Genomic DNA, 72,089 nt, shown 5'->3' on the forward strand with positions numbered 1-72,089 from the left:
ATGCAATTAACAAGTAAGTGCACCGTGGTTGAAATACTCGAGGCTGGCATACACACATATATTCCAGACACGACGGTCACAGAAGCTTTTAGTTTGGGAGAGAAACCACACAATGGGACGCCGGTCCCTTCAGAGGACGACCCAGCCTATGTCAGCCGGTGACCGCCCATGCAGTGGACAGCATGGGCCTGAGTGAAAAGGGGGAACGACCCCATGTTTGGCTTAAAAGCAAATTTCGCTACGTTGTGTGGGAGCGACCAGCCTACGCATTCTTTACACATAGCACGCAGTTTCAGAGATTTTCACAGGTAGACAGCAAACGCCAAACGCCAATGCTACAGGTTTCCGGATTGCTCGCCTTAAACGAAACGTCATTCTCCCGTTTTAGAAGAGCAATACTGATTGGCAGACGATATTTCTAACGCCTTGAGCTGAAGGAATAATGGAAGAGACCGAAAGGTATACCCCTTCACATCTGGCATGGAGAGGCGTCGTTCCGTTGTCGCTCTTGGAGCGAGGAACAAGTCTCTCCTCAGTACTTCACTGGGAGAGCACCTTTGTCGAGAGCGAATCGAAGTGCTACTCTATATTGAGTCCTTATGATTAAGCGTTGTTCACTGTGTTGGCCGACACACTTATTGTGCGGTGTGAATGGACAGAGTTATAGTTAAATGCCTGCGAATGAATTTTTGAGTGGCATTGTGGTGGACTGGTTATCTGACTGGTGTACCACGCCAATAGTTAGACAAGGGGCGAATAGGAATCCTTGACTTCATCAAGGTGTAGGGAGAGTTTGATTGGCGCAGGTCAATCCAGATAGAACGAGAGTTATCTTATTTGTCAGCAGCGAGCGCGCAGACAGCAGTCATTGCAGCTTACGATATTGTGCGCTACAGCTATTGCGAGCCCCATATTTCCTCCACAACAGTACACTTCACTGCATTCACACGCGACAGCCTCGACCGTACCTAGCAACATTCTAAAGGATAATTATTCAAGTTGACTAGGTGCGCCTCTCAGCCATTCTGCCAAGTCAACAACCATCTTAAACTTTGTGTAGAAATTTCATTAGCGAATCCTATCCTTGAGAGGTAACTTCACATTCCGAAAAGCACCAGGATATAACTTGTTCAATTCATAACTAAAAGTGCCATTGTGATTTCTCAGAATTTTTTGCAAAATAAGTAATAACTTTCGTTAGTTTCATGTTTTTCTTACACTAACTAGCACTACTCCAGTACCCAAGTATCCCACTAGTTACATAAGAAATTTTGTGAATTTTTGTGTCATTTCCTTACAGCAGACGACTCCAGAAGATATTTATTGCTGAAAGTTTTTCAGGCATTTCTCTTTAGAGCGTTAGGAGCGTCTGTCTGACTTCTGTAGTAGTGTGGGGGTGGAAATTGTATCTTGCAGGAGCCACAGGGTAAAGGGTACATCTCAGATTAATCCGTTGCGCAGAATAACAGAATAACAGATCAACCCCACGCTCACAAGTGGTAACATGTACGGAGAACCTGGGTGTAAACTAAAAGCAAAAAAGTTGCAAGTAATATTACAATTCCATCAGAAATTAACAAATTCAAAGTTCAGTGATCAGTTGCCTCCCATTTTACATGAAGGCACTCTGGAATACACTCTGGAATGAAATAGGAGTAGAAGTAGCACCAACTGGTTAAGTTCAAAAAAATGGCTCTGAGCACTATGGGACTTAACATCTATGGTCATCAGTCCCCTAGAACTTAGAACTACTTAAACCTAACTAACCTAAGGACATCACACAACACCCAGCCGGGAATCGAACCCGGGAACCCGAGCGTGGGAAGCGAGAACGCTACCGCACGACCACGAGATGCGGGCAACTGGTTAAGTGCCTACGTGTATATACTGTGTATTACTAGGCAGGTGGATTGACTACTATGCCATCCAGACACAGTACTCATCGCAACAGCACAGACCACTCTAGCACGCCTCCCGACAGACTCAAATTTTCAACTTATTGACATACCACAAATGTTGTGACCTTTGCTTATTATCCTCATCACTCGCGGCGTTTCGTCGATTCACGTAAGAGTTCGATCCTGGTATGCACCCGCACTGAAGAGATCATTGGCTTCTTCTCCTTAAATTCATATGCGTGGTGTCTCTTCTTTTGTCCCATGCGATAACTGAATGAAATCGCGCTTAGTGCATCTCCAATGGAAAAAAGTAGACAGTAGGACATAACAAATGGAGATTTCGCAGATGGTCTTAGCGGTAGTTAATCAGTAGGCTATAGCGCGAAACAGAAGAAAACACTCAAGACTATACAAGAGACGCCAATAATAATGAATGTAGATTCAATAAACTGTCAAAATGTGTGTTAATTACCTACTAGTTAACTTCCAGTGTCGATTTTTCAGATGAACTTAAACTTGTTCCATAGTAAGCTGAATGAATTATCTGACGTTTTGCAATCTTCATAAAACTTTGCTCCATCTGTTGCTCTATTTTCCAAGCCCGATGAAATCACTTTTGTTTTTTTCACTTGTTTGTGCTCTTCTTCATCCGAAATCACAGCAAATAGCATGAGAAAGTGGTCTGAGAATTTTGCTATCCCTGATGTGTGCGAAGTGACCTTCAGGGTGGCTGCATCCACACAAGTTCCGCGACTACCACATGCTGCATGTACACTCCTGGAAATGGAAAAAAGAACACATTGACACCGGTGTGTCAGACCCACCATAGTTGCTCCGGACACTGCGAGAGGGCTGTACAAGCAATGATCACACGCACGGCACAGCGGACACACCAGGAACCGCGGTGTTGGCCGTCGAATGGCGCTAGCTGGGCAGCATTTGTGCACCGCCGCCGTCAGTGTCAGCCAGTTTGCCGTGGCATACGGAGCTCCATCGCAGTCTTTAACACTGGTAGCATGCCGCGACAGCGTGGACGTGAACCGTATGTGCAGTTGACGGACTTTGAGAGAGGGCGTATAGTGGGCACGCGGGAGGCCGGGTGGACGTACCGCCGAATTGTTCTACACGTGGGGCGTGAGGTCTCCACAGTACATCGATGTTGTCGCCAGTGGTCGGCGGAAGGTGCACGTGCCCGTCGACCTGGGACCGGACCGCAGCGACGCACGGATGCACGCCAAGACCGTAGGATCCTACGCAATGCCGTAGGGGACCGCACCGCCACTTCCCAGCAAATTAGGGACACTGTTGCTCCTGGGGTATCGGCGAGGACCATTCGCAACCGTCTCCATGAAGCTGGGCTACGGTCCCGCACACCGTTAGGCCGTCTTCCGCTCACGCCCCAACATCGTGCAGCCCGCCTCCAGTGGTGTCGCGACAGGCGTGAATGGAGGGACGAATGGAGACGTGTCGTCTTCAGCGATGAGAGTCGCTTCTGCCTTGGTGCCAATGATGGTCCTTTGCGTGTTTGGCGCCGTGCAGGTGAGCGCCACAATCAGGACTGCATACGACCGAGGCATACAGGGCCAACACCCGGCATCATGGTGTGGGGAGCGATCTCCTACACTGGCCGTACACCACTGGTGATCGTCGAGGGGACACTGAATAGTGCACGGTACATCCAAACCGTCATCGAACCCATCGTTCTACCATTCCTAGACCGGCAAGGGAACTTGCTGTTCCAACAGGACAATGCACGTCCGCATGTATCCCGTGCCACCCAACGTGCTCTAGAAGGTGTGAGTGAACTACCCTGGCCAGCAAGATCTCCGGATCTGTCCCCCATTGAGCACGTTTGGGACTGGATGAACCGTCGTCTCACGCGGTCTGCACGTCCAGCACGAACGCTGGTCCAACTGAGGCGCCAGGTGGAAATGGCATGGCAAGCCGTTCCACAGGACTACATCCAGCATCTCTACGATCGTCTCCATGGGAGAATAGCAGCCTGCATTGCTGCGAAAGGTGGATATACACTGTACTAGTGCCGACATTGTGCATGCTCTGCTGCCTGTGTCTATGTGCCTGTGGTTCTGTCAGTGTGATCATGTGATGTATCTGACCCCAGGAATGTGACAATAACGTTTCCCCTTCCTGGGACAATGGATTCACGGTGTTCTTATTTCAATTTCCAGGAGTGTATTTCACCAGCTCGTCAGTGCACAAGCATCCCAGTGCCTGGCTCCAGAGATTAAAAAATGTTCAAATGTTTGTGAAATCTTATGGGACTTAACTGCTAAGGTCATCAGTCCATAAGCTTACACACTTAACCTAAATTATCCTAAGGACACACACACACACACACACACACACACACACACACACACACACACACACACACACACACACACACACACACCCTTGCCCGAGGGAGGACTCGAACCTCCGTCGGGACCAGCCGCACAGTCCATGACTGCAGCGCGCCAGACCGCTCGGCTAATCCCGCGCGGCTTCAGAGATTAAACGTCTTTCGTGTGATCATAATATAAACACATACGTGCCTAGTATCCTAGCTGTGCCCATTCATAAAGCAAAAACATTTCCAAACTCCTTCGCTGTTGCTGCTTTTCGTCTCTGGAACAAGCTGCTCTAGATTCTTCGCACAATTCGAATCCTGTTAGTTTTAAGAAAAAGTTGAAGGAATTCCTTCTGTCACCTTCACAGCTTTTTCAGAAAATTTATGTTTATAGCCAACTTCCTCTCTATCAAAAAGCGAAGACACTGCTCCTATCAGTTATGCCTCTTTCTCTTTTCCTTCCCCTGTGAGTCAGGTCACCTTCCCTTACATTCCTTAACTGCGTGTTACAACATTCCTCTCTCCCTCCCTTGATTAACCCTTTCTTCATGCCCGTTGCTGCTACCACTCATAATTAAAAACCTACCTTGCTGTAATGTCTAATTATTGTTGTATTTACCAAGTACAAATATAAACTGTGTGTATGTTTCTTTTATCTGTACTACTGTAACTTTTATTTTTCTGAAGGTTGAACATTGCATGGTGGGGTGCACAGCTGTAACAGTTTTTTAAATGAGTGCTTTATTGTACAGTTTTCAGTCTTTATTTAATAAAGACTGTACAATAAAGACTGTACAACACCGCGTACACAAAGCAGTTTTTATTTTTCTAAGTTTAGGATAACATCTTTACTGTAATACATGCAATATAAAATATGTAGAAAGCCTGCATGGGTGTAAGAGAGGGCTTAATGGCCCAAATCTTGCCAGGTTCAATAAATCAATAATTAAAAAAATATATGAATGAATTATGCGAGAGTTGGCTGCGATCGCCAATCATCAACCAACCGAACCTTGCGCGGGTATCTGAGGAACTTGCAGGAAAATTCGTTTGGCATTCTCGCTGGGTGTTCTCCAGAGTAAACACGTAAACCATCGTAGTGTGAATATATTTGAATTTTGCGTTCAAGAAACGATAGAATCTGTAAAAAGTGTCTCGGGCACCTTTCGATGATATACAAAGTGACTTTCGCTAATGAAAGACGGTGATATTGGCTAGACAGTAGAGGCGCTCGGAATTGTGTTTAGACATCGTAGACTTAGAATAAATGCTCACTTTTGAATCTTGCTGCTTGTCATGTAGTATTTACTACAACTTCAACTAAAGGCTTATGTGTAATTTTTTTAATTTAGCATTAAAGGCCAAATAAAAACGAGGTGGTATCAGATTTTATATTAAGCTACGCATAAGAATTCATTTCGGAACAGTAGAAGCAATACCAGATGTCACAGTTACTGTCAGTGAGACGCTTATACAGGGTAAATCAGCTGCACGTACCGACGTCGTTTTATGCACCCCGCAATGTTATATCAGGCCTTCATAAACCACGCGCAAATTTTCGTATTCTCTCGCTCCCCATGCGCAAACTATTAGTCATACAGAAAAATTATGAACATTACTTTTTCTGTAGGAAATTTAATGTCGTTAATTTTTGCTGTCACACGTTTCCGCTAGAAGTCTTAGTGTTAGAGTTGCTCAAGAAAAACCAACAAACATGACCTTCAAACGCACCTCCACCCGCACACTCAGCCCACACCAGTCAGGATTTCTAGTACGTTGTTTGCGACACTCCCTCCTACTACTGTACAAACATTTTCCGACTGCACAGACTATTCCCGATCGAACTTTTTTAGTCGCTGCTGATTGGGCTATTACGCTACCAGCACAGCCTGCTATTCCGTTGATATTATTAATTTAAACGTACTCGTATGGCAATGAAGGAAAAACGACTTTTGTAAACATTACGCTGAAACTAACAACGTTGACAATTCGATCAAACTTAATCCATACGTGCACAGTAGTTTCGTAGTCAGGTGTAATTTTTATTTTAAGCTCTTAAAGTGGAAAAAATTGTTAAGTGACATATACACATACGTCAGTTTCACAATTTTTAAGTGCTCGACTAAGCCGGTGGCTTAATAAGGCCAGTCAATGCAAGACCATAAAGGTCGAATGTGGGAAAAAATTTGTACAGTCGCAAATCTTTGTACCGGGGCAGGAATAACATACTGGAAATCATCATAGGTGGGTGCTGCGTGTGGGAACGGAGGTGCCTTTAAAGGTCATTTATATACGTTTTTCTTGAATCACTCAAAAACTACGGCCTATAGCGGAAACGTACACTACTGGCCATTAAAATTGGTACACCAAGAAGATATGCAGATGATAAACAGGTATTCTTTGGACAGATATATTATACTAGAACTGACATGTGATTACATTTTCGAGCAAATTTGGGTGCATAGATCCTGAGAAATCAGTACCCAGAACAACCACCTCTGGCCGTAATAACGGCCTTGATACGCCTGGGCATTGAGTCAAACAGAGCTTGGATGGCGTGTACAGGTACAGCTGCACTTGCAGCTTCAACACGATACCACAGTTCATCAAAGAGTAGTGACTGACGTATTGTGACGAGCCAGTAGCTCGGCCACCACTAAGCAGACGTTTTCAGTTGGTGAGAGATCTGGAGAATGTGCTGGCCAGGACAGCAGTCGAACATTTTCTGCATCGAGAAAGGCCCGTACAGGACCTGCAACACGCGGTCGTGCGTTGTCCTGTTGAAATGTAGGGTTTCGCAGGGATCGAATGAAGGGTAGAGCCACGGGTCGTAACACATCTGAAATGTAACGTCCACTGTACAAAGCGCCGTCAATGTGAACAAGATGTGACCGAGACGTGTAACCAATGGCACCCCATACCATCACGCCAGGTGATACGCCAGTATGGCGATGACGAATATATGCTTCCAATGTGCGTTCACCGCGATGTCGCCAAACACGGATGCGACCATCATGATTCTGTAAACAGAACTTGGATTCATCCGAAAAAATGACGTTTTGCCATTCGTGCACCTAGGTTCGTCGTTGAGTTCACCATCACAGGCGCTCCTGTCTGTGATGCAGCGTCAAGGGTAACGGCAGCCATGGTCTCCGAGCTGGTAGTCCATGCTGCTGCAAAAGTCGTCGAACTGTTCGTGCTGATGGTTGTTGTCTGTCAAACGTCCCCATCTGTTGACTCAGGGATCGAGAGGTGGCTGGACGCGGATAAGATGCCTGTCATCTCGACTGCTAGGCCGTTGGGATCCAGCACGGAGTTCCGTATTACCCTCCTGAATCCACCGTTTCCATATTCTGCTAACAGTCATTGGATCTCGACCAACGCGAGCAGCAATGTCACGATACGATAAACCGCAATCGCGATAGGCTACAATCCGAATTTTATCAAAGTCGGGAACGTGATGCTACGCATTTCTCCTCCTTACACGAGGCATCACAATAACGTTTCACCAGGCAACGCCGGTCAACTGCTGTTTGTGTAAGAGAAATCGGTTGGAAACTTTCCTCATGTCAGCACGTTGTAGGTGTCGCCACCGGCGCCAACCTTGTGTGCATGCTCTGAAAAGCTAATCATTTGCATATCACAGAATCTTCTTACTGTCGGTTAAATTTCGCGTCTGTAGCACGTCATCTTCGTGGTGTAGCAATTTTAGTGGCCATTAGTGTATTCCAGTACAAAATTTAACTGCATTAAATTTCTTAAAGAAATGTCCTGTTAATTTTTTTCTGTAGGATTAATAGTTAGCGAGCGAAAGAAGATGATGATCTTACGCTTGGTTTTTAAAGACCACACATAACAAAGCTGGTTGCATAAAATGACATCGGTAGAGGCAGCTTCCAGTGCTCTGTGAACTACCGAATGCAGACAGTTAGGATCTATTCTACCCAACGAGTCTCATCGAATCGAATTTCTCGTAAGGAACAGCTAATGAAACTTAACAGCGCACACATACACAATCACATACACGTGCGCGCGCGCACACACACACACACACACACACACACACACACACACACGCCGGCCGAAGTGGCCGTGCGGTTACGCGGTTAAAGGCGCTGCAGTCTGGAACCGCAAGACCGCTACGGTCGCAGGTTCGAATCCTGCCTCGGGCATGGATGTTTGTGATGTCCTTAGGTTAGTTAGGTTTAACTAGTTCTAAGTTCTAGGGGACTAATGACCTCAGCAGTTGAGTCCCATCGTGCTCAGAGCCATTTGAACCACATACACACACACACATACACACACACATACTCACACACGCTAAATTTTAACATTTGTGTAAGACAATTCATAACATTGTCCCAGATATAAATTAAAATAGTTCCATTCCCCGGTTCCGATCAAGGTTTTCCCCTTGGTTTCTAGGCGAACACCGGAACAAGAATTCCAGTCCGAAATACTCTGTTTCTCTCCGTCCCACTCGCAGCCTGCATGGACATTTGGCTAAAAACAATCATGACTTTGTAAGGGGCTGGAACTTAAACAGACTGCTCTGTTCGGTGGAGCTGTCAAAGTGGGAAAATAAACAAAATAAAAAGCTTATGAAGCCACAATAGCTACATTAAATATGTTGAATATGAGGGCACAGTGAGGCCGAGATCCAAAAGAAGTAGCAGCTGCTGACGAGTAAGGCATTTGGCGACAAAGACGTGTAATTTAAATAAGCAAAACGAATGTTCCGAACATCATACAAGTATCGTAAAATAAAGAGTAAAGGAAAATTTGTAACAAATGTAATTTTTTGTGTATAACTGTATTCGTGTAAATAATGCAGCAACTAACTAAAGGATTAAGAAAACATGAATCATTTTATACTCCAAGAACTGGGAGGTTACCGACCAGGCAATGGGAAAGCTTTTGCCAGGACAATGTGAAGGGTTGTATGACGCACGCAGAAGTGTCGAAGCATCGCCATGAAAGAAAAAGACGCACTGCAACTTTAAATGATGTCGTAGCGCTGAGGACAGCGACTATATGGTCTTATTTACATTTTTGCTTCTTACGATAAGACTTAGAGCCCAGACTATATAATCGGTTAAAGTTTCCACGAGTCTGTTGTACCGGACGGAATAACACTCTTCAGTATATTAGTGGGTTCTCAGCTTCACTCCTGGTGGAGACCGAGTTGATACTGCAACGTACGAAGTATGAGGTCACCTTATTACGACTTTATCAGGATGGAACACTTAACTTTGTAACAATGCATGTCCACAGGAATGTCATGACTATTTATTCCTGTCCCTGGACTTAAGCGTATCACTTGATACAGAACAAGATACTAGTCACTTCTCAGACAGTACTATTTAACAATACACATTTATACTGGGTTCTGTCTAACGATGCCGCCGTCTTCGGCGATGATTGCGGAATGGGCTGGGCGGCACTGTGCTCAGGAAACGCTTCTGGGCGTGTCTATGCTGACTCTTCTCATTCGTTGCTGCTTCGCGAGGTACCAACCTTGCCTTGGCACCTCGTCCTTTGAGCGACACCACAGAATCTATACATGTTTTGTACCTGATGGAGCTCCTTTCACAAAGTAATTACTCTCCTGATTTTGATCGAGTACTATTTCCGCCCGCAGTTCGTGGTCTGCTGTCGAGTCGGAGTAGGAAGAATCCTGACAGCCAACAGCACTGTTGCCAGCTTACAGCTGTGTAGCGCTAATGCCTGCAAGGGGAAACTATAGGTGTCCCTATAGCCGCGACAACACTGGGGCGTTGCCATAGAGACATTTGCAAAATCATGTTACGTGACTGTTTGATGCCGGCGCGCAAAGTTGCCGAGCACAATCCACTGAAAGTGTCAGAAGTCTTCTTACGCCGAGTTGACTACAGCCTTTAAATCGCTGGGGTGTAGGTTCGATTCCCATCCAGATCGGAGATTTTCTTCTTTCAGGGATTAGGTGTTTCGGTTGTGCTCATCATGTCACCTCGTCTTAATCGAAGTGCATGTCCCCGAAGTGGCTTCAAATAGAAAGACTTGCATCAGGCGGTCGAACAATCCACGTCATCGTCTTCTGGCCTTTAGTGCCCTACGATTATTTAATTTCACAGCATTTTCGCAGGGCTGTTCGTCTTCAAAGTAATGCAGATTTCATATGCTGATTTAGTGATTATTGCTACTTTTTATTTTCCACAAATCTCTTGATAATTTCTGAGATTTATTCTTTTCACAACATTCTTGAAATACAAGGCACATTACCCTTGTTTTACCTTTGACACCCGGTGGCAATGAACTGGGTGCAGCTAGGCTTCAGTTGCCAACAGAAGGCGCTACACTTGCCGCCTGGGCACAGTTCCAGGAGAATACGATGCGTCACACTGTCAACTCGTATTCCATGAGCGATCTGGTATCACGGTTTACTTACACTATTGAATAATGTTTGAACTTAATGATGAAACACATTCATTTAGGGTGATAAAAGCTGCAATGCATGTATGTTTTTTGTGGTCTCTAGGCAACGACAATTACTTGCGTTGATGAATATTATCGCCTCACAATATACTACACCCTGAGTGAGAAAGTAAAGAAAAAAGACAAAGTGCGTTCGTCGATTTACAACCAGTGAGTAAAGATATATTTTCTTGTATAAAGTAAGATTACTTCCTACTATAATTACATGACAGTAAGGGCAGACAAGCGGTTTTCTTGTGGAGAGGCACAACGAATCTCACCACTACAGCAGACTCATTCTGTTCGTTACACTTACAGTGTTGAACTCACTTTTTATAATGAAGTAAAATATACCAACCAGAATGACCATAACTTGAATCACATGTCCATGTTCTTGGTAGTGCCGTGGAACCGATGCGTTCTTCTTCTCAACGCACGCAACAGGACGTCCAACTGGAGGTAACAATCTCGAAAAGATATTCGATGTATGGCAAAAATTTTTATTTTTACCTTAGTTTCAAACTGTTTCATAATTTTTGCCTGGTTATTGTCAGAACATACTAGAAGTCGCTGAAATGCTCATGTGGTTACAATGGTAATCCTGGTAGTGACCACTGAGCTGTTCAAAAAATATGTTCAAACGTGTGTGAAATCATATGGGGCTTATCTGCTAAGGTCATCAGTCCCTAAGCTTACACACTATTTAACCTAAATTATCCTAAGGACAAACACACACACCCATGTCCGAGGGAGGACCCGAACCTCCGCCGGGACCAGCCACACAGTCCATGACGGCAGCGCCTCAGACCGCTCGGCTAATCCCGTGCGGCCTGAGCTGTTCACTTGTATAGCCTGATTCTACAGATATTCGCTTGGTTCTTTCCCGGTTTAACAATTGCAGGAATAGATTTTGATAAGCTTCGTTGGTAGAAACACTAAGATTGGTTGAAAATTCCTTATTTCACTTATGTCGACCCTGCTAGTTTTGAACTGCTGTCTATTTTCAACCTGCCCTGTGCTAATAATTATTGCCATTGTACACAGGGCCACTTGAAAGTGGGTGGTAGTTCGACACTAGTAACGACGACACAATAGTAATAAATAATGTACAATAGATCATTTTAGTTTCCGCTTCTAAGGCCTATCAGAATCGAATTAGGCCAAGTGTATGACAACCAAGAACAGAAAAAAATATCGTCTGTCACTTTGGTACTTATTTTAACAGCTGTAGGCTCGTAATACTGACCATGGTCCGGGGATAACGATCCCTGCCACCGTTTAAAATTTGAGATTTGGCAATCTAAAACGCAAGCCAAACTGTAAACGTGTTTAATTACAGAAGATTCGTAATGTTTTATTTCAATAAAACGTACGGATTTGGCGACAAAAATACGCAGTTGCTTGTACTTGCAAAGAAGGATTTAAAATACCTCCAATAATCGCTAAATTAGTTTGATGGCTGCTGTAATGCCTACTAGATACAGACACCAAACGCTTGATCAGCAGTCTAGGACTGGTCTCACTAGCACCTTCTATACGACGTCCTTTAAAGATACACTAGACTTGCCACGAACCATCTTCGATTCACCTTCCCAACCTTCGTCCCATCTCAAATTACTTGTTAGTATTAAATGTAAATATTTATTCGAAGTGATAAGTTCCAGATGTTTACCTGTATCGCCCATGCACACTGAAAATTAGATGGTGTTTATGCAAGATTTTAGGCTTTTTTTCATTTTTAATGATCGCCGCTGGACAACTTACTTGTGTGACATATTCTGAAATACAGAAAACTGCAAATGAGGAAAATGATAGCGCCTTGAATTCTCCATAGTTTCTAGTAGTGGCACCACTTATCGCCTTGCAGGCCAGCGCACGTCATCAAACTTCAGCAGCATAGCAACATAGCCATTGACTGGTGGCACTGCACTTGCACGACTGATTCGACCTATTTGTAGGGAACAAAGAAATTTTAAATGCAGCAGATTTCCATATTTACCCTTTCCGAGGTGCAGTGCAAAGCAGTCCTTCGCTACCAGTAACAAAATAGAGACTACGATAACGGTTGTAAGGTGTCAGGCAAATCCAACACCTTCCATGAAAACCCTGACATGATAGCAATCCGGCAGTATGTCACATAGCTCCGAATAAATCCTGACATTAAATTAACCAAAGTAATACGATCAATGAGTGAGCAAATGGAATACCACAGACTAACACAAGAATGCCTAAATGCATGTCATACCTTCCCACCGTGAAACTGACGCAGTTCCGAGGGGAGAAACGAGAACAGAAGCCGAGAGCAGAGTCGTGTAAGCTAGAAGGCCCTACGATAAGGGACGGACACCCACATCGATGGCCGATCGCCAAGAACAGCCCCCAGTCCATGTTAAAAGATAGAGCCCTCCAGAAGAACAGTATATATCTTACGATAACACTAAAAGAGCCACACCAGCTGCAAGTTTTAGCGTGAGACTATACGCGTCTCTGTTACGTAGCAAACATTAAAAATATTGCTCCACCACGAAAAGTATAACGTTTCTCATTGGATAGACAGAATTTTTGTAGGCGGAGCTTAAGGTTAACATTGAGACCCTGATTGGTCAGTTGAAAACAGAGCCAGATACCTTTTTCTTAAACCATCTTCGGTAAATTGTAGTAAAGAGAAGTTAGAGAGAGTTGCTTCCGAGACAGTGAGGTGTGTGGAGCTGCGCCGCCCACTGCCCCCTGACGCTGCCTAACCACCAACAGGGTAATGAATGCACGTGATGCCGCATAAGAGCGCATAAGGCTTCACTCAGAACTGCAGAAGTTTCATCTGTTACATCCCGTTTTTACGTAATACTGGTGTCGATCGTCAATTAAACTTCGTGGTATTCACATTTGCTACTAGAAGTTAAAATCTGAAACGCGATGATTTTTCTGTTATATAATTATTGAGAAGCCACATCAGCCACTGTAATTTACGACAAGTTAAATAAGTAATTAAAGATAATTGAGGTTCACTGTAGACCATTTTGATAGTTTTCTCTTTCATGAAACTTAATTTAAACCTAGATTATAGATGTGATATGGCATAGGTCATCCTTCGATCCATTATAGAACTTGGAAACCCTAACGGGTATATTCGTTCACATTATTGTTGAACGCAATTGGTTTTTATCATCCTGTATTAAAATATTTCCTTTTATCAATAGTACAATTTATAAACAATGTTTTGTGAGTAGAATAAAAATTCCAATGGTAAACTTAACTGCTTTTTCGAGGTTATTTTACCAGCTAACTAAAAATAGGAAAGCCTTGAACCCCTTGCACCAAATTTAGTTAGTATTAAGATTCTTTTGCAGGGTGTGTAGTGGAGCTGACGCTGAAATCATTAAGTATTTGATTATATCATCGCTAGTCTCACTGAACTCTTCTGTACTCTACATGCCATGTGTGGTCTGGCGTCTCCTTACCAGCAACAGGTCCCAGGTCCCAGGTTCAAACTAGTCAATTCGTTGTGCGAAAGTTGTAGAGTGACACGACTTAGAACAAACAGACACCACGCAGACTGTTAGACGGTATACGAAAGGTGTCTAAAAAAAGGTCCAGTAGCAAACACTGCACTATTACAGAGGAAATTTCATATAAGACGTATAAAGTGTTTTAAAACTTGTTTACAACTACGTTTCTATTACTTTCCAAACAACATCTGGAATCGAATACTCCGCGAAGAAGAAGACAACTGTGAATGCTGAGAGACTCCGAATACAGAGTCTGCTTAGAGCCACTCCTCTACAATACGTCCCAGGGCTTACATGTCGCAAGACTTTTATTCCCGTGAGACACAATCCCAGTAACGTGGTCCATTTCTATACTGCTTGTCTGCGTAATAATAACATTCTGAAAAATACAAAACTTTTTTGATCAAAGCGTGTAATTTTGTATAAGATAGTCGCGTGTCTATTTTGATACGAAATGTTTTACTTATGCCAAACAGATGGCGGACGTATAGCGGTAACATGTGTGAACCTTCACGTGATATGCTCTGAAACGTGAACTTCCGTCTTTTGTTAGGGCTGAATGTGCTCTCTTGACGCACAGGCTATTCTGTTGACTCACTGCTGAGTTTCTGGACACAGTAGCAGGAAACTCCACTGCCCGCTGTCGGCATGGGGCGTTGACAATTTGTTCAGGAGAAGCAAAAAACGATTTATCACTTTATTATAAAAAATACTTCCACTCACTTAATATACCGTGAACTGAATTTTAAGGATTGGTCATAACGTAGTTGGTAAGTTAGTAATTTATACGTTATCGCAACACGTTCAGTGTGCCTACATGAAACTCTTTTTTTAGGCACAAATTTCCCTGTAAAATGCTTAATACTGTCGCCCATAGAGTCCAACACTGATGATAAGTCTTACTGTCTTGTCTCATTGAGAATCACTCTTCTGCCCGGGGCTGCAAACTCTGAATATTGACAGTGGCCTTGAATGACTGATGCCTTTTGAAGATATTGTATTCTTTTCACACTGAAAGGTCACTGAACGACTGTCTCGTTTTAATCATCGGAAAACCTTCTCTTGAACTTCGAATCCAGTTGAGGGTGATTATTTTAACAGACGTCACATTCAAACATGTATCAGCTTCACCACCAAAGTCGAAAACTTTTATCATAATTATTTCACAGTGCTCGAAGATTGCGATTCATTTCAGCTACTTCTTCTGAAATCATATTCTTACACTAATTTTTTCTGTATTTTGCGTAGTAATGAAAATAACTTGTTGCATATCGATTCTGAAAGTGGGCGATGTATTCCAGGGCAAAGGTGATTCACTGATGCCACAGTTGAGAGCTTTTCGTAGCCTTTTCAGCTTTTTGTAGGTGTAGTTCTTTCTGGTACATGAAAGAAAACTTTTCTGACCCAACTGCCCAATTGATTTTTATCTGTAGCCGGTCACAAATCGGGCAAGAGTCAGCATGTAGATTATGAAATCATAAGTTATGGAACTCTGTCTTAAAAATCGTCCGGCAAAACCTATGATCAGTGTTTTTCTCAGGATTCCATTAATTGAACCCTCTGGACATCCTTTGAATGTTAAGTTCTGGAATATTGTGATGTTTTGAAAATTTATGGCAGGAATAGTGGCTCTCTTCTAAAGGAAATGAGATTTTACAAGTTATTTGTCAGTTTGAGTCAACACTGAGATGGCAGAAGACATTGGATAGTGATATACACATATATTGATGGTGGTAGTATCGCGTACACAAGGTTAAAAGGCCAGTGCAGTGACGGAGCTGTCATTTTTACCCAGATGATTCATATGAAAAGGTTTCGACGTGATTATGGCCGCACGAGGGAAATTAACAGACTCTGAACGCGGGACTGGTAGTTAGAGCTAGAGAGGCGTGGGACATTCCATTTCGGAAATCGTTAGGGAATTCAATATTCCGAGATCCACTGTGTCAAGAGTGTGCCGAAAATAACAAATTTCAGATATTACCTCTCACTGCAGACAACGCAGCACCTTTACTTAACGACCGGAGAGCAGCGGCATTTGCGTAGAGTAGTCAGTGCTGACAGACAAGCAACAACGCATGAAATAACCACAGAAATCAATGAGAGACGTACGACGAACGTATCCGTCAGGACAGTGCGGCGAAGTTTGTCGTTAATGGGCTATGGCAGCAGATGACCGACGCGATGCCTTTGCTAACAGCACGACATCGCCTGCAGCACCTTTCCTGCGCTTGTGACCATATAAATTGGACGACTATAAAACCGTGGCCTGGTCAGATGAGTCCCGATTTCAGTTCGTAAGAGCTGATGGTAGGGTTCGAGTGTGGCGCAGACCCCAAAAAGCCATGGAAGCAAATTGTCAACAAGCCACTGGAAACTGAGTCCTCTGGCCCAACTGAAACGGTCGTTGGCTGGAAATAGTTATTTTCGTTTACCTGAAGAGCATTTGTCGCCATTCACGGACTTAGTGTTCCCAAACAACGATGTCATGTCACCGGTCACAACTGTTCGCAACTAGTTTGAAGAACAATCTGGACTGTTCGAGCGAATGATCTTTCCAGCTATATCTCCAACATGTACCTCATCGAACATTTATGGTACATAATCGAGAGGTCTCTTCGTGCACAAAATTGTGGACTGACACCACTTTCGCAATTATGAACGGTGATAGAGGCAGCATGATTCAATATTTCTGCAGGGAACTTCCAATGACTTGTTGAGCCCATGTAACGTCGAGCTGTAGGACTAAGGCGGGCAAAAGGAGGTCCGACACGACATTAGGAGGCATCCCACGAATTTCGTCACCCCATTGTATTTCACCTTGTGAAGATGCATATTAGAGTTTTTTCCCCAGCAGTCTGTGTACTTGTTCTCCTTCTTTACTTGTTCGATCACAGTGAACACACGTTTGTCTGTTAGCCCTAATAGTCCCAACACGTTTTAAACGATCTGCTGCACACCTGCACATAATCATTGCGCCGGCCGAAATGGCCGCGCAGTTCTGGCGCTGCAGTCTGGAACCGCGAGACCGCTACGGTCGCGGGTTCGAATCCTGCCTCGGGCATGGATGTGTGTGATGTCCTTAGGTTAGTTAGGCTTACCTAGTTCTAAGTTCTAGGGGACTAATGACCTCAGCAGTTGAGTCCCATAGTGCTCAAAGTCATAATCATTGCCATATGGTAAACAACAGGTGAAACTTCCCCTTTGAAAAATTTATACATGACTGTGCTTAAACTGTCACACAATATTTTGTTAGCGCAACGCAATCTGACTTTCAAAATTCCCTACAAAAGAATGGCCCTGACTAACATTAAACTATACCTTTCACAAATCACTTACCTCACAACAATCTTCGCTGCTCAAGCTACTGCAATACAGCGAGCGCCACTACTGCCAGCTAAATAAAAGATTCAAACTATGGAAGGCACTAACTACTGATAGGGATAGTTAGCAAATGAAAGATATTAATAGAGAACAAACAATGTATTTACCTTGATATCATCATATATAAATATAGCAGTTCATGACAAATTTCAAAACTCCGCCATCTCTCTCCCCACATCCACCACTGCTGGCGGCTCACCTCCAACTGCGCAACGCTACGCGCTGTTCACATCCAGCTGCCGCTGCCCAACACTACAATGGCAGACAACAATGCAAAACTAGCCACAGACTGCACACAGCACAGCCAGTGATTTTCATACAGAGGTGGCGTTACCAATAAAAAACCTAAACAGCCTACTTACATAGCCCCCATGCTCCCCACAAAAAATTTTACAAATTGGTTTGGGCAGTGGCCAATACAGATTTGAAAAAATTTTTCATAATTACAATAACAAAGAAATCAAATGCACACACTTATTGATACAATGTTGGTCAAAAGCTCAAATTTTCTCACAGTCCATAAAGACAGTCCTGATCGTTCATCACGGTAAAATAGTAGTGTTTTTCTCAAAGTCTGAGCAGTAGAAGAAAATGCACACGGAAGTAGTGGATTTCCATGCAGTCTTGAAGAAGAACTGTTGTCCTTCCAACTGAAAGACAGTGCTGACTCTTGACATGCTGACAGATAATGGACCATAACAGAGCAAACCCACAGCAGAGTCATTCGACGTTTTGAAGAATATTGGTAGGTAGGTCATCACAGAGTAGACCCACTGTAGTCCTGGTAGAGAGTATGGTATTGGTGGGCCACCAGAGGTGCAGACCCACTGTAGTCCTTGTAGAAATAATGGTAACGATGAGCCATCAAAGATGCAGATCCACTGCAGTCCTTGTAGAGACGGCCAGCAGCCATCTGTTGCAACTGTGCAGGTACACAATCACCATTGAAGAGTCTTGCGGATAATATAGCAAGTCCATAAACCACCACTTGTGCACTCACAAAGTTTTCAGAACTGTCCTTAGAACCAGCAATGCTGTTATCCAGTCCCTTGCTGAATCATTAACACACGTGCAAACACTATCAGTCCCTACTTCTCACATACTGTGCATATATTATGACCAACAGAAACGTGTGCAGTGAAATGTAACTAACAAGTTAATAATATCATGAACTGGTGACAATTACAATTTTATAACATAAGAATACAATTACAAAGGTACAAAATACAGATAACATTTGTAGTAAAACAGGCTTTACAAAAGAATAGAAATAGACATATACATCAGTGTTACAGGAATTATGACATGAGTACATACATAAAAGATCAGAATAACTTTCGAAACATCAACTTCACACATGAGCATTAACACAAAGCAGAATAAATAATGTCTAAACATCTTTACAAAGTAAATAACACATTATTAATGCCAATTGTATTTGAGGATAACAGTATTCCTCATCGTAGTGAATGTAACTTAGTATTAGAAGAGAAAAAAGTTCTATGAAACAGTACACAGAGACAGGAAGAAAACAAATACACAAGGGTACACAAACATATAGTGGGATAACACAAAAGGGAAAGGACAGGGTTTGTTTTACTGCAGTATTTTGCATGGAGATCTCCCTTTGTTCATCATTATTCCCAAAAGGTCCTATCTAAGCCTGCTTTCTGTATTCTGTTCATATTTCTTTCAAAATAATTATTTCTGATTGTACAATACTCATTTGGGCCCAAATCTTTGTCATATAACTTCGCAATGCATTCTTTACCTATTCTCCATAGTCAGTTTCTTATATAGTCTACCCCCTCTTAAGTTAACTTAAATCTACTGAGCTCAGATGCTAAACTAAGGGATGAGGCAATTCAGCAGCACATAAAACAATTAATATAAACAGCAATAAAAAAATGGAAAATCGCAAAGCAAGCTACAGTAAATCTAAATTACCAAGCAATTCAACATTACAACTAATATGAGGCAATGCGCAGCAAACAAAAAAATAAATCTGGCTTAGCAGAGTAACACAAGTTAAAGTTCAGTAGCACTATGCCTGGCAAACAGCAGCTTATATCTAAACATGACATAGCTCAAGCAGAAAAAATAGTACACTAAAGATAACAATGCAAATAAGGGAAATGTATAATCACATCTTAATGTCTAAGTAATTAAAGTGGTGCACCACAACAACTTATTGTAAAAGAAATATTACCACGTACTTGAAAAGAATATTATGTATGCAGTTACTGTTACTAGTCCCTTCTTATTGTTCTTTCCTTTCCAAGTGCTCCTTTTTTGAAGAATGTGGATCACAAAATTATTATTTAATAGATCTGTTGACAGAAAGTGTTCACATTAGCAAATGCATTTCATTTTACAAAAGCAATGCTGCAACACAGCTGGAAACCAGTTATCAAATGAAATAAGCAACTATGAAAAGCAAAGCATAAAAACATCATTCAATAGCTATGTGGCATTTCGTAAGTCAGTAGCTCTCAACTCTCGTAGAAAGACACTTGTCATTATCAGGTTTGCAGATGTAAGAATATTTCCGAGGATAATGGCCTCCCCCTTTTTTTTTTCTACCTGTGCCGCTGAAAGGCTAATGGCTTTTTTTCGGGCGGCTGTCGCCCAGGTGGGTGCCCGCGACGCATTACGTGCAGGTGGTCACTTAACTTTCTTACGGAAATATTTACGACAGCAGTTTCCGCTACAGTGACAGTCTCACATAAAAATATTTCACAGGCCAAGAATTAGCGTTGCAAATCTGTAGAAAGAAAATCCTATAAATATAAATGTCCAAATAAAATATTCGTCAGCATTGTGATACAGTCACGCATTTGCGCACATTTCATAACTCTTAAAGCACGATTCTTGGTTTCCAACATACTTCTTATTCCTCATATACGGTAGCATCATCTTATTGATCATAAACATATCTCAACAGCATAGTACACATCGTCGTCGTAATAATAACATCATAACACCTCAGTCAAATCTCAAAAAGGTCGTAGCTTTCTGCAATAATTTCAAACCATAAAAAATATTCTCTGCTCATTTCAATAGTGTCATCTGCCTCAAACGTACTTTAAAAATCATGATCTCATACCAAATACATCATTCAAAGCTCTCATAGTATCACAATGGTTCCGAAAAATGTGAGCATTTCTCAAAGTACAGACAAAATACAATTTCGTAAGTGTGAAGTTATCCAACTGTGTATTGCGTAAACTTGTGTCACTGATGTAGTAAAAAAATGTTTATCTCTCAGTTAAATGATCAGATAGCTGTGTAATTTGTGTGTTAGAGAAATATGGTACCGATGTGTAAAGTTGTATAAGCAAATACCATATTAGCTAGGGTTCCTTGTGGTTGCCACACACATGGTACACAAAGTAAGCGTGTACCCCCCTGAGGATTAATGTAATTATACCCTCAGGTGTTACAGATTACAGCAATGAAATGAAATGTATCACGGAAAACTTTCTTTGTAATTCAAAAATCTTTAAAAATAAATGTTTTAAGTACAAAATTAATCACTGAAATGCGTGTCCTGTAGCGCTAAATGTGCATCTTGTTGTAAGATAATCGCTGTGGAAGTGTCGTAGTTATTTTCCTCCGAAAGCTAAGTTCTGCAGAAGCCAATGTACTTACCTCATGATAAACAAAAGTGAAATGCTTTGCGTAGAGATATCTTAGTTATTACGCTTATTGTTGTGATGATGAAAGTACTGTGCTGTAACGTATTGTTGTGCTATGGAAAAGGCTGTCTCCTTGTAGCTATACCACAAAAGTTACTAATAAAACATGTTTTCATTTCCAGAAGAATTCAGAAAAACTGTGCAGATATAAAACAGATACACCGCAAAAGCAACATTGTAAATTGTCACACATTAGTAGTGTCGTAATATAACCGTGTAGCTGTCAAAGAAACCAAATACTAAGTCATCTTTAATCTCACAGAAAGTACTTTAAATCCCAAATGTATTTTCAAGTAGACCAAAATGTTGCATTAAAATCTCATTAGCAGTACTGGTAAATGTTCTAATCGTGCAACTAACAAGCAAGAATGTACACACACAATTACACTGTGTCGTCTGTTTGCAATAACAATGCATTCATAATTTCTGTTTAAATAAGTTTTCTTGGTTCTTGACTGGATATTTAACTTCAAACATTGTTGCATATTAACAGTTTCTTAAGTCTGACAAAGCATACTAGAAATGTGAAGTGAAAAGTTATATGGCAAAGACAAAGTTAAAAAGCAGATTATCTTTCAATAAACGGTTTTACATGTGAAATCTGGTGTAAACCTTTACTCTTCATAGTATTCAGAGTTTGAACTTGAATGCAATTGTCATGCGGTATACGTCGGTAAAGAATACTGGAATTTTTCTCAAGGTTAGCGTCTATGTTATTTTTCTCTGAGCCAGCCGGCGCACGTGGGTGCCTGCGGCGCGAGTCATAGTCTGTCTCTTTGTTGGCGCGCGTTGTTATTGGGATTAGGAGACCTAACTTCTACAAATTCACCGTGACGAGAGGGCCCTGCTCTGTTTGAATCCCGCCAGTTCTGATGCAATTCAGGTCTGTCGTTATGATCATATCGTCTGTCGTCATGTCGGTAGATTCCATAGTTTCTTCCTTGTCCGTCACGTGGTGGAGACTTTCTCCCTGAATCGTAACTGTGCGCCGAACTGTTGCATCTGAAGTTATTCTGTCTCCCCTGGTAATAATTGTTTTGGTTCTCATATTGTCTGTTTCTGTGGTTATCTCTGTCATATTCATTACTACGGAAATGCGATCTTTCTCTGTAACTATTATTACTCTGCCAGTGGTTGTCATATGGGTGGTGTCTGTTTTGGTCACGATTTCCGTTGTAAGAATAGCCTTTTCGTGTCCAGTTATTGTTTCTGTCATCACGGAATTGTGACGTATGTGACCTGTAGTGATTGTTTTCCTGTTTTCGCATCCGGTGACTGTCTGTGTCAATTTCTAATTCTTGTAGGAGTCCCTGAAAAGCTTCAATGTCGTCTTTGCAACGTCCTGCCAAAATAATATGTCGTAAATGTTCAGGCAATTTGATTAAGCAAATGCGGATGAGTTCTGAGGGGCTGTATGGGTTTGTCAGGTACTGATTCTTGTGCAACATGTCTTCAAAATATTTGACAAGACTGGAAAATTCAGATTGTTCAAAGTGTTTCATCATCATGATGCTATGTTTTACTCGGTCTTGTGTAGCTTGTGACCAATATGCTGAGAGGAAGGCATGGTAAAACTCTCCTTCACTGTGGCAATCGTGAATTACCGATCGCATTCTTACAGCTGGTTCATTCTCCAAGTAGCCACACATAAATTCTAACCTGTGTTCTAACGACCAGTTGGGAGGAAAACAATGCGAGAATTGATGGAGCCATGCTTGTGGATGAATGTCGTTCCCAGAATTCTTAAATATTTTGAATTTACGTGTAGTAATGAACAGCTTATAGTCAAAATCATCATGTCGGCGAGTCGCATATCGGTCATTGTTAGGTCGTGTCGGCCGTTCCATCTCAAAATTCGGTGCACATTGCCAATTTCTTTCATAACTTCCGAAATGCCCTGTGTTATTATTTTGCGGCTTTTCCGTGTTTCTAAGTCCCTCTTCCCGTGTTGGAGCGCGAGTGTCCTCTGAAATACGTAATTCTTGTATTACCTGTGTCAGCTGATCTTGTACTTCCCGGATTTCTCTTTGGTGTTGTGTATTAATTTGATTCTGATTTTGTTTGAATTTTCTTATTTGTTCATACTCTTCTGTGTCAGTGAAGGCTACGGGTCTTGTGTCATTCAGATCATCATCTACCTTTGTAGATAAGTTAGTGACCTGATCTGAAAGTTCGGCTACTTTCTCCGATAGTGTACTTATTTCTTCAGTGTGTTTTTCTGAACCAAGTTTCAGAGTATCTACTGTGTCCTTAAAGTTTTCCTGAGTTTTTGCAAGTTGTGTAACCGAATCGGTAGATGCAACTGAGTCAAATTTAGCTCGCAAGGTCTCATGATTTTCATGAACAATAATTTGCAGTTCTTTTATGGCTGCTTCGTGATTCTGTAATGCATTTTCATGCCGCGAAAAAATAGGTTGAAAATGCTCACAAATTTGTGTTTTTACGTCATTACAGACTTTTTGACATTTCGATTCAATGTTATGTAACTCAGTAGTTAAATCTTCACGCGTTTGTTCAAGAGTTTGTTCCAATGAGTCTAACTTTTGAAGCTGTTGTTGTGTTTGTCTCTGATTTTGTTCCAGTGTGTCTAACTTTTCAAGCTTTTGTCCCATTTGTTGCATTAATTGTAATAACAATGCACTGGTGTCTGAAACATGTTCCTCAGTGCTTTTCGGCAGTGAAGTTGCACCGGCAACATTCACATTTTGACAAGTGGAAAATGTGTCTTGACTCATTTGAGAAAACGGTGGGAGCCCAAAACCTGAGTCTGCAGTATTTGCAATATTGTGTTCTGTCATTCCCGATTCCTGAGGCGAGCTGTTGCCGACCAATCGATCGATAACGCTTCCCTGTTCACTACCTGTTTCACTGTCTACACCATTGTTTGCCGCCCGCTCCATTTCCCTATGCGCAATTACCAAATTACTACTTTGAACATTAGTTAATTCATTACTCTGCGGCGCTAACACACTGCTTTCGTCTTCACTGTCATTTCTCAGTTTACTTTGGAGCCTAGTATTACGTTTTTCACACGCCATAATTGTCACAATATTTCACACGATAACACAGAAAAGCGCAATTTGAAGAGCAAAATAGAATAACATAGCAATGGAAATAATGTCTACTTAATTGCCAGCGCAGCTGCGAAATACTTGGTGCAAATCTACATGCATGCCACAACTGTTTTACTGTACAACAATGAAAAAACTACAACTACAAAGGAAATTCTCTCTATGATTACGCGCTATCAATAAACAATAGCTACACTAATTACACAAACTACAAGAAAAAAAATCAGAAGATTCCAGTGAGGTATCCTCGGCTAAGGGTCGACATATGAAACTTCCCCTTTGAAAAATTTATACATGACTGTGCTTAAACTGACACACAATATTTTGTTAGCGCAACGCAATCTGACTTTCAAAATTCCCTACAAAAGAATGGCCCTGACTAACATTAAACTATACCTTTCACAAATCACTTACCTCACAACAATCTTCGCTGCTCAAGCTACTGCAATACAGCGAGCGCCACTACTGCCAGCTAAATAAAAGATTCAAACTATGGAAGGCACTAACTACTGATAGGGATAGTTAGCAAATGAAAGATATTAATAGAGAACAAACAATGTATTTACCTTGATATCATCATATATAAATATAGCAGTTCATGACAAATTTCAAAACTCCGCCATCTCTCTCCCCACACCCACCACTGCTGGCGGCTCACCTCCAACTGCGCAACGCTACGCGCTGTTCACATCCAGCTGCCGCTGCTCAACACTACGATGGCAGACAACAATGCAAAACTAGCCACAGACTGCACACAGCACAGCCAGTGATTTTCATACAGAGGTGGCGTTACCAATAAAACACCTAAACAGCCTACTTACACAGGTTGCGGATAAGTGCCTCAGTGTCATATGGTAAACAACAGGTTACGGATAAATGCCTATTTACTTGATGCTTGATCATTGTATCTTCCATTACTTCTTTTCTGAATGTTGACGACGTTAATCAGACCCATAAGATGTGTGCCTTGGATGTCATTCGTTTGACTTCCACTACAACTTCCATGCAACACACATGGGAACTTGTTTGGCACGACGTTGACTTACTACCTTCTCCGCGACATGAGCCGGGGACCGGTATTTGATACAAGAGTCATCAAGCTGGAACATTTTCAGGCTGTTCTAACTGCCATTGTCAAACAACGTTCTCTGTGCTGTTGGTCTTGGCTGTTACTACCCTACCAATGAGGAAAACGAAAAAACCAATATTTGGCACTTACTATCTTTCCCAAGTGAGTAGGCCCACGTCAGACATGCAACTGCGCGTGGCTATTTGTATTTCTTAGCATCTGCTTCGCGAGGAATTGCTAGTTTCTTGATTTCCACCCCAAAAATTAGGCAGTTCTGGTTATGCTACCTGCTTCTGCGATTATGTACTAGCTGAACATAAACTAACCGCCATTAAACTTGGCATAAAATTATCCTCGTTTTTATATTAGCTTATAAATGTAATTTTAACATGAAATTCTCACCTTTTTGTTTCTAGAAGCGCATGAAACTATTGACATATAGTACATAAATCACTCGGAAAAATGTTACACTGTGACGGTTCAATACAGTTACTTCTGTATTACTACTAAACGGCTCATCCGATGCGCTGTCCCTCGTACCTAGTTGCTGGTTGGCATGTAACGATTTCCAAGGCCAACAAAAACTTGATTTCCAGTATTTCGTATGATTATTGGCTGAATTAAAAGATTGAAAACTCTGTCATAATCTACTCATTAAGAGGTATAATGTTACGTTAAAGGTTTAGGACAGTGAGACAATTACTACAGTCAGAAACTATGTGTATGTCTTGGGGCAGGGTAGCTCACGACACTCATGTAACGCAGATTGCATTCGTTCAGTCGTTCAGAATGAGAGCAATTAGTGATGACGAAAGAAAAAACGTGTATTTTCTCTGTTGTTGCAATAAAAATGTCGCATCAGACATAACTTTTTAATTTGTTACTTCTTTACTACTAACTCAATTCGCGAGATATTTTGCAGAGAGTATTCGCATGTACCACTGAATGCACCTGCAAAATTACATCATAGTAGGACTCCTAGTTGGCAGATACGACGTTTTCTACATGGGATTTTGATTCTTTAAAGAATCGGAAGGAGAAGACTTTACCGATTGCTCCATAGATGACTGTTTATAAAATATAGGGAACCGATAATCAACAACTGTTATGCAGAGAACGATTGAATGTTCTATAACGGAGATTTTCTGTTTGAAAGAGCATAAAGATGAGAGTAAATATGACAGTCGCGTTCTTCTCTATTTCAGTACTGAAACAATGCATAGAGATTACTTACACAAGGCCCCTTGGCAAATATAATAAATGAATCCTTCACATCTGGGACATTTCCATAGCAGTTAAAACGGGCAAGAGTTGTACCTTTGCTTAAGAAAGGTAATGCAAAAGACACAGAAAATTTCTGGCCCATTCTCATGCCGTCATCATTCTCAGAAATAATGGAAGCAATTATGAAAGACAGATTAATGAATTACCTGAATAAATAAATCTTTTAAGCGAATCACAGTTTGATTTCCGAAGTGGAAAAAACACGGAGTCATCCATAGCAGAATTCACAAAAGTTGTACTTGGTGCTCTTGGCAAAGATGAGTGTGTCACAGGCAAACTTTTGGAATTTTCCAAGGCCTTTAATACAATAGATCATAAGATTCTATTAAATAAATTAGAAGCATTAGGAATAAGAGGGGTGGCTAATGACTGGTTTCAGTCATACCTAGCAGATAGGGTACAAAGAGTAGAGATAACACATACTTCAAATAGATCTAAACATTTGGTAAAACACTTATCAGAACCAAAAAAATTAATACAGAGGTTTTGCAAGGTGGCATATTGGGACCAATGCTATTCCTGATATACATCAATGACATTCCCAGTGGTGTTACTCATTGTGAAAAAATTATCTTCGCTGATGACAGCAATATTATAGTCACTGAGAAAACAACAGAACTCCTTCGAGAGAAAGCAAAAGAAACTCTCAAGGAAGTTTCCAATTAGTCAATAAGCAAAGTGACACTGAATATTTTAGAAAACGAATTCCATGAATTTCAGTTTGAAGAGGGAAAATAACAATGTTAAATTAAATGTAGATGGCACCTCTGTAGACTGTGTAACAAATGCAAAATCTCTAGGAATGAATATTGATTCTCGGTTGAAGTGGTGTGAACACACAAAGGTACATGCAAGGAAAATGTCATCAATATGTTTGTCCTTAGAAACCTATCATCATTGTGTAACACGCAGTGAGTTTTAGTTACATACTATTCATATGTACACTCAATTCATAGATATGAGCCGGTCGATGTGACCGAGCGGTTATAGGCGCATCAGTGCGGAACCGCGCGACTGCTACGGTTGCAGGTTCGAATCCTGCCTCAGGCATGGATCTGTGTGATGTCCTTAGGTTAGTTAGGTTTAAGTGGTTCTAAGTTCTAGGGAACTGATGACCTCAGATGTTAAGTCCCACAGTACTCAGAGCCATTTTAGCTATGGCGTTCTTTTTTGGGTAACAAGAGCACAAAATACGAACACAGTTTTTCAAACTCCATAAAAGAGCCATACGAGTAATAACCAAAGATAATATCGAGCTCATTGTAAAGATCTGTTCAAAACACTGGGGATTTTAACTTCTCCATGTGAATACATTACCAGTCAGTTGTACACATAAAAAATAACATATGTAATTACTGCACAAACAGCTCTGGCCATGACCATGAAAAAAGCGCTATACTCAACTTACAATTACCAAGAAAAAATAAACATAAAACTCAAAACAGCATTTTCTATCAAGGAATAAAACTGTACAATGAATTACCAAAAGACATTAAAGAAGTTGCAAAAATACCCTTACTTGAAAAGACCATTAAAATTATCTGTTATGCAATACATTTTATGCATTGAAGGACTTCTTAGATAAAACAGAGTAGGGGTTCGGTAAAAAATATGTGATACAAATTAATAACAATAATGATTATAAAACATCCAACATCCCACATAACACCTTTACACTATATTCTTTTTCTTTTTTCGTCTTCTAGAAAAACTTTCCCCCTAGCTATGCATAGCACGATACTAACACCTCTTCCTCTTTCTGAGCTCAACATCTCACCCATTATAGAGGGAAACTGACTCAGTTTTTCAGGATAGCAAATGGGTAGTTGCGGTACAGAAAATGTCCGAGAGGCCACAAGTGTGTGTGTGTGTGTGTGTGTGTGTGTATGTAGTGAGTGAAGTGTTATGAAACAATGTGTGTATAGTGTGTGCAGTGAGTGATAGTGAGATATGAGCGCACAGTGTGGCATTATACTATTTAATAAGTTATTTGTAAAAAAAAGTATTGCATACCAGCAGTAAATCTAATGATTGTCTCAAACTAGAAGCCTGTAGCTGTATGTGTATACGAATTAGCTTTGTTTTAAATTGGTCTAAACTTGTAAATACTTTGACATGTTCGATATCCTTGTAAAAAGAGATCTACAAATGAATGAAGCTACTTCTACTACTACTACTACAGTCATACGGTTGTGGCACAAATTACCCTGTAACCTGCGTCTTATCTAAAACCACTCTGCATTCAAGAGGGGATTAAAGCTTTATCTTTTGTGATCGGTATAGCTTCACCGTCGGCATATCCTGGCTGTTTTCTTTCCGTCCAACAGGGCTCTAAGCATCTTTGTCACACTGTCAACTATCTATACTTTTCTCATCTTTTTCCGTTTCTGTTTTCCATCTCATCTGCTAATATTGCTCTATTATTTCTCACTATTTTTCTTACCACTCAACTGTTTCTCCGCACTGGTTTCTTCTAGAGTGTGGCTCTAATGTTGTCATACGTCTCTATCAGATATCACTACTCACATTGACTACAATGTTGTGAGAAAATTGCTGAAAGTTAAAAGACTGACATTTCTTAAATACCACATGTTTATTGCTATGCATATGGTCATCATCATTATTATTATAATTATATATTTGTCATGCAATATACAAATTATAATGTTTACTTACTTATGACGTCTTGTTATACGTAAGAAAAGGCCTGTAAGTCCGAATGTTGTTGGGCAAAAAGAAATACATATATAAATAAAATAAAATAAATAAACATCCATCGATGGAAGTAAGTTATCTAAAACCATATAATTAAATTTGTATATGCATTAAAATGTGTTTCCTTGCTAGATAAAAATGTGTGTGTGAATTCCTAAGGGACCAAACTGCTGAGGTCATCGGTCCCTAGACTTACACACTACTTAAACTAACCTCAACTAACTTACGTTCAGGACAACACACACACATTGTTCAAAGAATTTTGACAGTAAAACTTCCATAAAAATCTTACAAGATAAAAGATACAAAAATTAATACAATCTAACTTCTTTTCTGACAAAGATGGGTTCTCTAATGAGAGAATGGTTAACCATAGAGCAAACAGGAAACCCAAACGATTTGGTCATTGAGCAATGAAGTTGCAATTCTGTTGAAGTCGGCCTCTTGTAAAATATTAATTTACGCTTTTGATTCACTGATAACACGGAAATAAGATATTTCAAATGTTCCTACAAAATAAAACACTGTTATGTAAATCAAATAGATAATTATTCAATAAGCAGTCTACAGCACAGATACTTACAATATGCTTCCAGTAAACATAACTGCATACAAGAGAGTAAGTCTCTACGAGACAAGTGAAGAATTATAGCATTTTTTTGTAAAAAAAATTAATGAAAAATCATATAACCAGCACCGTAGGGTGCAAAAGGAAGCCTCTGGTAAGTGAAAATTTTCCAGAATTTTTTGTGTTATAAGTACACATCTCTTACATTTATTTTCTTGAATTACGATAATATTATAGTATACAGTCAGACTGAGTATAAAACAAAATCCCTTCTATCCTGCACTGCACGAAATCACTAAATAGTTAAGGAGGTAGGTACCTAAAATATGCAGATGTTTCACGAACTTTTCCACAATTTTAGCGATACCGTTCAACGCAACGCGAGAGTTCCTTGCAAGCTTCTTGTCGTTACCAAGAAACAGTGTGATGGTGCCAAGCCTACTATATTATTCATATCCGGCTGTTCTACTGTCGGGTATTGCAGATTTCGAGAAACTGTGTGACGCAGCGGGGCTCGCTCTTCAGGCAGGCCACACTTTAGCAGATGAGTCAGTGCTCTGGGGAGGTGAGACGTGACAGAGCGCCGACACGCACGCGTTGCACTGGGCGAGCGCCTCGTGGCGCCGGGCAACGAACTCCTGGCTGCGAGCCAGGCGACCTGCAAAGCGCGCCGTACTCGGCCGCAGCAGCTGCGAACTGCCGCTGCTGGCGCTGCACTTGCGACGCCTCGTGCAATCAACGCTTTGAAGTGCAAACCTAATTAAACGCACAGAAATGAAGTGAAAGAATTGAGGGGGATGTAGTCAAATACGTTGAAATGGTAGGAAATAATGTCAGTACAGCCAGTGGCGCTATTCCCACCTATGGTTGTAGAGTTCGGAAATCATAAGTGCAGGAAAGTTGAGGCGTAGCGCCGTATAACGATCCTGCCTTGGAGGCGGTTAAGTGTGAGACTGAGATGTGTCTCCGACTCTCCGAGCTGGAGAAAGGAGAATGACATATGGTGACGCGAGACTGGACGCGCACGTAGTTTATGCATCAGCCGATAGAGGACAATATTGGATAGGGGGCTGTGATTTTAGTTTCAACTGTGCCCACTAGAGTGCACTAAAGTAATAGAATGTTTTTCATAAACTGTTCTAGTATTTTCATGAAGTGTCATTATGTCTTTTATGTATGTAAAATGTTATAAATGTGTTTTAGCAGTATGAATGATGCGTGAGTGTGGTTTAAGGTTAATATGAAGATAATTGTTTAACGAGTTATGTAGTAGGATTTAGTTTGGGAACATTTCGAAGAAGTATGGATGTGGACAAAGGGGATTTTTGAAGAATAGATTTGTAAAGCAAATTTATGGTAAAGGGAAAGTTAATTCAGGTATAAATAACAATAGTAAATAACTTTATGCATAAGCAATACTTCAGCATATTAGATAATTACGTCGGTAAAAAGTGCAGTCGTTAGGTTTACTATTTTGCGATTGTTTATGGATGAAAAGCGCGGACTGACGCGGGAGAATGTTGTTTTGCTATTGGCTATTGAGTAAACTGACCCATGATAAAGCAATATTCTTCGCGCGCCTTTCTCTGCTCGTAGAGAAGACTTAGAGTACTCTAGAGAAGAGTCGAAGCCTAGCCATGAAAGAGATCGGACTTGTGCAGTAGTAGTTCCGACGGAAATGATAAGTTGCCGGATCTAGCAGTGTTTCATACACCAGAAGTGTTGGAAAATGACGGCATAACTATTCCGATGTGTGTGTAGAAATTTCGGAATTTTTAAGTGAATTTTGTGACGAGAAAAGACATATATTCCGCGTGGCGTATTGAACAGATCGGTGCCTAAAAACTGTGACTGCATTTGGTACCGACAGACTTAATATTTGGCGAGCGTTCTCAATCAAAAACAATTAGCTATTACGTTTCCGGGAAATGCAACACCAGAAACTTGCTAACGTGAGTGAAAGGGATTGTGAGTGACTGTGTTAAGACTAGCATGGGCTTGGCAGTGATACTTGTTCACCTAAGTTTCAGAATATATTAATTGAGGACAAAATTTCCAAACTTTCATTTCGTGTTTCTCCCGAAACGTAGATTAGCGAGTTAAATTGCAGCCTGGTTCACGTTGAAGTACAGTAGGTTTCACTCGGCTTTCCTACTGATGATCTGCTGAGACAATGTTCACAGGTAGGTGCAGGTTCGTCGTAAAGGGACGGAAAGAACCGCACCGCAGCAAAGTCAACGCGAACTACTGCAGAAAAAAATTGAAGTTATCGTATAACAAATAGTCGTCGGAATGAATCATGCGGTACATACAGGGTGGGGCAAATAAAAGTAACCGGAAGAGCAAAGTTCCAGGGTACAAAGAAACACAGCAGAGGAAATGAAATACACTACTAACCTGACGACAGCAGTTGTTGAAAGTGACCACCTTTCATCTCTTGGCACTTTTTGGCCCTGGTCAGCATGTTACTGAAGGCAGATCGAAGCTGAATTGCTGCAATTTTATCCCAAATGTTCTGCCGCAGTTTTTGAAGACTGTGAGGATTGTCGCGATAAACCTTAGACCCCACACACAGTAATCGCACACTGACAGATCAGGTGACCTGGGAGGCCAGACAGGGCCGCGACCAAATTGACCTCTGGTAACAACTCTTGTCATGCGTAAAGATTGTGTAAATGTTTTCCAAGTTTCGGTCGGCTGTATGGACAATTGCTCCATCCTTTTGGAAGTAACTGTTCGTCTTTCCTTGCTCGAATAATGTTAAAAAAAAAAAAAGTTCAAATGTGTGTGAAATCTTATGGGACTTAACTGCTAAGGTCATCAGTCCCTAAGCTTACACACTACTTAATCTAAAGTATCCTACAGACAAACACATCCACCCATGCCCGAGGGAGGACTCAAACCTCCGCCGGGACCAGCCGCACAGTCCACGACTGCAGCGCCCTAGACCGCTCGGCTAATCCTGCGCGGCTCCAATAATGTTGCCACAAATTCAAGTCCAATCGTATGCACTCGTCCGAGTCACTTTCATTTGCCCCAACATGTATAAGCGTCTAAACAACCTTCGGGGCAATTGGAAGCAAGAGCGTCATTACTAAGAATGTAATACTAATTCCACACTGAAGGCCTCTACGTGTATCTAAGCAATTCTGAGTGAACGCCGTCTACTCCACGGTCCTTGTTTCGACCTAAGGCTGCCAGATTCATCTGGCATTACCATATCTATCATCTCCATCTTCCACCGCTCCGAATTATGCGGGGCTCTGAAGAAGTTGTCATAAACATTGTATAGAGAGTACTTTGGTTCCAGAAGAAACTCAGTCACTTTCTGCGCTTTGAATATATTACTGCTAATCGTACTCTCCAGAGTGTACCAACGGATGCTCCTTGCTTTTCGACACTTGCAGATTCCTTGGCTTACGACTGGTAAACGCGGAAAGCACTCGGCCGCGATATTTCGGGCTGGAGGCGTGGCAGCGTCCGTAGCTTGCTCGGCACGATCCTACTTGCTGTAAATTCTGCGGACGGAGTATTTCAGGAAATTCCGCTGCGAGGTCGCCGTGCAGCTCCAAGTTTGCTAGTTGGCGTGAAAGCTTTTGAGATGAACGGCGATGTGTCAAACAGACGCGGCCCTGGCGTTGCGACTGCTCTTCGCTTTCTCTGCGTCTCCCTACAAAAACATAACAAATAAATGTAGAAACTTTCCTGCTGATCTAGAGATGTGTGTCACGATGCTGAAAATAGCAGTGGGTTGACGGGTCACGCATTTGTGCAGGACCGGAATTCGAGACAAATTCTCAAATTGTGCGGACAATTCGGGCTCTTTAGTCCCCCTTAAACATCCCAACAACCACCACCAATTCGGGCTCGCCTTAGGAGCTCTGAACTACAATAACATTAGTATCCTTGAGCGGTATTATATTTTAGTCTCCCAGGAAGGTGGAGAGCGAGGAGTTAGGAGCGAAAACCGCCAGGCAAAACCCATTTGCCTACAAAACAGAAATTATTCTGTTTGACTCGAGGTCAGTGCTGATCTTTACGAAAAACAATAAAATTACATAAGTTTATTGTTGTCAGGCTTAACACAGAAATCTAAAACTTAGAGTCATGTGCCCCACAGACACTAAAAGAATTTGTCAAATGTGCGTTAATGCACCCATTTTACAATAAGTAGCTTTAGTCTCCGTAAGCGACAGTCCTGATACACACATGGCCTGGTAATTTTACAATTTTTACAGGACATTATACTGTCCATACACTGCAAATAAGAAATCTGAAACACTCTCATAAAATATGGGAACAGATACAATAACACGATAAAAAATGAAACAGGCAATTTAAGGCCAACACATAGAAAACGCTTAATAGAGCTTGGTTGTAAATACAAGATAACTTTTTAAAATTCTGAATAAAAATTTAAAAAGCCGCAAAATAACTATTAGTGTTAGTAGACATCCAACTTGAGAAACTGTAGTTACAAAAGAGACTAACCTTACATGATGTACCACAGAAATGCAGTTATAGTCATTAATGCCGACACTACAGACAATCAGAATGGCGCATAGCCAAGAGTGCATATGTATCGCTACATTTATATATAGAAACACATTTTTTAAATCCAATGACAGAAAACAATGACGGAACCCTGGTATATAATACCTTGTGGACATAATACCTGTAAACCAAACATAACTTAACACATAACATTTTCTAAATTTCCGGGAGGGGAGCTACAACCATTATACTGGAAAATGCGAGGGCCGTTCAGCAAGTAATGAAACACCTTTTTTCTGCAATTTCGGTTGAAAACTGCTGAATTCGTTGCGGGATATCATGAAATATTCCAGTTTCAGCCCCTGTAGTTTCATGAAGTTCTCATAGGTTGCGGCGCTATACGTAGCGTCTGTAACGGACGTGCGTTCCAAGCAGAAAGCTGTCATTGGGTTTCTTTGCGCGGAAAACCAGAGCATCGCAGATATTTATAGGCGTTTGCAGAATGTCTACGGAAACCTGGCAGTGAAAAAAAGCACGGTGAGTCATTGGAAAAGGCGTCTGTCATTATCGCCACAAAGTTGCGCAAACCTGTCCGATCTCCTGTGTGCTGTCTGGCCACACACAGCTATGACTCCTCTAATGTTGTCATGTGCAGACACTCATTTGAGGTGAACGACTGATGACAGTTACACACGTTGCTGCAAAACTGTACGTCTCTGTAGGAGGTGGTGACACACTCCTCTGCCAGTTGGTGTACTCAAAGGTATGTGCCCGCTGTGTTTCACGCCGCCATATAGAAGACCATGAAGAGCAACGAATGACCATCTGAGCGGAACTGTTTGTACGTTACGAGGCTGAGCGTGACAATTTTTTGTCAAACTTCGTTACAGGTGATGCATCATGGGTTCATGACTTCTAACAGGAAACGAGACGGCAATCCATGAAGTGGCGCCACACTACCTCTCCTCCGAAGAAAAAGTTCAAAGCCGCAGTCTCAGCCGGTAAGATCGTGGGGACGGCCTCCCGGGACTCTGAAGAGGCTACTCTTACGTCGTCCCTCATGACGCAAAGATTAGCTCTGATGTGTATTGTGTTACCCACGGAAAATTGAACAAACGGCTTCAGCATGTTCCTTGCCACAAAAATGCAAACGAATTTCTCCTTCTCCAAGACAACGCAATGCCTCATACAAATCTGTGCACCTGAGAGGAGTTCTCAAAACTTCATTGGTCTGTTCTTTCCCATCCATCCTACAGCCCGGAACTCGTATCTTCCGACTTCTATCCGTTTCGCCTAGTGAAGGACGCACACGTGGATGATGGGAAGGTTATTGAAGAAGCAAGACGTCGACCAGTAGAATGGTACCACGCAGGCATACAGACCCTCTCATAACGTGGCGTAAAGGTCGTGTCATAGCACTGAGATTTGTTGAAAAATACGGTTTTGAAGCCAAAAGAGTGGGGAATAATATGGTGCATTGGAATCCTGAATAAAAGCAACATGCATTCAGAAAAAAAAGTATTGTCTCTCGTGTAACCGGAGCCATACAAGACTCCAACGACACTGAAGGAACAAAAGAAGGTTGGCAAGCCAAGTGAAAAAGTTAGCTAAGATCAGTCTTGCAGCGACCATTCACAGAGACACACAAGTCGCTCCGCTGAGGTAGACCAGGATACTGAAAGTTTTTTTAAAAATGTTTCTCACCGGATTAAATTTTCTTCAGTAATCTATTCGTGGTGCAACGAACAGAGTAGAAGGCTCTTAGCGTCTTACGCAAAGCTGCCATCGGCCTGCCACCAGCCTGACCTATCAGACTCTAGCGTGTTCAGCTGGGCGCTTCCTCAGATGAAGTATGTGCTTTGCGTATCCTCTAACGGGCTGTAAAGTAGAAGCATCGAGCTTGAATGCCTTCAAGTTGACAGGAAACAGATACAAGTGTCACGCTTCGCACACAACACAAAGAAAAACATTGCTGTATCTCCATCGAAGCGTTTGATCTACGGTTGCTAACACTTTGTTGGTAGGTTAAACTTAAAGCCGCAAATTGAGGAGCACGAACTGAACGCGGAACTACACACTTCCCACACATAAATCTGGTAGGTGAGGCACGCTGCGCAATGTAGAGTGCAAAGATACAATACAGCGAAAACTTCTATCGACAGTAAGTTCTCGAGCCGATAAGCAGCTGTTTCCCTCCCTCCCTCCCGCTTTTCTTTCAAAAAACTTCGGGAGAAGGGAAAGGAAACTTGCTAGGAATTTTGCGCTGACTTACAATGTTTCCTTTGCAATAATCAGGTTTAACCTGAGAAACATGAACACAACTTATTTTATTAGGAGTCATATTTCTAACCAATAGCCTAATTGTGGTGAAAATATCAGCAACCTTGCAAGGTCCATGGTCCGACAAAATGTGGCTGCAGTATCTTGGAGATTTTCTTTGGGCTCCAAAATTTTCACTAAAGACGATATCTCCAACGTGCAATGTGGTAGGGTATCAACCCAGAGTGCGCAAAATCAGTACTATTTTTTTCACACCTCTAATTTTGCTCGATTGATCCGTTCTGGGAGGAGGTCATTAGTAGACCATAAGTTTTCTAAAGATGATGTAGAGGGGCAAGCATTAATTAGACATGCCGGAGTTGGCCAGTGGGTCGCATGAACAACAAAGTAAAAGGCCAAGCTGTAGGCTTATCCCACTTTAAGAGCGAGCATGAGAGATAATCAGTGAGGATTTAAGATTACGGTTGACCTGTTTTGTTAAAGAAGGCTGCAGATAGTAGGGAATGCTGCTAATAGGAGATACCGCATTCCCAAAGAAGAACTTTCTAGACACAAAAGCCTGGGCATTATCACTAATATCCCAGGCGGCCAAAAAAGAGAGAAAACGATAGCTAAATGTTAGACAGTTAATCTGGTTGCCATCCTTTTACTGGGTATACGCCACACAAAAAGAGAGAATGGATCGACAACAACAACAACTATATATCTTTTATTTTTTGTACAAAGAAGGGAACCCAAATAATAATAATAATAAAAACCTTTTCCCTGGTCTTTTCTTCACAGGCTGTGTGGTGTCACCGCCAGACACCACACTTGCTAGGCGGTAGCCTTTAAATCGGCCGCGGTCCGTTAGTATACGTCGGACCCGTGTGTCGCCACTATCAGTGATTGCAGACCGAGCGCCGCCACACGGCAGGTCTAGTCTAGAGAGACTCCCTAGCACTCGCCCCAGTTGTACAGCCGACTTTGCTAGCGATGGTTCACTGTCTACATACGCTCACATTTGCAGAGACGACAGGTTAGCATAGCCTTCAGCTACGTCATTTGCTACGACCTAGCAAGGCGCCATATTCAGTTACTATAATTACTTCAAGAATGTATTCTGAACAGATAATATTGTGAATCATGTACCGTCAAGAGCGACGTTCCTTATTAATGGATTAAAGTTAAGTATCAAACTAATTATGTCCGCTTTCTGAATTATCATTCCTTGTCATGTTCCAGACCTCACGTCAGTATAGTTCTTCCCTCCTCACGCCAGCCTACGTGAGCTAAAACGCGTGCATTTCGGCCTCTGCTCGTAACTCGGTGTTGGCTCTTCTGCTAACACAAAAGGCTGAGTAGGACAAGGCTTTCCAACTCCTTGACCACCCTTCTTACATCTGTAGCTCAGGTGAAGTGATTCTTAATTTTGGTTGTAGTTTTGTGGCTCCCCAAATGTGCTCCAAGCAAGGTGTCCTGAAAATACCAAAAATGACAGTAGGGACAAGTTCCTCGGGGAGACAGTTTTTCAGTTTCCCATCCTAACGAGTGTGATAACAAGGGAGACCCTTACTAAGATGTTCACCATGAATTGGTTCACCAGTGAGAAGTCTCAGTTCAACAAGCCTCAGTTTAACACCGTCTGTATCTGGGTCCTGATTCTGTCTCTCCATAAAATTACCGAATAATGAAGGTATTTCGGCTAATACCGTCGGAATTCACGCACCACATTTCTTATACTGAAAAGCTTCCGCATTTGTGTGATCAACGCGAAACATACGGCTTACGGCGTTCTCATTATCTAACACCGTTCTATGATTTACTGAAAACCAAAAGGCGGAAATGCGGAAAGACCAATGCGCAATTCCACAAGTTTTACGTGATCTCGCAAGCACACAGCTTAAGGCCAAGTTGTCGGTTTCCAACAAGAATTTCTTATGTTTGAAATAAAACTTTAGCTTCTCCAAGATGAAAAGGACCGCTAGCTCTTCTAACTCTTAGACGGAGTGCTTGAGTAGAGCTGCAGACAAAGCTTCAGAAGCATATGTGACTGACATGTCACTGCCATGCTCTTGGAGGAATACAGCTGCAACCCCAGAGCTGACGCATCGGTTTACACTATAGAGGCACGTTCAAAATGTGGAATGGTCAAAATAGGAGCACTGGTTACTGCAAGTTCAGGTGAATCAAAGGGTACCGGCTCACTATCTTTTCGCTGAAAACGTCCACTTTACGTTGCAGCTGATTGAAGGGTGTGGCTTACTGCGCAAAATTAGGTATGAATTTTCTAAAAAAATAGCGTACCCATAAATCGGGGTATAGCATTCTTATTTATTGCTGGAGGAAAATTCTGAATAGCTTTGGTGCGCTCTTGATCACTTTCTCCTGCTGTCAGCAGAACCCAGTTGGCGTAAAAAGGAGATTTCATGGTGGGTCAGATCAGCTTTAGATAATTTAACACTTAAGCCCGCTTCTCACAAACGAAACAAAACTTGACTTATGCGATTACCTTCATGGAGAGTTATGATGTGTAGCTATGTCGTCAAGGTAACTATAAATAGACCTAAAGTTAAACTCACACATAATTGGGTCCAAATTAACATGAAATAACAGTTGAAACTGTTGATAAACGAAATGGAAAGTGACTGAATTCAAATAAATTCCAGTTGGTACAGAATGCTGTCAGAGATTTCGAGTCTTCTGCTAAGGGCACGTGATGCCAGATTTGAGTAAGGTCTAACATGGCAAAATCAAGTTCCCCAGCAAACCAAGTGAAACAATTGTGTAAGTCCGGTAAAGGAACCGACGACAATATAAACTTTTGATTAGGAGCATGATAACCACCTCTGGCAAACAGCTTGCGCCATTCCCCTTGGGTACCAGAAAGACGTGTGAAGAATAGGGCGAGATGGAGGTCTTAATCAAATAATAACCTTTTACATGAGAGCATGATAATCTACCTAAGGCATATAGCCTGCGGCATACCCCTTGGGTACCAGATAAATGGATGAAACATAGGGCGAGACGAAGGGCCTAATAAAACCGACAACAAGTGACTTTCAACAATTTGGCGTATCTCTTTCGTTGTTGGAGGGGGTAAACAATATGGTGCTTGGCAACAATATGATATTGAATTTTATCAGTAACTTCCAGTCTATCCGCCCGGAGTGGCCGAGTGGTTCTAGGCGCTTCAGTCTGGAACCGCGCGACCGCTACAGTCGCAGGTTCGAATCTTGCCTCTGGCATGGATGTGTGTGATGTCCTTAGGTTGGTTAGGTTTAAGTAGTTCTAAGTTCTAGGGGACTGATGACCTCAGATGTTAAGTCCCTTAGTGCTCAGAGCCATTTGAACCATTTGAACTTCCAATCTATTTATCAATACATTCGGAAATCGATTGAGAACCCTTAAAATTTGTTTGGCCTCCGCTCGTTTCAAATGAGTACCACAAAATTCGACAGAGTTACTTTGAACGTTACTTGCGCCTTGAGTGCATTTATGATTACTTAATCTATAAATCTTGTCATGCTGTAATTTAAAATAGAAATTCTTACCAGAATAATTAAGAACCAATGTAGCTCTGATAATAAAGTACAACACAGCAAAACACTAGTGGACAAACCGCTTGCAGTGACAAAAATGACAAAGACTGATTGCTTACACTACTGTATACGTGACCTTCAAACAGCAACATTTGCCCATACATGATCCGAAACTGGTGACTAACTGGTTATGTACACCTATACCTGTACATAACTTACCACTCATAATCCAAGATGGAAATACTGCTTCCAGAGGCTTCGTGGTTAATGGATGCACCCACAAAGGGAAGAGATTGCTTAGAAACAGCTCTGAATTTATTACATCATTTCGGCGGCAAACCTCCCAACCTCCAACCAACCAGCATTCCTATGGTGTCAGCTGTTTTGAAAATCCTCCAGTCGGACTAGATAATTGTAGAAAAAACGTCCTGGTTTGTTACAAAGATAACAATCTCTATTATGTCGAGTCCCGTTTACTTCATGTATACGAACAAAATGAATTTTAAAAGTGGACCTGTGAACTTGATAACCGACATCACATTTTTCATCACTGAAGCAAATGCTCTCTATACTTGCGGCAATCCTGTCAAGATTAGCAAAGGCACCGGGTTTGTCGACAGAAAATATACATGAACGATCTTCAGCGCGCATATCGTCCAAAATATAACTATCAACTTCTATGTTGGCGACCTTTAAGTCCAACGCCAAGATAGTGGTTTAGATTTGTTCGATGTATTACACGAGTGTCTTATTGCGAGCCTGTACCAGAAAAAATACTGGTTAGCAAGCTCGTTAGTAAAAATGCTGGACAAATTCTCCTGATCAACCTTTTTGCTTAAATCCTTCAGTGTGCCACCATTGTTAAAATCCTTGTACACAAACCACCTTGAGTTAAAGAACAGCTGAATGAAAAATTGAAGTATACCGGATGAATGTTCTAATTTAACGGAAAACTTCAAGAATTTGACAATTTCTTGGCCACTTTCAATAGATGAACTACCAATGCGCTGAATTTTGGTCAAAATAGAATTGGTAATTTATTAAATCGATTAAACATCTCTGTAACACCACCATCCAGCAACCGATGAGCTGACCACTGATTTACGATTCCATCTTGGGAAGATTCACCCTTACTATCAAACGATATGCCTAACCATTCTAACACATTAAGTCTGACCTGTAAGTGCTTAACCTAAGTTTGTAACTCAACAGTTACCGGAATTTGTTTCTGATCTGTATTTACTGACCTTATATCTTATATTCGTTTACATAAATTATTAATCTGTACTTGAACCCAGTAAATCTGAACTCGGAAAAGGCTTCTAGAACTCAATGTTTTGTGGCACTAAAGAGAGTAAGGATTGTTTTGAAAAATACACATAAACGAGTTTTTAACGTTTTTTGTTGCAGCACTCAAGCAACCACACTGTGCAATCACAGGAACGGTAGAGACTGAGGACCTGGAACTGGAAACTGCCGATAAAAACCCATTTATTAAAAAAAACGAAGTTATTTTATTTGATTCAAGGTCAGTACTACCTGCCAGGTTAGCTGAGGGCACCAATGCGCTGCTTCCTGGACTTGGGTAGGCGCACTTGCCCCAGATCGAATCCGTCTGCCAGATTAACGACGAGGGCTGGTGTGCCGGCCAGCCTGGGTCGTTAGGCGGTTTTACACAACCCACTAGGTGAATACTGGGCTGGTCCCCATGCCCCACCTCAGTTATGACTCGTAGACATTTGAAACCTTTCGCACAAATCCATAGTAACACGGCCGAACCCGTGTTGAAGTTGGACAAAGACCCAAAGAAAATGATTCATAGTCAGCACTGATCGTTACAGAAAACAATAAAATTTACACAAGTTGATTGCTACCAGACTTAACACACATACTTAAGAATTAGCGGAAATGTATTCAAATACAGATTGAGGATGTTTCTTCTGAACAACTCCATCCATACCATAGAGGAATTCGTTGCCAGTCACTAAAAAATAATTGTAAATGGTCAGTACAGAGCCATATAAACATTACTTTTTGTTTTTTCGTTCAGTTGTGTAAACGTGTATCATGTTTGTTCTGTTGACACTTTCCATATCACAACGTTATCGTGAATTTGGTCTGTGAAATAAGTAACTAACTAATTAACTAATCCAATAAGTTTTGATTTTTCAAATGAATATTTGAATCTCTGTGTTATCCCAGATGTTTCTTGTCTTTTTATTTTAATTACTCATAATTTCCAATTTATGCATTTTCCTTGTATTTATGTTATTGCTTTTTCACACACTTCGTTCAACCATACTTTCTTTTCATTTCTGGCAACCTAATTGATTTTTTTTGTGCAGTGCTGATTGGCCTAGACAGTTCTTGCCAGTTGGAAAGTTTAATTGTTGTTATTTCATTTTGGAAGTGTTTTAGTGTTTCTTGTATTCTGGTAAGTTTCTCTTTATTATTCTGTTCCCTTTTTGTGTTTTTATTTCTCGACGCACAGTGATAAGAGTGATGCTCACCATTTCTGACTACTGTAACATTCATAATTGGTTGTAGAAGTTTGTCTATGATCAAAGTGGCTTTATCCTGATAGTGGATTCAGAGACATCCATGTTTTATCTTTCTGGAAAGTTTTCTAAAATGGCCTTACATTAAATTCAGCTGACAAGTTTTATAAAAAACATTAATCAGTCTCGTTTAATTTTTGTTGGCTCTTTTATGTGCTGGATGGTCTACTACCTTGTGTGATTTTTTCCTGTGGTGAAGTCACCTAATAAGTTTATAGCTTTTGTTCTGTAGTTTTAGGTATTTCGGTTTCTCAGAATACCTCTTATTTTTCTAAACTCTGAATCTACGTCTACATATGTGATGGAGGGTACCACTATCTGTTTCCTCCTCTCCTGTTCTAATCACGAATGTCGCGTGGGCAAAGCGATTATCGGTAAATTTTTCGCCTTGATCATGTCGCAAATCGTATTTGGCAGGGGCTAATATATTACCCGACTTGGAATGTAAGTACTTAAAATTTCAACAGTACACCACTACGTAGTACACAACACTTCTCTTATGGAATCTACCACTGGAGTTCATTGAGCTTCTCCGTAACGTTCTTGCGCTGAGTAAACGATCCCGTGACGAAATGCTCCACTCTTTGTTGGAGCTTTTCTATCTCTTCTATCAGTCTTACCTGGTGACGGTACCAGACTGATGAACAATACTCAAGAATCGGTCGAACGGGTGTTTTGTAAGCCACTTCTTTCGTGGATGAGTTACATTTCCTCACGATTCTCCCAATGAATCTTAGCCTGAAACTAGTGTTTCCTACTATTTGTTTTGCGTGGTCATACTGTTTAAGGTCTCCCCAGATGGTTACTCCCAGGTACTCTACGGCAGTTATTGTTTCCAGCGACTTGTTATCATAGTGTAAACGAACACTAGTGTATCTCTTCGGCCATTTAAGCACAGTACGTTACATTTAGTTACGTTCGGGGTCAACTACCAGTCCTTACGCTAATCGTCTATCCTCTCCAAGTTTTCCTGCATTTCGCTACGGCATGCTGGCGTTGCAAGCTTGCTATAGGCAGCAGAGTCGTTTGCGAATAGCCTCCAACGTTATTACTAGATCAGGGATAGTCAAACTTTATTAGCAATCGCCCTCGTTTGTACTGTATATCTGTTAGTAGTGACTTTTCTAACCGCCCACCGGTTCCGCAATAATGGTTATTTGTAAAATAGGGAAGTAATTTTATTTTATAAAATTTGAAAAGCAGAGATATAACAAGTTGGAATATATGTTAATGATTACATAACAATGGCAAATTTTTATGGAAACTTACTGAAAAGTTTTTAAAACCTCCTACCGCCTACTGCCCACCATGAAAGGTGAAACGCCCAGTGGTGGGCGGTAGGAACGAGTTTGGCTATCACTGCACTAGATCATTAATACGAACAATAGACAGAGAACACCCTATAACACACTCTTGGGGCACTCCCGAAGTTACCTTTAAACTTATCGATTTTCGCCCCATTGATTGCGGAACTGTATAGCATCAAGGAATATGGCAACAACCTGTGCACCTTTGTCTACGGCGCTGTGGATTTCATGGACGAAAAGAGCGAATGGAGGTTCGCAAGATCCCTGTCTGTGGAATCCATGTTGATATTTGTAGAGGATATTTTCATTCTCTAGTATCATCACGAGACATGAGCAAAATACGTATGCCATAATTCCACAACTGATTGACGTCAACGATAAAGGCCTATATCTGTGTATCTGTGCGATGACGTTTCTTGTAAACGAAAATGACCTGCCCTTTTTTCTAATCCATCGGTATTCTCCGTTGATCCAGTGATCGACGAGAAACTTCTTCTAGACGGGGGAGCAAGTTCCTTCGCATGATCTGTATAAAACCTCACAGGTATCTGATATGGTCCTGTTGCCTTTTCGCCGTTGAGCGTTTTAGTTAATTTTATGTTTGGCGATCGTTTATGTCAGAATCTGCTACTATGACGATTAAAAGGAGGCACTGTATTGCCATCTTCCGCGGTGAAACAGTTTTGGAGGACCGATTTCAGTATTTCGATCTTCTCCCTTCCATCTTATCTTGTGGTGCCATTACGGCCACAGAGCGATTGAACTGACGGTGACGATCCACTTACTGACTTTGCATAAGACCAAATCATCTTGGGATATTCAATCAGATCGTTTGGAAAAGTTTTATTTTGAGACTACATGAGTGCCCGGTGTTGCCAGGCTGTGTAGTTTTTCCAATCTTCCATTGCTCCATCCCCTCTTTCCCCCTCTCTTTGCCCGTCTCCTCGTTCACCCCCTCTCTGTCCATCTGCTCCACCACCTCCGTCTCTTCACCTTCTCCACCCCACCCTCCGTCAACCTCATCCTGTTCCTATCTCTTTCGATCTCCTTCTCCTCCCTACATTATCCATGCTATTACACTCCTCCCAATAGAGGCTGGTGCATCTTACCCCCCGCCCCCACAGCATTTCTTCCCAGATTGTAAGTACGATCTGTACGAAATTTGACTGAAATAGTTCCAGGGGTTTTTTACCGGTCGCTTTGCCTGCGCACACACATATCAAATATATTTAACATATTTCACACGTTTCTTTACACATTTTTCATCCGTATCTATAGCGAATTTCTCTCTACAGTTTCATTTCCACGCAGCTCAATGTTAATGACATCGGCTCTTCTGAACTATGTGCAGTAAAATGGTATTTTTCACGTACGTCCAGTTGTATATGTGGCTACTATCTGCTAAGTGAGTTTTGGGTATAGAAGTCATGCCAATACGGCAGTTTTTCACGCATCTCAGCGTTGATGATGTAATATCTCCAGATGATCTTGTATGAACCACATCTTGTCGAAATCAGTGTCACTTTGGATAATGGGGATGAAATTGTCTTCCAAAACCTTCACGTTCCGTTCGGTAGTCACGGTGCCAGGAATATCGCACCATTATTCCGTGACTGGACACTGCACTCCACACAGACACCCGTTGAGAATGAAGAGAGTTCTCGATCGCGAAATGCGGGTTCTCAGACCCCCAAATGCACCAATTTTGCTTATTGACGAGCCCATCCAAATGAAAGTGTGCTTCATCGCTAAGCCACACCATACAGCGCATACTAATTCACATTATGCCCCGCTGCCAACCGTGCAGTTTGAACGTCCAAACGCAAACCGTTCAGAAGTTATGACGATTTTATTTAATATAGCTCAATAATTGTCACTCTGTACCTAGAACTGTGATTGCAGTTTATGGTAATAGCACTAATAGATGCTGTATCCAGGGACAATAACAGAGGAAAGTGTACTCATTTGTTTGTTGCATTCTGTAGGTCGTTCGTATTAGCAAAGAGCTTGTAGCAGAAGTGCCGTGTTTCACAATAGCGAAGATGAGCAAATGTTCACAGCTGTTAAGCCCATGTTTGATGTAAAGTTTTGTCTTGTTTTAGTTCATACTACCACCTCTATAAATACGAAATACATTTTTAGCACCATGTATATCGTAATAAGGCGTTACCGCAGTGCTAACACCGGTTCCCGTCAGATCACCGTAGTTAAGCGCTGTCGGGCTGGGCTGTCCCAGCGCTGTTGTCAAGTAGGGTGCACTCAGCCTTTCTGACGCAAACTAAGGAGCTACTTGATTGAGAAGTAGCGGCTGCGGTCTCGTAAACTGACATACGGCCAGGAGAGCGGTGTGCTGACCACAAGTCCCTTCATATCCGCATCCAGTGACACCTGTGGGCTGAGGATGACACGGCGGCAGGTCGGTACCGTTTGACCTTGGAGGTCTGTTCGGACAGAGTTTTAGTATACCGTAAAGCTCTTATCGATAAGTTTACACATTGTTTTTGTCTGAGCCGGCCGCGGTGGCCGTGCGATTCTCGGCGCTGCAGTCCGGAACCGCGGGACTGCTACGGTCGCAGGTTCGAATCCTGCCTCGGGCATGGATGTGTGTGATGTCCTTAGGTTAGTTAGGTTTAAGTAGTTCTAAGTTCTAGGGGACTGATGACCTAAGATGTTAAGTCCCATAGTGCTCAGAGCCATTAGAACCATTTGTTTTTGTCTTTTTAAATGCATCTATTGACGCCTCACACACCGAAACGGGTCTTAAACAAAGAAAAAGTTTTGTGATTAAAGACTGGTTTCAACTTCAAAAATTTTTCCATTCAGTATTATGTCAAAACCTCAGAATCTACAAATACTATAAAAGTGGGTTTCCTTTTCTTCAACTTGTCTTCAAATATAAGTTGTATGGCATTTCTTGGGAACCCAAACTGACCTTCTGTGACTTCGGTATCCACCCGTCTTTCCATTCGTGTGCAAATTGTTCGTGATAGGTCTTTCGAGTATTGAGTTATAAATCTTATACTTCGGTAATACTCACACTTGTCAGGTACCGCCTTCTCTCGAACTTTTTTAAGTTTGAGGGTAGTTCCGCCTGTCTCATATATCTTACGGACCAGGTGGAATAGTTCTGTGTTGCGTAACTTCCCCAACATTTGAGTAGCTGAGAGAGACTGTTGTCTACTGCCTTTATCGACTTCGGTTTTTCACAACTCTGTCAAATCCTTCTCACAGTATCATATTTCTGATCTCATTTTCATCTGGTTCCTCTTCTCTCTATATGATATTGTCTTCATGTCCGTTTCCTTGTATAGCCCTTCCTTTCCTCTATCAGCCTTCCCTTCTTCCATGAGTACTGTCTTACCGTCTGGGGTCCTGATGTTCGTACAGCTACTTTCTTTTCTCCAAAGGCTCTTTATTTTTCCTAAATGAGGCATATACACTCCTGGAAATTGAAATAAGAACACCGTGAATTCATTGTCCCAGGAAGGGGAAACTTTATTGACACATTCCTGGGGTCAGATACATCACATGATCACACTGACAGAACCACAGGCACATAGACACAGGCAACAGAGCATGCACAATGTCGGCACTAGTACAGTGTATATCCACTTTTCGCAGCAATGCAGGCTGCTATTCTCCCATGGAGACGATCGTAGAGATGCTGGATGGAGTCCTGTGGAACGGCTTGCCATGCCATTTCCACCTGGCGCCTCAGTTGGACCAGCGTTCGTGCTGGACGTGCAGACCGCGTGAGACGACGCTTCATCCAGTCCCAAACATGCTCAATGGGGGACAGATCCGGAGATCTTGCTGGCCAGGGTAGTTGACTTACACCTTCTAGAGCACGTTGGGTGGCACGGGATACATGCGGACGTGCATTGTCCTGTTGGAACAGCAAGATCCCTTGTCGGTCTAGGAATGGTAGAACGATGGGTTCGATGACGGTTTGGATGTACCGTGCACTATTCAGTGTCCCCTCGACGATCACCAGTGGTGTACGGCCAGTGTAGGAGATCGCTCCCCACACCATGATGCCGGGTGTTGGCCCTGTGTGCCTCGGTCGTATGCAGTCCTGATTGTGGCGCTCACCTGCACGGCGCCAAACACGCATATGACCATCATTGGCACCAAGGCAGAAGCGACTCTCATCGCTGAAGACGACACGTCTCCATTCGTCCCTCCATTCATGCCTGTCGCGACACCACTGGAGGCGGGCTGCACGATGTTGGGGCGTGAGCGGAAGACGGCCTAACGGTGTGCGGGACCGTAGCCCAGCTTCATGGAGACGGTTGCGAATGGTCTTCGCCGATACCCCAGGAGCAACAGTGTCCCTAATTTGCTGGGAAGTGGCGGTGCGATCCCCTACGGCATTGTGTAGGATCCTACGGTCTTGGCGTGCATCCGTGCGTCGCTGCGGTCCGGTCCCAGGTCGACGGGCACGTGCACCTTCCGCCGACCACTGGCGACAACATCGATGTACTGTGGAGACCTCACGCCCCACGTGTTGAGCAATTCGGCGGTACGTCCACCCGGCCTCCCGCATGCCCACTATACGCCCTCGCTCAAAGTCCGTCAACTGCACATACGGTTCACGTCCACGCTGTCGCGGCATGCTACCAGTGTTAAAGACTGCGATGGAGCTCCGTATGCCACGGCAAACTGGCTGACACTGACGGCGGCGGTGCACAAATGCTGCGCAGCTAGCGCCATTCGACGGCCAACACCGCGGTTCCTGGTGTGTCCGCTGTGCCGTGCGTGTGATCATTGCTTGTACAGCCCTCTCGCAGTGTCCGGAGCAAGTATGGTGGGTCTGACACACCGGTGTCAATGTGTTCTTTTTTCCATTTCCAGGAGTGTATATTTCCGATAGCCATTCGTCTAACTACACCTTTGCATTTCCTCTCTGTCCAATCCCGCTTTGCCATTTTGTACTTTCTGACAACCTCAATTTTAGATGTTTTCATTTCCTTTTGGTTGCTTCATTTGCTGTAATTTTGTACTACTTTCTACTAAATAGAAAATGAATCAGCTTCATGAAATAGAGAGCATATTATAATTAGCGGCCGGCCGGTGTGGCCGAGCGGTGTTAGGCGCTTCAATCTGGAACCACGCAACCGCTACCGTCGCAGGTTCGAATCCTGCCTCGGACAGGGATTTGTGTGATGTCCTTAGGTTAGTTAGATTTAAGTAGTTCTAAGTTATAGGGGACTGATGACCTCAGATGTTAAGTCCCATAGTGCTCAGAGCCATTTGAACCATTTGAATATAATCAGCGCTGTAGCGACGCTGCTAGTTGTGTGGGATATAGGGTTGCACATTCGCTGAATGAAACGCCCCTCGATTTAAGACCACAACATGAAACAACGTAGTTTCAGAAATCATTGTAAAACAATCGCGGAAATAGTAGTACTGATCACGATGATCATAATCATCATTATCATTATCATAATCATACCGAAGAAGTTCCTTTTGGGTTTGTTTATACGGTGAACTTTTATTACAGCTGTGATATAAATCAATACGAAATTCTGGAAATACAACGAAATTTATCGTCATGATTTCAGGAGAACTGGTCCGTTAAACAACTGCCGAGAACAAAGTACATTAGGGTCGTCGTGCCATTATCTCATGGCATTACCCCGACAAGTGCACTGTTTGTGGGACGGCTTATCGAATTAGTTGAACAGGTTTGTAGATTGGTGTCATATGGTGAGCGATCAATAGTTATACTCTTCATAATCATATGCATAATTACTTTTTATCAATGTCCAATCGGTAACTTATTCAACTGCTATGAACATACGGAAAACAAGTGGACCTTGAGTTGTTGCATTTTTACATGCAAGGTAGAAAATAATTACGTCCTCTTCTGGTCAAGAATCAACCTGCAATCTTTAGTTCAGGAATCAGTTGAGACACAAAAAGAACGGGCTGCAATCCACATGGCAAAAGCCTTTCAGACTTTTGTTTGCTCAAAAACAAAATAATAGGATCTCCAGTAGTATGAATGAAAATAATGGCGCACTAATTACACTCGTACTTTGATTGATAACAATATAATTAAAAGATTTGAAATTAACTCAGGCACAAGGCCAGTACTTTATGACGGCATCATAAACAGCAACGTAATCCTCAAAGCAGCTCGCCCGTCTCCGTAAAAGACTGAAAAAAAAAAACGAAGGAAGTAGACGGTCTAGCAGGACATGCCTGAGATCAGTAGCGATGCGAGAGCACTGGACCCGCCGAGAAAATTATCGACTGTATCTGTGCACTCCTACACAAATACTATTTCACGGTCACCCAGACTTAAACCTTTCAGTCAGGGACGTATGAGACGTGTTAAAAAATAATGGGAAATGTTTTATTTTTGGAAATAATTTTATTTAGTCGTCTGCATCAATATCAAGCCCTTCAAAACAGTTCGCATTAGATATTACGCACTATGCCAGTGCTTTTTCCTATTCCTGAAACACTCCTGGAATTCGACGTTTGGGATAGCTCTTAGCTATTTGTACAATTTCATTGGTTGGTATGTGGCCAGGATGCTCTTCATCTTCAACGTTTTCGTGACATTCTCCGAAACGCTTAGTACGGGTCGGCCACTCCCACACTGGAAAACCTTACTGTATCGTCACAATGGAGGCCAAGGAACCTGTGTGGCGTAGTCAGAAGCAATAAAACAATACTTCTTCTTTTATTCCTCAGAATAAATCCGCCTTGTCTTCGGCAGAGACTGGTGGCTTCGTAAGCTAAGGTGGAATCTGCGGAATCCAGAGGCAGGTTCAGGGCTGCCGAAGATCACTGCCTCACAGCCGAGCGCGGGTTAGTGACTCGGAGTATGGTGGGTTGCCCGCCCATCGACTAGTCTACAGCGGATGAGACCGTGACCACGGTGCGTGTGTATTTGGCTCACACGCCGTCCTCAGAGTACTCTGTTCCTCTCAGGTTTACTGACCGTACCGTCCCATCCAGTGGACCACGATGTAGGATGTTGTGATGTCGTGCTAAATGCCGATCCTGGCCCGCCAGGCCGTCAGACCCGAGCGATACTAAAGTTTCAAGGCAGTTGGTGCCCTGAAATGGATCTGCATTGGTAGACTTGTGAGCTGCCCATCAGTGGCGGCTTCAGTGCTGGATGCTGAGTAGTAGTCGTCCGTGGTGCTGACTGGTGGTCATCGCATAAGACAGCAAGAATATGAGCAATACTGGAACATTCTCACACAAGATGTTTCCATATAGGATAATTTTTTCCATAGTGTACAAACTCTAGGGATTGATCGATAAGAGTTGATACGGAACAAAAAAGATCTAATGAACTTATGTCCGGAAATGCATGGTTTTGAGGCTAGATGCAATTTATTGTCATACATTGCTACAGAGACTGCGGACTGCGGTCTAATATGCGCTGTAACATGCAGCCACAGCCACAGAACGTATTGAAAATGGTTTCCATGTGCGTTGATGCATGTGCAAACTTGCCGTGGCAAGTTCTGTCTCACACGTTCACGTCGGTCAGGCTGCATCCGAACAGTGTCAAAGGCAGCTTGAATATGCTGCTCCAGTGTCTCCAAATCAGAAATGGGCTCTGGATACACGATACTTTTGAGATGGCCCCATAACCAGAAATCGCACGGCTTGAGATCCGGTGAACGAGCAGGATATGCAACTGGACTTCTTCGTCCGATCCATCGACCAGGGAAGACACGATAGAGATACGTCCGGACCTTAACGGTGAAGTGGACTGGAGCACCATCATGTAACAGTCACAGAAGCCTTCTAATCGTTAATGGCACTTCTTACAGCAGTGAAGCAAATTCAACCGCAAGAAATTCCGATAATTCCGACTTGTTAGGCGAAATGAAAGGAAGACTGGTCCCAAAATGCAGTCGCCAATTATCTTGGCCCACACGTTCCAGCTGCACCGATGCTGATGATTCGCTGTCATCTTACAATGGGGGTTCTGCATACTATCCCACAGATGACTGTTATGAAAGATGAAAATACCACTCTGTGTAAAGGTTGCCTCATCTATCAATAGAATGGATGACACAGATCGCGGAATCATGGTTGCCTGGTGAATAAACCAGTGACAAAATTGCTCCCGATGTGGAAAGTCTGTCGCTAGTAAGCGCTGCACACGCGGTTAGTGATAAGGGTGGTAACAGTTGCCACGGAGAATGTTCCACACAGTTGTCTGGCTTACCGTGTACTGGCGGACCAAATGCCTGGTACTGACACAGGGGTAGCCTTCCACAATGTTAGTCACATTTTCCTCCAAATATGGTGTCCAAACATTTCGGGTACTTTCTTCATGATTTCCTGCTTCCTGAAACGACCCTGTCTCACACACACGGCGAAACATTGTTGCAAACATTGAATGCTGTGGTTGTTGTCACCGGGAATAGGTCTCCTGCTACCTGCCATCCGTTGCCATTTTCCTTTTCATAAGTAAACACCATGTCGACAAGCTCTCGATTCGACTACGGAACCATAGTGTACAACGCTGCATCACATCCATACAATGTAAGTTAGCAAGAGAAGTGAATCGGACACAACATTACCAATTGCTATGGCAGGAGAGGGCGCTAGGGCATGGCGGATGAGTAACAGTACTGCCCTCTAGGAGGAAACCATGCATACTGTAACTGTGGCTGCATGTTACAGCGCGTGTTAGACCGCAGTTTCCGTAACGAAGTATGATTGAATAAATGGTCTCTGTCATGGAAACCATGTATTTCCGGACATAAGTTCATTAGACCTTTCTTGTTCCAGATCCTATCATTGATCAATCCCTAGAATTTGTACACGGTGGACAAAATCACCCTGTGTAATAACCAGAGAATCGCGCTCGAACGATATGAATGATATCGATCCTAGTGATCGACTGCTTCAAGGCTAGTGGCGCGGAAAATTTATGGTATCGAGGAACAGCTTTGTTGTATTATGTCATTTGCAGTGACCGAATCGGTCTCGGTCACTACGACTCGTCAGCGATCTTCAGGTTTGCTGTATTGGTTCAATCAATTTGTTTCAGTATCATAACTGCTTCGTCAAGTCCCTCATATATACTGGTGCGTCCTACCTAGCACTTATTGCGTAATGTTACGAGAATAACTGAGGCAGATTGGACTGCACTTGTCTTAAAATTCTCCGCTGAGCTCGCTCGCACACACAGAAGTGTGACCGAGTAACCGTGTCGGAATGTTTATGCCTAGCGGCTGGTTCGTGTTGGTACTTCCATGTACTTGAGCATTGCCGTATTGTAAGGTCTTATAAAAATTTTCTCTCTACCGTTCTCTAATTATGGTGAGCAACAGCTTATACACACGTAAACCTATAATTTACACATAGCACAGTCACCAAAGGCAATATTCAACATTTCTAAAACGAGCTTCCTTTACGCCGGGCGAAGACCCACCGTGGACGCAGCCAGAATGATAGGCACTGTGCGGTACAAATGCAGCGGCGTACAGGTCACTGCACTTCTACGGAAACATTTGTTAGCGAACCAGAATTATTCGTGTGCACTGCTAGGCGCTCCATGTTCCACGTTCTAATACGAGGCACTTGTCCACCTAGAAAATCGCTCGCTCGTTAAGTTGCTCCCTTACTGACAAGAGCCGCAAAACAACTTTGTCGTTCATTGAGGATCACTCACCCCCGACTTGATACATGCAACATTTTTAAAACCTCTAGCTCATTCCACAGCGTCCACAACTTCCGCTCTACCCTCATGAGAACAGCCGACTTACTCTTCAGTTTCGCGAGCTCCCAAAACGCTCCACGAAAGTATTTAACGTCTAGCCATTCCAGCCAATCAGAATCACGAGCAGAGTGTCGCCATTGTCATTGGCTGTTCCCCGCTCCTGCTATTAGGTGTCGCCTTCTGACAGCACTTTCGTAAGCATCTCTGCAACGGGTGTCGGAAAATACATGCCATCATAGGAGATCACACAAACGTGTAAGCCAGGCATGCAGGCTCCGTCCACAATTCATTTGGCAGGATTAAGGAATGATCCATGTACTTTCCGTCTAATATTTTCAAATAGTTAATTCCTTTTTGACGTTTTAAAATAACTTTTTACATATTAAGTGCGTGCACGTATGTGATACATAGATATATAAGCAAAAGCAAAAACGGAAAAAATATTCAATTATACCTTCTGTAAATTGTGGTCAAAATCTTTGACTTAAAATTTTTGTGCTATCTTATTTTAATGCTCAACGACCCTGAATAAAATTCTTAATGAAAATATTTCTGTCGTTATGTAAGTACAGACCACAGCCCATTGCAGAAATACGCATTAAGAGACTGAAAACTGACTAACTTACGTTACTCTCATTCATTAATATGTTGAGAATCAGAATGTGCAATTGACTTTACGTGGAATTTCGCGCCTGTCTCAGACCTTACAGAAAACTAAATCTGCCGCGTAATGGCACTGTATTTTTTCGCGCCAGCGATGTTGTTTCTCGAGGCTTCAGTCTGAAGTAAAATCTTAATGTAGTTAAATATTTGACATGGAGGAAGCTATTATTACACAAATAACCACAAAAAATAATGGATAATACATACGTTATTCATCTTTCTTACAATACAGACCTTTCCACAACAGCGCAAATATTAAGCGTCTACTCTTAGCTATGTAGTACTCTAATGTCCGCTCTTGTTCAAACGGGTCTTGAAGAAGACCTCAGAGTTAAATACACAATTAATTATTCACAGACATTACGGCACATTGTTTGTTCATTGTCTAGATAATTACAATTTGTTCTCAACTATTCTCACGCAAACTGCTTTTATCGCATACCGGTCCTAACACGTACTGACAATAATAGTCATACATCACACGTAATGTTCTTCACTATTCTGGGTTTAACATATTACTGGATATGTCGATCCAATGGGGGTGTTACGAAGTTTGTAATGTTTGTGAGTAGCATTCTACGCTGGCGTACCTGTTACATTTTGATTCATAGTTCATTTCAGTGTTAGAGTTCACCTTTCAAAATGTTCATTCACATACTGTTAATTTGCTAATAGATAGGGGTTCCATTACACAAACATATATTTCTAAATTTTTTCGTGCTGCTTATTCAACACAGTGACTGCACGTAGGTACTGCATATTCGCAGTTTATCTTTACTTTATTGCAAGTGTGGGTACAGTCTGTATTATTATACATTTCCTTGGGGCTTTGTGCTTCCCTTTTGGGCTAGGTCACTAGAAAGCCCAAGGGAGGGCCAACACAGAGTACCGGACTATCCCTATTTAATTTTCGGACTTCATATATTTCAGATATACACAAAGATTAAAAATATGTAATACTTCGTAAAATGTTTGCATTTGCCAACAGCTAAACCAATTATTGCAGTCAGTGCTTTTGAAGAAACATATTTCTAACAGTTTTACTGCTTTAGTGTTTAATTGATTGAGTGATTAATTGAGAGGGGTTGTGGGACCAAACGGCGAGGTCATCAGGCCCGCTTTAGTGTTTAGTCCTAGTTAGAGTTCATATGCTAGATTGCATTACTGGTTCTTACAGACATGTTTACATAAGTTTGCTCATGAAAGAGTGATAAATTTTTGAATCAGTCCTTCATATCATACAGAAATACAAGTTTTCTCATTGAAAACAGATATCTGATCTTTGGTCATTTAAAAACGGGTAATTTTAAGTTTTACTTGTGTATTTTACAAGTGGTTTTTTGTCGGAGTATACAAGAACTCTTTACCGTCGTCTGATGCTGGTCGTTCCGCGTCGTCGAGGGTGTTGTGCTACGTCACCTGGAGCACGTCGCCGTAGAGTCGACGTACCGTACGCCCGGCTGGAACACGGTGTTGGATGGCAGTGTCGGGATCCTCGATCTTAACATTGGCTTGGCTGGGGTGCCGACTGCCGTAGTGCAGGCGGCCTCTCCCTCAATGGTGTTCTGCTTGGGAGGACAGTTTCTCCCGATGTGTACATGAAATGGAGTTAAAACAGCAGTATCAAATTAAGGCTAAATATAGATGTTATCTCGCTGCGGAATGAAAACACATAAACATGAAAAGTCAATTAGTGACTGTATTTTTTTCCATAGTAGCATTACCATTTTACAATTAACTTGTTCTCATTACACTATTATATCATACCTTCAGTGTCCTACATTTAAAATAACGTATCGCTGGGTACTCTTTTTAAAACTTTACTGTCTTTCACGTTTGTTACTTACGTGGTTATATTGACTTTTAGTCACAGTTTGTATTCTGTACTAATTGGCTGATCTGGGGAGAATGGACCTATCAGCGAGGTCATCAGTCCCATCGGATTAGGAAAGATGGTGAAGGAAATTGGCCGTGCCCTTTCAAAGGAACCATCCCGGAATTGGCCTGAAGCGATCAGAATGGCAGGACGAGGGATTGAACCGTCGTCCTCCCAAATGCCAGTATAGTGTGCTAACCGCTGCGCCAGCACGCTCGGTTTCTGCACTAATGAACGCACATTGCTGTTATTAGCCATTATTCATAAACATTTCCAGTTAGCAGAAAATTTCCTTATTTAATACGTCACTAACACACTTTGTACAAAGTTTATGTCAGCCCATAACTTTGGTTCATGTTACGTCTCAAATTACAAATTCCGTTTCACATAATCTCATTAATGATGTGGTATGTACTCTATGTATACAACAGCAGTATGTATGTATGCATTATTTCTTCACTTCATAGCTCTCTATATAAAATTTTTGGACCAAAGTCTTTCAGACTTTACAATAATCTTTCAATTTAATTTAAAACTAGAATGGAATATAATTTTCATTTCTAACTGGAACTGCTTTATAGGATCGCTGTACATGCTCTCACTACATATTATAATCACGTATACCAGTTTCTGTCCTTAGAATATATCCTTCAAAACTGAAAGCATATGGTACACATAAAGGATGACTCCAACTATATTGGTTTCTTTTTCTTCACTCTCTTTAGTCCGCGATGGTACATGAGATGACTCTAGAGAACAAACTATTTGCACACCTGATGATCTTTCATTGCGTCAAATGTCTTCCATATTCTTGTTCTTTATACACAATTTAAATAAATGTGCTTCTGCATAACAGCAATTTAAAAACGACTGTCTTTCTGCCACTTTATGCAGTTGTCATTAAATTGAAAAATGCAAGAAAAATTGGAAAAACTATTTACACATAAAACTTGTTTTGAAGTAATGATTCCTTTATCTTATCTTGAGGTGGCTTCCTACATTAAAATTTGAAATTACTTATATTCATTAATTCAGAACATATAGTTCCTCATACTACGCAGTCTCTACTGCATAATTTTCATTATGTGCTACAAATAATCATTGGATCTTACATATAAAATAACAAATAATTTTAATCTCCTAATTTGTTACCACTACAGCAAACCGAAAATATTTCTACCATTATGATGGTGTGATAGAAGAAAATATGTAAAAAAATGTACCTACTACACACAAGGGTTGATCATTGGATGTAATTTCATAAATTCTTTTATGGATATAAATAATTTATTTTATTGTTCTGTAAATTTGTAAAAAGGTAGTTGCATTCATGTTGTATGCTGACTATCTACTATGGTTCTGTGTAAAGTAATTGCTATTTTTTGTTTTTCTTATTGAGTAATGATGACTTCGGGTGGGTTCTTAATAGAACTAGATCATGTAATCGCAAAGGTTGATTTTCAGTTATGTGTCTATCATCTTTTATTTTTCTAGCTTGTGCACACTTTGTCAAGTTATTGAAGGCTTCACATATTTTCTCTTCTCTGGTTGTAACTGGCCTAGGTGGTTTGTTTGATGACATTAGCCATTCGTTAGTTTCATCTGTATCCACCATTTCCTCAGTTGAATTGTGATCTGTTGCTAAATGTACCAAGTTGTCATGAGTGTTTTCAGAGATCAGTACATGATCTGCCCATTTTATCTTTTGGTTCGCAACACACGTGTGTTTAAACCAACTGATTTCTTGAATATCTGTTCCAGTGGACTGGACTCTGGGTGGGATATGGATATTAAAGTGTGATTTCTTGTTCATTGAGGAATGCCTTCCATTTAATTCCAGTGAAGTATGCTGCATTATCTGATAACATCACAAGGGGTTTATCTATCTTGGGTAAATGTTCTTTCACAATTGTCCTTATGTTTGTGTTTGCAATAACGGTTTTCATGGTATACAGCTTGAGATATTTTGAAAAGATATCATATGTCACTAAAAGATACTTTACTCTTACTCCTCCTCTAGTTGTTGGTAGTTGTCCAGTAACGTCCACAGATGTTAAGTAGAGTGGATGTGTAGGTATTATGGCATGCAGTTCTGTTTTGCAAGACCTGATGACATGTTTCTATTTTGAGAAATAATAGCAATACTGCTCTACTACGGCAACAAATTTTCATATGCCAATTTGCCACCAAGTGATATGTGTATGCCACACAAAGTTTTCTATACAAGTGTTTGGAATGCACACGCACAACACCTATGAATGAACATCGTTTCTAAAAAGCAGAATGCAATTTTTACCTTACACTGTTTGTTGTATTCACTCACTGGGTCCTAGATAAAGGACTGTTTTATCGTACCCAGCCGCGCAGTCTAGGGCGTCTTGTCACGGTTCGCGCGGCTCCCCCGTCGGAGGTTCGAGTCCTCCCTCGGGCATGTGTGTGTGTGTGTGTGTGTGTGTGTGTGTGTGTGTGTGTGTGTGTGTTTGTGTATGTATGTTGTCCTTAGCGTAAGTTAGTTTAAGTTAGATTAAGTAGTGCGTAAGCTTAGAGACCAATGACCTCAGCAATTTGGTCCCATAAGACCTTACCACAAATTTCAGATATTGTACCCAAGTGGGATCTGCAGTAAGCAACTGAGCTGTACCTTTGCACATTACTAAAAATCTTCGTCTATAAATCTGATCTTTTATTAATAACATTTTATATTCTTATGGTTGTTCTACCAATTCTGCCAGTTCTGTCAGACCTTAAGGTAAACGCGATAATGCATCTGCTATAAAATTATCTTTCCCACTCTTGTATACAATTTTAAACCTGCATCTTGAAGTGTTAGCTCGCAAGTAACCAAAAAACTTAGCGCCTGGTGGTTGCAAAATATTTTACTCGGTAGTAATGAAATTTTCTCGACGCTCAGACCACAGATAAGGCTTCTAATTTAGTAACTGAGTACGATATTTCACAGCTGGACAGTACTCTGCAAAGCCTATCACGTTTTGTTCATCTCTTCCACTTGAGTCAAGTATACCCCTAGATCACAAGACAGTGTGTCAGTGTTGAGATAAAAATCATTCTCCATATTAGGGTGATATAAAATGTTTGAATTTAATAAAATTCATATCTTCAAATGCATGTAGGCATCCTGCCGACCAAAATTATAGCGTATTTTCACGCTACAAATTCAACAGATCCCCAGTGTTAAGTATTTGGTCAGGCAAGAATCTATGAAATAAACAAGCCTGATGAATACTTTTAGCTTGTTTTTAGTTCTGGGCTGGGAAATTCTTCCATGGCCTTCATTTTCTTTTGGTCGGGCGCTGTTCCTTACGGTAAGATGATGACCAAGACGTTTTACTTGATCTTTACCAAATTTATATTCTTCTGTGTTAGCCGTGATACCAGCATCAGAGAACGTCTTTAGGATTCTTTCTAATATATAAACATCTTCTTCATAGGCAGAAATTGCTATTAATAAATCATCAACATAGAGAGCAATTTTTCCAGTAGCTCCAGACCCAATACTGCTTCCAGTGCGGTGATAAATTCTCCAACGCTAAAATTTAAGCCAAAGGGAAGTACCATAAATTGGTAACTTCAACCTCCAAAAATAATAGCAATATACTTTTTAGTTTGTTATGATAATGGAACCTGCAAAAGGAAGAACTGATATCGATTGGTCTTCCAAGCTTTCTGGTCCAGTACAGACTGGCATTACAATTTCATGCCCCAAGCATCCAGAACTAATCTTATTTTTCCCCATGGTTTCGCCGCAGCGACTAAAAGATTTCTATATGGCGAAAAAGATGGCTCTATAATTCCTCATTGTACCATCTTTCTTGTGATGAATTCTTCTCGGAAGTTCGCCAGAAGATGATGGGTACGAAACTCATTGAAACGTTGCGACAAGACGACGCCACCACTCGGCTGATAACCCGAGAAGAATTCATCAGTGTAATACGCCAAGGAAGACTACAATCGTATATACCATCTTTCTTATTTCTTTGGTAACTGCTTCTTTCTTTGTCCATGGGACGAAGTAAGTAGCGTGACTGAATGTCTCGTGTAACACTACCTCAATATCGTACGTAGACCGTTTTAGTATTCCTGGTTTTTCAGCAAACACGTTTATGTATCCAGTTATCAACTGAGTTGTTTCACTTTGCTGCTTGATGAGCAAGTATTCATTTTCTTTCGTCTTGGAGCAAATCAAGATGAGCTCTCGAGATAAGACCTCTTTTTCTGTGTTCGGGTAATTTTCTCTTCGCTGCTGATTTGTAGTATATTTGGCCACTTGTCTTTCACCCGGATACCTCTACAATATTCGCCATGTATCTCCTTTGTTTTAACCATCTCCAGTACTATTCTCTATGCTGGATTCTCAGCTTGAGATGTCTGTTGTAGCCTTTCTCTCTCGCAGGAACTCCCGCCCCAAAATGCAGGTTAGCATCACATCAATCTCTTCACTACCAGAAAAGTGCATAATGCAGCTTCTTTTCCAATTATTATCTCAGTCTGCACCTTGTGCTTTATAATTTGTGACTGAACACCAATAGCGCCAATCACCTTGCAATTTTGTGCCGGAAATGAATGCACTTTGTGGGCCTGGCTTATATTTTTGAAATTATCACTTCAACGGACGCTCTTTTGTCTATAATAAGATTCACAGGTACGTCTAATATTTCTGCCTCGACCACAGCTTTCACTAATTCAGCATCAAATTTTTTGCACGTTTCAGATTCGGTCAACAATTCTTGTTATATACCGATACCCTCGCTGTACCTCAACATATCTACATTTTCATCGGTGTCACTCCGTCATAGACTGACAATGGAGAGCTTGCTGCGGTCGGTTCTAGTTCGTTGAATGTGAGGGACGTGGACGGCTATCGTCCGTCACCTCTACACTGTGGCTCTGGTTTTGCCAGGTTTGAACAATTTGATTTGCACCTTGTGCTTGGTTAGTATTGTCATTTGTAGTCATTTATTGTTATTACAGGTGGCCTCTGATTTTGGTTCCACCGTATGGGATATACACTCTGCAGTTGGTTGCTTGTATTTCTCCATTCAGGGTTACTATCGTATCTTGCACTGAACCTATCAACATGCCTAAGTTTTCTTTTAAATTAATGATGACCGTTTCCAATCTGCGATATTCCATTATTCTGGTTACAGCCGTTCTTTCTACCATTACCATTTTTATTGTAATAGGGTGAATGGTTCCAAATTAATATTTGCGTGGAGACGAATGATTATTTCCGTGTTCACTACTTTCACATCCTCGTGTATTATATCTATTTAGTCTAATTTGGATACAAAATGTGCTAAGTCTTGTTAGGGTATATTGATCAGTTTTTCTTTTACGTAGTTCAGCAATCTTGCTTGTAGTTGCCGAATAACACCTCTGTTAGAGATCGGTTCGTCCCAATACCTAGACTTGTTTACATATCTTTCAAAGTATTTGTGTAGGCTCCGTTCCTTGGGATTATACACTTCGGTACTGTTTAATTCTTTTCTAGGACATTACTGTATACAGGGTGTTACAAAAAGGAACGGCCAAACTTTCAGGAAACATTCCTCACACACAAATAAAGAAAAGATGTTATGTGGACATGTGTCCAGGAACGCTTAATTTCCATGTTAGAGCTCATTTGAGTTTCGTCAGTATGTACTGTACTTCCTCGATTCACTGCCAGTTGGCCCAATTGAAGGAAGGTAATGTTGACTTCGGTGCTTGTGGTTACAGGCGACTCATTGCTCTACAGCACTAGCATCAAGCACATCAGTACGCAGCATCAACAGGTTAGTGTTCATCACGAACGTGGTTTTGCAGTCAGTGCAATGTTTACAAATGCGAAGTTGGCAGATGCCCATTTGATGTATGGATTAGCACGGGGCAATAGCCTTGGCGCGGTACGTTGTATCAAGACAGATTTCCAGAACGAAGGTGTCCCGACAGGGAGACGTTCGACGCAATTGATCGGCGTCTTAGGGAGCACGGAACATTTCAGCCTATGACTCGCGACTGGGGAAGACCTAGAACGACGAGGACACCTGCAATCGACGAGGCAATTCTTCGTGCAGTTGACGATAACCCTAATGTCAACGTCAGAGAAGTTGCTGCTGTACAAGGTAACGTTGACCACGTCACTGTATGGAGAGTGCTACGGGAGAACCAGTTCTTTCCGTACCATGTACAGCGTGTGCAGGCACTATCAGCAACTGATTGGCCTGCACGGGTTCATCCAACAATGTGTCAATCCTCATTTCAGTGCAAATGTTCTCTTTGCGGATGAGGCTTCATTCCGACGTGATCAAATTGTAAATTTTCGCAATCAATATGTGTGGGCTGACGAGAATCCGCACGCAATTGTGCAATCACATCAACACAGATTTCCTGTGAACGTTTGGGCAGGCATAGTTGGTGACGTCTTGATTGGGCCCCATGTTCTTCCACCTACGCTCAATGGAGCACGTTATCATGATCTCATACGGGATACTCTACCCGTGCTGCTAGAACATGTGCCTTTACAAGTACGACACAACATGTGGTTCATGCACGATGGAGCTCCTGCACATTTCAGTCGAAGTGTTCGTATGCTTCTCAACAACAGATTCAGTGACCGATGGATTGGTAGAGGCGGACCAATTCCATGGCCTCCACGCTCTCCTGATCTCAACCCTCTTGACTTTCATTTATGGGGGCATTTAATAGCTCTTGTCTACGCAACCCCGGTACCAAATGTAGAGACTCTTCGTGCTCGTATTGTGGACGGCTGTGATACAATACGCCATTCTCCAGGGCTGCATCAGCGCATCAGGGATTCCATGCGACGGAGGGTGGATGAATGTATCCTCGCTAACGGAGGACATTTTGAACATTTCCTGTAACAAAGTGTTTTAAGTCACGCTGGCACGTTCTGTTGCTGTGTGTTTCCATTCCATGATTAATGTGATTTGAAGAGAAGTAATAAAATGAGCTCTAACATGGAAAGTAAGCGTTTCCGGACACATGTCCACGTAACATATTTTCTTTCTTTGTGTGTGAGGAATGTTTCCTGAAAGTTTGGCCGTACCTTTTTGTAACACCCTGTATAAGGTGACCAATATTTCGACAGAAATGGCTTTTAAAATGGTTGGGAATTGTAGCAGCTGTCGGCTATCTCTGTCGTTCCACATCAATGTGTCACCTTGTATGTGAGATATGAGAAACTGAATCTTTTTTTTTTGGACCAAGAATTGGGCAAGATGTTTTTAGATCCTTTCACGAACATTGCGGTGTGAACTGTGCGTTTGTCCACTGTAAATATTTGAAGCTGCCTTGCTTGATTAAGCTTTCTTCAGCCATAACGCTTGACACAGAAGGAACTGCCCCCACAATGTGAGTTAGTTGTCCAGTCAGTGGGATGTAACTGCATGTATTACACCCATATTAGTATTCGTGAGAGCCAGGAATGCTGAGTGCTTTTCCAAAACCGTCCATTCTTGTCACATCGTTTATCTCCTGTTCTCCTATGACATGGGACCTCTTTTTCTGGCTCTGAAATACGTTTTGTGGCATCATGCTGTCATCGTGGTATTTAATACGTCAGATAATCTTTGATTTGGCTCAACTCTGTCTTTATAGCTTCAGGGTCTCATTATTACCAAAAGGTGCCTTGTTGTTAACTTCATAAATTGTATTCTTTAGTTCTGAGTCGACACGTCTCTTACTTCTAGCTATGTGCTAAATTTTCCTATTTTTATCGCTTCTCGTTACGTTCGAGCTCTAAGTTCTCTGAAATGTTCGTTAACGTCTACATCCTCCTTCATTACAGTGCGTACTGACTGCAAGTTATGTTTCGGTTGCTAACTTATTGGTTAAATCTGGCACATATTTGTATGCTTTTTTCATTTCAATTATTTCCTTTTCAATGTTTGCTAGTTATACTTTTTTTGAGTAACTAAGGCTTGGTCACATTCGGTTAGTTTCTTTCCAGTTGCTTGTCACGTCCTTCGTCACGTTCTGTTACCTTCTGTTCTAATTGCCCGTTACGTTCATCATGACGTTCTGTTAACTTACTACCACGTTCTCTATCTCGTCTTCAAGTTTTCTTAAAAATTCTGCCGAAGGACCTGGTATGATAAGCATATACATACAGTCTCTACCCCGTGTGTATATAGCTCAAAACTCACTGACTTGGATTTTACATGGCCTGTTCCTTCCGTTCTTTGACTATCAGAGGTTGAAATTATCTCTACTGTGCTCAAGCCACATTCCCCGAGGACTACATTTGCTTTAGGAGAGGCCACATTGTTATTTTCGTCACTGCTTACATTGGGGATATTAACTTGCGAGAACGTGCCTGAACTAGCTCCGTATTCCACTTTTCTGCCTAGCTCGATCATATTATACGCTGGAAGATTTCTCACTATACACATGCACAAAAATTACAATAACACAGGTAGTCACACAGTCATTATACGCAAAGCTCAGCAAAAACATTCCAGCTTGCTTACCTATACAAGACAGTAGAAGCTCTTGTTTTGGCGTATTTAAGATATCTGTTTGCTGTTATGATAAATTCAAATGCAAAATGCCATGAAAATTTATTAGGCGCCATGAGTAATCTGATGTTCTCTATCACTTCCAAAATCACGTGTACAAACGAGAGTGCATTCACTGTGGCCTTTAACTTCTTTATACAAAGTTTTTGATATTCTTCTCTGTTATTGGTGTTTTCCAAAAATTCCACAAGATTCTTCTCAGTGTTAATTTATACACTCCTGGAAACTGAAATAAGAACACCGTGAATTCATTGTCCCAGGAAGGGGAAACTTTATTGACACATTCCTGGGGTCAGATACATCACATGATCACACTGACAGAACCACAGGCACATAGACACAGGCAACAGAGCATGCACAATGTCGGCACTAGTACAGTGTATATCCACCTTTCGCAGCAATGCAGGCTGCTATTCTCCCATGGAGACGATCGTAGAGATGCTGGATGTAGTCCTGTGGAACGGCTTGCCATGCCATTTCCACCTGGCGCCTCAGTTGGACCAGCGTTCGTGCTGGACGTGCAGACCGCGTGAGACGACGCTTCATCCAGTCCCAAACATGCTCAATGGGGGACAGATCCGGAGATCTTGCTGGCCAGGGTAGTTGACTTACACCTTCTAGAGCACGTTGGGTGGCACGGGATACATGCGGACGTGCATTGTCCTGTTGGAACAGCAAGTTCCCTTGCCGGTCTAGGAATGTTAGAACGATGGGTTCGATGACGGTTTGGATGTACCGTGCACTATTCAGTGTCCCCTCGACGATCACCAGTTGTGTACGGCCAGTGTAGGAGATCGCTCCCCACACCATGATGCCGGGTGTTGGCCCTGTATGCCTCGGTCATATGCAGTCCTGATAGTGGCGCTCACCTGCACGGCGCCAAACACGCATACGACCATCATTGGCACCAAGGCAGAAGCGACTCTCATCGCTGAAGACGACACGTCTCCATTCGTCCCTCCATTCACGCCTGTCGCGACACCACTGGAGGCGGGCTGCACGATGTCGGGGCGTGAGCGGAAGACGGCCTAACGGTGTGCGGAACAGTAGCCCAGCTTCATGGAGACGGTTGCGAATGGTCCTCGCCGATACCCCAGGAGCAACAGTGTCCCTAATTTGCTGGGAAGTGGCGGTGCGGTCCCCTACGGCACTGCATAGGATCCTACGGTCTTGGCGTGCATCCGTGCGTCGCTGCGGTGCGATCCCAGGTCGACGGGCACGTGCACCTTCCGCCGACCACTGGCGACAACATCGATGTACTGTGGAGACCTCACGCCCCACGTGTTGAGCAATTCGGCGGTACGTCCACCCGGCCTCCCGCATGCCCACTATACGCCCTCGCTCAAAGTCCGTCAACTGCACATACGGTTCACGTCCTCGCTGTTGCGGCATGCTACCAGTGTTAAAGACTGCGATGGAGCTCCGTATGCCACGGCAAACTGGCTGACACTGACGGCGGCGGTGCACAAATGCTGCGCAGCTAGCGCCATTCGACGGCCAACACCGCGGTTCCTGGTGTGTCCGCTGTGCCGTGCGTGTGATCATTGCTTGTACAGCCCTCTCGCAGTGTCCGGAGCAAGTATGGTGGGTCTGACACACCGGTGTCAATGTGTTCTTTTTTCCATTTCCAGGAGTGTATTATACAGTCGTTCTCTTCATGGACAAATTTTCTTTTCAGAATGAGATTTTCACTCTGCAGCGGAGTGTGCGCTGATATGAAACTTCTTGGCAGATTAAAACTGTGTGGCGGACCGAGACTCGAACTCAGGACCTTTGCCTTTGTCGTGCAAGTGCTCTACCAACTGAGCTACCCAAGCACGACTCACGCCCCCTCTTCACAGCTGTACTTCTGCCAGTATCTCGTCTCCTACCTTCCAGACGATATACTGGCAGATGTAAAGCTGTCAGGACGGGGCGTGAGTCGTGCTTGGGTAGCTCAGTTGGTAGAGCACTTACCCGCGAAAAGCAAAGGTCCCGAGTTAGAGTCTCGATCCAGCACACAGTTTTAATGTGCCAGAAAGTTTCATATCTCCGCTGCGGAGTGAAAATCTCATTCCGGAAACATCCCCCAAGCTGTGGCTAAGCCATGTCTCCGCAATATCCATTCTTTCAAGAGTACTAGTTCTGCAAGTTTCGCAGGAGAACTTCTGTAAAGTTTGGAAGGTAGGAGACGAGATACTGGCAGAAGTAAAGCTGTGAGGACGGGGCGTGAGTCGTGCTTGGGTAGCTCAGTTGGTAGAGCACTTGCCCGCGAAAAGTCAAATTTTCTTTTCCTCAACCCTATTCTCATGGATTACATGTAAGAGAAAATTCATCATAATTAGTACATAAATTATATAAATACGCGCGTATGTACAAATTGCTCTTTATATTTCCTGTATAACACGTATTCGAGCGCCATGTTACTGGATGCCAGTTATACTATCCTTCTGTTATTATCAAATAGTTAATGCTTTTTTAAGTTTTAAAACAACTTTTTATATGCTTCATATACCCAGGTATGTGATAGAGATATGTACAAGCAATAGTAAAAATGAAAGAAAAATAATTTCTCGTTTCTTAACTTGCGGTCAAATCGTTGACTTCAAATTTTTCTATTGTCTAATATTTAATGCTTTACGGCCTCGAATAAGGTAAATGAATAAAATTCTAAATGAAATTATTTCTGTCGTTACGTGAGTACAGGTGACAGCCTATTGCAGAAAACTGACATTAACTTATATTACTCTCATTCATTAATATGCTGTAAATCAGACTGTATAATTTACTTTCCGTAGAATTGCACGCCTACCTCACAATTCAAAGAAAATTAAATGTGCTGCGTAATGGCTGCGTATTGTTTCGCGTCAGGGCTGTTATTTCTCGAAGGAGCAGACTTAAGTAAAATCTAAAAACGCTTAAATATTTGAGGTGGAGGCTGCTATTATTATACAAGCAGTCACGAAAGTAATGCATAATACTATGTATACTGAAGCGCCAAAGAAACTGGAATAGGTATGCGTACTCAAATACAGAAATATGAAAACAGGCAGAATACGGCGCTGCGGTCGGCAACGCCTATATAAGACAACAAGGGTGTGGCGCAGATGTTGGATCGCTTACTGCTGCTACAATGGCAGGTTATCAAGATTTAAGTGAGTTTGAAAGTGGTGTTATAGTCGTGCGCAAGCGATGGGACACAGCATCTCCGAGGTAGAGATGTTGTGGGGATTTTCCCGTACGACCATTTCGCGAGTGTACCGCGAATATCAGGAATCCGGCAGAACATCAGATCTCCGACATCGCTGCGGCCGGACAAAGATCCTGCAAGAACGAGACCAAAGACGACTGAAGAGAATCGTTCAACTTGAAAGAAGTGCAGCCCTTCCGTGTCACCGTGCGAACCATTCAACAAAACATCATCGATATGGCCTTTCGGAGTCGAAGGCTCACACGTGTACCCTTGATTACTACGTGACACAAAGCTTTACGCCTCGCCTGGGCCCGTCAACAGCGACCTTGGACTGTTGACTGGAAACGTGTTGCCTGGTCGGACGAGCCGCGTTTCCGATTGTATCGAGCGGATGGACGTGTACGGGTATGGAGACAACCTCATGAATCCATGGACCCTGCATGTCAGCAGGGGACTGTTCAAGCTGGTGAAGTCTCTGTAGTGGCGTGGGGCATGTGCAGTTTGAGTGATATGGGACCCTGATACATTTAGATATACAGGTGACACATACGTAGTATCCTGTCTGATCACCTGCATACATTGATATCCACTGTGCATCCCGACGGACGTGGGCAATTCCAGCAGGACAATGCGACACCCCACACATCCAGAATTGCTACAGAGTGGCTCCACGAACACTCTTCTGAGTTTAAACACTTCCGCTGACACTCTTATTTAACGTTTTTCCAATAAGACTTAGAAGTTTATAGCACAATTTACTATTCACAGATATTATGGCACAATGTTTATTCTTTGTCTAGATAATTACAATTTATTTCTCGTTATTCTCGCATAAATGGCGTTTATCGCCTTCTTCTTTCCGGAAGTTTCCTGGTTCCGGAGCAAACATCGGAACGTGACGAGGTAACAAACATTATGCGAGCGCGGGCCATTTAGAATCAGGTATCAGAGCAAGAGCGTGCCTGTACCCCCACCCACTCCCTCCAGCTGACACACTTCGTGCTTCACTCAGTTACTAATATTAAAGTCAATGAAACATATTCTAGTATTTTTTCTTGAAAATATAGGTATTCAATATTAACCCCATCAATGATTCGCTGTCAAATGTTAATTGCGTTCACTATATTAAACAAAATGCTATCCCGGCTGCGCCGAACGTCGAAAACATTTTGTTTTTAGATTCGTGAGAAAATGTCAGAATTTTCTTCTTTAAAAGATATTTTCATACAGTAAAAAATTGTGATACAGAATTTAAAAACGCCAACAATAGCGCAAATTTTTCGAAGTCATCTTTTGATCATTACAATTAATAAAATAGTAAAAATTATTCAGTGGCATGGTAGCACAACTCTTTGCAAAGGAAATAAGCTTAAAACCACTGCTTTAGTGCTATCCGCTTAGAAGATGTAGCCAATTATAGAAAGAGCCATGCTTTCAAAAACTCGATATAGCACGAGACATAAGAAATACTCCTTAATTATTCAAACAGGTACTTTTTTGACTTACCGCGGGCTGTAGCTACAGTAAATAGCAAGTATGGGAACGAGAATGTTAACGAGGTTCTTAATGTGAATGTTAACGAGATTGTTAACGGTTTTTCCGATATAATTCGAAACGTAATGAATCAATCGATACTTCTAAAAAAACAATCGATCGATCTTTTTAAGCCCTACAACTTCCCCGTTTGACATTTTTGGGTCGTACTGTTGATTTTTTCATTTATTTAAGAAAAACTTTTTCTGCCACTTTGCGGATATGTTCGCCATTTGGGATCTAGTTTCATGAAACAGAAACTCTATCTAAAATTTAATTACTTATCGACTCATGTTTTTTGTTTTCAGGTAATAATTTTTACTCCATAATGCTTGGAGTAAAATATTACTGTGGTTTACAGGGTTGACCGGGTTCTCGCTTGCTGTTGTCCGTCAACTGCACCAGGACTGCTCTCTGTGCGTTAGACTTTCATTTTGTATAAATTGTTCTTGTGCATTGTTTTCAATAAATAAGACGTGTGTCACGTATCAACAAATGACTTCTCATTCAAGTCGATAATAAGAACATCATTTGTGTATTTTTCAGTCAACAACGATGCCAAGGTGATTTACTATGCCACTGCCTCAAAGAATTGAATGTTAGATTTTATCGTTCCATCAACGTTGAGGTCACGAGTGTTGGGTCGCTAACCCTGTTGAGCAGGACTAGAGGACGAGATGAGCAGTGGCCTTTATGAAGGAGCCAAGCTGGCATTCGCACAGAACGATTTTGGACATTCACGGACAGCAGAACGCGTATTTGAAGTGGACTTGAACTGGACTCTTATATGTATCTAATGCTGTGATCACTGAGACAGCTCTTTAATTGTTACCACCTGAACCCTGTTATATGGATCTAAACGACCGTAATATAGTGCATGTACGTTTTATTAACCATTCTACTTCTGTTATTTTTCTTTCGAAACGAATTCCTTCAGTTTGGTAAGCTGGAGACTGCAGATGATTTGAACTACACATAGCTTCTTTGACCATCCTCGTCTAAGATTCACGATCAGTTCAGTGAACTCGTATGGCATTATTTCTTAACATGGAACTATTTTTCAGAATGCAATAAGGACGGACTATTCAATATCATAATGTTGGGTGAAGGTAACTAGTTACTTTTCCATTATCTGTTAAAGTAAAGGCTGTTAACTACACCTTTTGATATTTCCCTGTCACATATTTTTGCAATCTGTTGTTATAAAATATTATTTTTCACTTTTTCACGGCAAAAACTATTTTGCAAGGTAAACACTACGATGTACTTGGCCTTTTATGAAACACGAATATTCTGATTACAATTATTATTATTAGATTTATATCTCATAATATAAATAATATAAATAACATGCAAATTGTAAGATATTTTCAATGTATGAGAACAAAATTCATGTTGGTGGTTTCTTTCCAGAAGAGCAGCACTTTATACAGCCCAAAATTTGTGATGAATTATGTAATATGCCCAAATGACGTAGACCTTCATAACTCTAAATTTTGTTGTTACTATACTGTACACGATGTCGTCATAATGGAAGTATTGTAGGAAACACAACAGTAAACATTCTGGAACGAATTTCACGTCTCATAGTATCCTTAGACTAGAGTAATCCCAATACTGCATCGCTCTGACCATGAGTTCGTCTGTATTATGTCGGTACACTTCCCATTCATCTTATTATCAAATTATAAAAGTGCGGGGGGCGTTGAGCCCTGAAGAATGGACAAGTTATATAAAGCATTAACAGTTTAACTTGGTTTAAATATTAAAAGTGAAACTTATCTTAAAACAGTAGAAACGGTTAAAAGTTAGTTTCATTACGAGAGAAAGAGTGAGACACAGTAGAAAAAACTGCTGTATTAGACAGGACTGCAGTAACTTATAAATTATTCAACAATATTGAAACTATTAGTATTTTTATATGCTGTGTTCTCGTAGTCTGAGAGTAAATTGAACAAGGAACGAACGTGCGATTTAACTTGGAGGCACGTCTTTTACACCGTCCAGTACATGCGTATGCTTTACCACACTATCTCCCATATTGCCCTCCGATATGTGGTATTTTTGGTCAGCTTGTATGCGCTACTGATTAGTTGTACATGCTCCGAGACCGTTCCAGGTCGTCGACTCTGCTATCCTTCGACGTACGTCCGTGACGTTGTATTTACCGCATCGGTCACTCCAGTCTCTTACAGGCCACCGGTCACATTATTCGAAGTGTCTCCTGCAGTTTTACATAGCAACAAATACTTCGAATTCTTTTGTTTCTTCCTGCCTCTCCTCGTAGTTACGTAACGTACTTCAATCCTTAGCGTCTTCTATACAGCTGTTCATCCTCATTAGATTTTTTTAGGTAAACTAATAATTTAGACTATATTTTACATCTATTTATAACCTATAAACAAAAAGTTGACATCTGTATCGTAAGTAAAATATCTCAACA

Source organism: Schistocerca americana, chromosome 3 (genome assembly GCF_021461395.2).
Source record: "Schistocerca americana isolate TAMUIC-IGC-003095 chromosome 3, iqSchAmer2.1, whole genome shotgun sequence".
Classification (NCBI taxonomy): domain Eukaryota; kingdom Metazoa; phylum Arthropoda; class Insecta; order Orthoptera; family Acrididae; genus Schistocerca; species Schistocerca americana.